Consider the following 72089-nt stretch of genomic DNA (forward strand, 5'->3'; position numbering starts at 1 on the left):
AACGGACCAATGAACCGCGGAGTCAACTTACGAGAAGCTGTCGTAAGAGGAAGGTTGCGAGTGGAAAGCCACACTCTCTGGCCGCAACAATACCTTGGACTCTTAATCCTGCGTTTATTGGCGGCTCTCACAGTCTGTGCCCTGTAACGGCAAAGTGCAGACCTCACCCTCCTCCAGGTGCGCTCACAACGTTGGACAAACGCTTGAGCGGAGGGAACGCTGGACTCGGCAAGCTGGGATGAGAACAGAGGAGGCTGGTAACCCAGACTACTCTGAAACGGAGATAACCCGGTAGCAGACGAAGGAAGCGAATTGTGAGCGTATTCTGCCCAGGGGAGCTGTTCTGCCCAAGACGCAGGGTTTCTGAAAGAAAGGCTGCGTAGTATGCGACCAATCGTCTGATTGGCCCTCTCTGCTTGACCGTTAGACTGGGGATGAAACCCGGAAGAGAGACTGACGGACGCACCAATCAAACGACAGAACTCCCTCCAAAACTGTGACGTGAATTGCGGGCCTCTGTCTGAAACGGCGTCTAACGGGAGGCCATGAATTCTGAATACATTCTCGATAATGATTTGTGCCGTCTCCTTAGCGGAAGGAAGTTTAGCGAGGGGAATGAAATGTGCCGCCTTAGAGAACCTATCGACAACCGTAAGAATCACAGTCTTCCCCGCAGACAAAGGCAGACCGGTAATGAAGTCTAGGGCGATGTGAGACCATGGTCGAGAAGGAATGGGGAGCGGTCTGAGACGACCGGCAGGAGGAGAGTTACCCGACTTAGTCTGCGCGCAGTCCGAACAAGCAGCCACGAAACGGCGCGTGTCACGCTCCTGAGTCGGCCACCAAAAGCGCTGGCGAATAGACGCAAGAGTGCCTCGAACACCGGGATGACCAGCTAACTTGGCAGAGTGAGCCCACTGAAGAACAGCCAGACGAGTGGAAACAGGAACGAAAAGGAGGTTACTAGGACAAGCGCGCGGCGACGCAGTGTGCGTGAGTGCTTGCTTAACCTGTCTTTCAATTCCCCAGACTGTTAACCCGACAACACGCCCATAAGGAAGAATCCCCTCGGGATCAGTAGAAGCCACAGAAGAACTAAACAGACGGGATAAGGCATCAGGCTTGGTGTTCTTGCTACCCGGACGGTAAGAAATCACAAACTCGAAACGAGCGAAAAACAACGCCCAACGAGCTTGACGGGCATTAAGTCGTTTGGCAGAACGGATGTACTCAAGGTTCTTATGGTCTGTCCAAACGACAAAAGGAACGGTCGCCCCCTCCAACCACTGTCGCCATTCGCCTAGGGCTAAGCGGATGGCGAGCAGTTCACGGTTACCCACATCATAGTTGCGCTCAGATGGCGACAGGCGATGAGAAAAATAAGCGCAAGGATGAACCTTATCGTCAGACTGGAAGCGCTGGGATAGAATGGCTCCCACGCCTACCTCTGAAGCGTCAACCTCGACAATGAATTGTCTAGTGACGTCAGGAGTAACGAGGATAGGAGCGGACGTAAAACGTTCTTTTAGAAGATCAAAAGCTCCCTGGGCGGAACCGGACCACTTAAAACACGTCTTGACAGAAGTAAGAGCTGTGAGAGGGGCAGCAACTTGACCGAAATTACGAATGAAACGCCGATAGAAATTAGCGAAACCTAAAAAGCGCTGCAACTCGACACGTGACCTTGGAACGGGCCAATCACTGACAGCTTGGACCTTAGCGGAATCCATCTGAATGCCTTCAGCGGAAATAACGGAACCGAGAAAAGTAACGGAGGAGACATGAAAAGAGCACTTCTCAGACTTTACGTAGAGACAATTCTCTAAAAGGCGCTGTAGAACACGTCGAACGTGCTGAACATGAATCTCGAGTGACGGAGAAAAAATCAGGATATCGTCAAGATAGACAAAAACAAAGATGTTCAGCATGTCTCTCAGAACATCATTAACTAATGCCTGAAAAACAGCTGGCGCATTGGCGAGACCAAACGGCAGAACCCGGTACTCAAAATGCCCTAACGGAGTGTTAAACGCCGTTTTCCACTCGTCCCCCTCTCTGATGCGCACGAGATGGTAAGCGTTACGAAGGTCCAACTTAGTAAAGCACCTGGCTCCCTGCAGAATCTCGAAGGCTGATGACATAAGGGGAAGCGGATAACGATTCTTAACCGTTATGTCATTCAGCCCTCGATAATCCACGCAGGGGCGCAGAGTACCGTCCTTCTTCTTAACAAAAAGAACCCCGCCCCGGCCGGAGAGGAAGAAGGCACTATGGTACCGGCGTCAAGAGACACAGACAAATAATCCTCGAGAGCCTTACGTTCGGGAGCCGACAGAGAGTATAGTCTACCCCGAGGAGGAGTGGTCCCCGGAAGGAGATCAATACTACAATCATACGACCGGTGAGGAGGAAGGGAGTTGGCTCGGGACCGACTGAAGACCGTGCGCAGATCATGATATTCCTCCGGCACTCCTGTCAAATCGCCAGGTTCCTCCTGAGAAGTAGGGACAGAAGAAACGGGAGGGATGGCAGACATTAAACACTTCACATGACAAGAAACGTTCCAGGATAGGATAGAATTACTAGACCAATTAATAGAAGGATTATGACATACTAGCCAGGGATGACCCAAAACAACAGGTGTAAACGGTGAACGAAAAATCAAAAAATAAATAGTCTCACTGTGGTTACCAGATACTGTGAGGGTTAAAGGTAGTGTCTCAAATCTGATACTGGGAAGATGACTACCATCTAAGGCGAACATGGGCGTAGGCTTCTCTAACTCTCTGAAAGGAATGTCATGTTTCCGAACCCATGCTTCGTCCATGAAACAACCCTCAGCCCCAGAGTCTATCAAGGCACTACATGTAGCACCCGAACCGGTCCAGCGTAGATGGACCGACAAAGTAGTACAGGATCTTGATGGAGAGACTTGAGTAGTTGCGCTCACCTGTAGCCCTCCGCTTACAGATGAGCTCTGGCTTTTACTGGACATGAATTAACAAAATGTCCAGCAACTCCGCAATAGAGGCACAGGCGGTTGGTGATCCTCCGTTCCCTCTCTCCTTAGTCGAGATGCGAATCCCTCCCAGCTGCATGGGCTCAGACTCTGAGCCAGAGGAGGGAGATGGTTGCGATGCGGAGCAGGGAAACACCGTTGATGCGAGCTCTCTTCCACGAGCCCGGTGACGAAGATCTACCCGTCGTTCTATGCGGATGGCGAGAGCAATCAAAGAGTCCACATCTGAAGGAACCTCCCGGGAGAGAATCTCATCCTTAACCACTGCGTGGAGTCCCTCCAAAAACGAGCGAGCAGCGCCGGCTCGTTCCACTCACTAGAGGCAGCAAGAGTGCGAAACTCAATAGAATAATCCGTTATGGACCGTTCACCTTGGCATAAGGAAGCCAGGGCCCTAGAAGCCTCCCTACCAAAAACTGAACGGTCAAAAACCCGAATCATCTCCTCTTTAAAGTTCTGGAACTTGTTAGAGCAATCAGCCCTTGCCTCCCAGATAGCTGTGCCCCATTCTCGAGCCCGGCCAGTAAGGAGTGAAATGACGTAAGCAACCCGAGCTCTCTCTCTAGAGTATGTGTTGGGTTGGAGAGAGAACACAATCTCACACTGCGTGAGAAAGGAGCGGCACTCAGTGGGCTGCCCGGAGTAGCAAGGTGGGTTATTAACCCTAGGTTCTGGAGGCTCGGCAGGCCAGGAAGTAACAGGTGGCACGAGACGTAGACTCTGGAACTGTCCAGAGAGGTCGGAAACCTGAGCGGCCAGGTTCTCCACGGCATGGCGAGCAGCAGACAATTCCTGCTCGTGTCTGCCGAGCATGGCTCCTTGGATCTCGACGGCAGTGTAACGAGCGTCTGAAGTCGCTGGGTCCATTCCTTGGTCGGTTCCTTCTGTCATGCAGGTGAAAGAGGACCCAAAAGCGACTTGGCGAAAACAGAGTCTTTAATCCAGTAAAGTAAATACAAACAAAAAACACAACTTTCACTCGAAATGACGAGGACAAACTGGAGACTCGATCTTGAACAGCAGGTGAACAGCAGGTTGCCTCGGGAAGGCACTTGAACCAGACAGACTCAGACACCTGCTCACCACGCAGCATCTGAGGAAAACACGACACGACAGGGCGATACACAAACACAGCACGGTGAATTCTAGACAAGGAACCGACAGGACAGGAACGGAACACAAAGGAAGAAATAGGGACTCTAATCAGGGGAAAGGATCGGGAACAGGTGTGGGAAGACTAAATGATTGATTAGGGGAATAGGAACAGTTGGGAGCAGGAACGGAACGATAGAGAGAAGAGAGAGTGAGAGAGGGAGGGGGAGAGAGAGGGATAGAAAGAGGGAAAGAACCTAATAAGACCAGCAGAGGGAAACGAATAGAATGGGAAGCACAGGGACAAGACAAGATAATAAATGACAAAACATGACAGTATCCAAAATAATCATAAGACAACCACGCTCTCACCAAGCTCAAAGAAACATATGGTTCTCAGAACGTTATGTGCTAGCTGGGTAGTTACTGCACACCCAGTGCCCTTTTATAGGTAGGCTACTCCTCCCATATTGCCTCAGCTGTATTAATATGTTCTATTGGAACACTTACTTGGTTCCTAGAGGAGACATGGAGCAGTATAAGCATTTATAACATCATACTGGCTGATATATCGGCCAGTCACTGACATGGAACCCTTTTACTAGTTCTCTGTCCTTGTAATTTACAGCACCTCTCAGATCCGTTCAGTCCGGTCCAACACGTCCTCTGTGTGTTTATGTGCAGCAGGTTATTCATTAAGGTCACAGTCTCCGTCTCACTTGAGTGACATCTGTTTGAGCCAATAATGAATGGCTCAATAATTGATGTGGCCAAGGAGAGCAAGGCAAGGGCGGGTCATATAACTGAATATAGTAATTTAGTATGAGGGGTCAGCCAGTAGTAATCTGAGCTAACACAGTAAGGGTTTCTGTATGCATGCAATGAATCCATGACAACATTAGTAATCATGTAGACTAGTATTATTTATTTGTTTACTAATTGAGCCAATTTGATATTGGACACGACAAAGCCTCGGAATGAAGGTGGATTTGGCGCCAATGGGAGATGTCAACAATAGCTATCCTGTACAATGTGGAGAGCAGAGAACTTAGGTGGACTATTCGTTTGCCTCTGTGTTGCTTGTAAATGCTTTCCTTAAATTATGTTTGGATCTCAGTTCCATTCAAACAAACTAATTCCAACTAATTCCAACACATTTGGGGAAAGATGTTTGTAATGTTGTTGTGTCTTGGTCAATCTGAACTGCATGGTAACCATAGCCGAAGCTTGTTGGCTTTGTTCTCATTTTTAAGACTAACGTTATTGTCAAGGTCAAAGGTACTGTATAGCAGGAAAACAAAAGGTAAACTGTATATTTTAGACACATTACTCTGTGGCATTTCGAAAACAAACCTCAAAACCCCTATCAGTGTTCTGACCTATGTTTGACATTAGGGTCGGGAGGTATACATTTTAATGGATTGCAACTGTTGTTTTGAGCACTCCGACATTTCTACCTTCTCACAAAAGTATTTGACTGGGACTTCTAATCAAATCCCTATATTAACTTGAACCACGAAAGGCAATGAAAGCAGTCTGCTGAAACATGAAGAGACTGTAAAAACCAACTGGCATGTGATGCAGGTGTTCAACAGCAACAGGTTTCAAAACGGTATAAAACCTGACGGAAGAAATATATCAACGTTCTCATGGACGTGGAATGTTAATTGAGGCATTTATCATAATGTGGAATCCGAGGTGAACACGGACAGACACGCTGTCGGAATCTGCCCTTGTGTCCCAAGGGTATCCGACTTCAGATCCTGTTCCTACTCTGTTACTACACATCTCCTTGCCTGTACATTAGTCCTCCAGCACGGCATCTCTTTCTACAGCCTACGAGACAGAAAGGGAAAACAACTCAATAGAAGCCATAGTGCAATGAACTTCTGTCTTTTTTTACGATGACAGAAAACTCCCAGCTATTCGTTCAGCGGTGTGTGCTACTGCGTATAAACATGCCTGCTGTTACCAATCCACAGCCCACCAGATCAATTCTTCGTAATCCTCTCTTTCAATCACAAAAGGAATGTTTTCTGTCGTCTGAGAAAAAGACAGGTTAAATAAAACCCCTCTAAATGAAGGTCAAAAGATATCTAAAGTTTGGTTGGCATCAAGTATGAAGCAATTCATCAATGCCATCTGTGGTTTTCTCAGGAGATCTAGTGAACGGGTGATAAATGTAAGGTGATGATATTTTGGAAATAAGTCCCTCTGTATGGTACTGTGTGGTACCAAGGAACCTCAATACCCATTTGTCACACACTCAATGGGCTCAGGCACATCAACTCACCTGTACCCCCTGCACACTGACTCGGTACCCGGTGCCCCCTGTATATAGCCTTCTTATTGGTATTCCTATTGTGTTATGTTTTATTTTAGTCTACTTGGTAAACACTTTCTTAACTCTTCTTGAACTGCACTGTTGGTTAAGGGCTTGTAAGTAAGCATTTCATGGTAAAGTTTACACTTGTTGTATTCGGAGCATGTGACAAATAAAGTTTGATTTGATTTGAGTGGAGCGGCGGTCTAAGGCACTGCATCTCAGTGCAAGAAGTGACACTACAGTCTCTGGTTCGAATCCAGGCTGAATCACATCCGGCCGTGATTGGGAGTCCCATAGGGCGGGGCACAATTGACCGGGGTAGGCCGGCATTGTAAATAAGAATTTGTTCTTAACTGACTTGCCTATTTAAATACATTTTTTAAAATGACTTGCTCTCTGGTCATCATCAGGCAGCCTGCTGTATTGTTTTTGGAGTTGGATTAGGGTTGGAAGTAAGCTCTCTCTGGCTGGAGAGGGGAGTTGTGTATGTCAGGAATGTTGTCAGGAGTCATTTGGGCAGATATACTACAGACTGGGGATTGACACACAGCCTTATGGGTTCATGGAAAGGACCACAGACAGACTGAACAACTGGCTACAATATGTACCTGATGATATATCAATTTATTATTTATTTTAACATTTATTTAACTAGGCAAGTCAGTTAAGAACAAATTCTTATTTTCAATGACAGCCTAGGAACAGTGGGTTAACTGCCTGTTCAGGGGCAGAACAACATATTTGTTCCTTGTCAGCTCGGGGGATTGAACTTGCAACCTTCACGGTTACAAGACCAACTCTCTGACCACTAGGCTACCCTGCCACCCTGAAATTTCTAGCGCCGAAACCTGTTTGTCAATGATTTTACTTCCTAAGGGGAAGCAAGCTGCAGGTTGAATTTTATTGTCATGAGTCTTGTCCTGGAGGCAGAACAGGATGATTTCCCCTTAGATAGTCCAGCTGCAATGTCCGAATTGGCTATATTGTTTTAAAAAAGCATGTTTTTTTTTTTTTTTCTGTTGCTTTTAGGTCTTCATTTAACGTTAGGGTTAGGTAAAAAATCTGATTATATTACTTTGTGGCTGTGCCAGCTAGTGATCACTCTGCAGAGCTGCCTCCAGAACAAGATTCATGACAAAAAACTCAGCAAGCAAGCTGAGCGCTTTCAATTGTGTTGTATGTCTCTGCGACATGTAGGAGAGTGTGCATTTGACATTTGAGTCATTTAGCAGACGCCCTTATCCAGAGTGACTTACGGTAGTGCATACACTCTTCTACATGCATGTGCAACTGTACGGTCCCATTGGTGAATTGTAGGATCAACAAAGTCAACAAAGTAAGACTCTTTTATTTGAAATTGTTCATCTTTTACACATTAACAGATATTATACACAAGCCTTAGTGGTCCCTTGAGCCCATGACGTGGTCATTCAGAATGGTTATTGGGTGTCAGCTGGGATGGCTTTAAGGTGGAGGGCAAGGTCACACACAAACACCCATATACACTCACACACATACGCGCACACACACAAAGAAACAAAACACTTACACACTAACAGACACATACACGTAATGCAATAGAAACTACAACACATACTCTAGCCATCTAATGCACTGTAGACATCAACAGAGAGGGGACTTAAAGTGCAAACAGCAAAAGAGGAGATCCTTACCAGTCTTTTTTACAAACATGAGTGATAGCTACCTCCACTGAAGCAATGATCTTAGTGTGCCACTATCTTTACAAATATGATATCCCTATAGCACAATTATAGCTCAAGCGGTGCCTTGTATTAGACAGAAATGACACTGCATAGTTCACCGGTTTGTCTTATACATTATTGCAGTACAATATAACTCCAAGTCCTGTTCTTGGGTATGATTCATGGGTAAGAGAATGGCACAGGAAAGTGGGTGGCTGTGTGGGTACTACTAAGTATTAGCTACTATAGGAGGGAATTGTGATAAGTCAATGACTCAGTGAAGATGGGCGAGTAGATTCGACAGGGTGGTCCTACAGTAACGATGAGACCGGCCTGTAGTCCAGTTAAACAGGAGATGCAGGGTTAATGCTGTAGAGCAGTACTAATCCAAATGGAATAGAGTGGGCAGTAGTCCAGATGTAATGCTTCAGGTTGTCTGTAGTCCACATGTTTTGGTGAAGATGGTAGTCCTCAGAGGATACACACCAGGACGACGAACAGTTAAAAGCCGTGGGTGGCCGTCCTATCGCCTCTGACCAGAACATCGGCTATTATTTCCCCACGATTCTACATGTTGGATCGTTCACACCCAGCAGGTGATCGCTAACACACCGCGGCCATCTGTTTATTTGAGCCGGTGTGGTTCTTCTCTGAATGTAGGGGGAACAGCAGAGGGAAAGGGGGACGCTGATCAATTCTGGGTCATTGATGGGTTCTTTGGGAAATCCATAACGGGAGGTCTGGTCAGCCCAGTAGGGTTTATCTGGCAGTATGGGTTAAACTATTCCTCTGTGCCTATTATCCCCATATTCTGGTGAAGGTGGCCTGTGGTCCAAATGTATAGAGGGATAAGCAGAGGGAAGGGGACTCTGGTTCATAACAACTTCCGTGGCATGGCCGTCATGGGAAGTCCATAGAGTCTATAGGGTGGGGTTGTGAGTCAGTAGGGGGCAAACAGTAACTGTGTATGGGAGGTCCTGACAGGCCCGGGGGCGGGGCGGAGCAGGGCAGCAGGGAGAGTCTGTGTCTGAAAAAGGGTGGGGCCATGGGAGGGAGCGTGGGTGGAGCGGAGGCCGGGGAAGGCCGAGCCCATAGCTGCTGCTGCTGATGCCAATGCTGCCAGGTGAGCGGGAATTATCTGGGTGATCTGAGGTTGGCACAACTCCTTCCCCACTGTCAGCTTCACCTGGAGAGAGAGAGAGAGTGAGAGAGAGAGAGAGAGAGAGAGAGAGAGAGAGAGAGAGAGAGAGAGAGAGAGAGAGAGAGAGAGAGAGAGAGAGAGAGAGAGAGAGAGAGAGAGAGAGAGAGAGAGAGAGAGAGAGAGCGAGAGAGAGCGAGAGAGACAGAGAGCGAGAGAGAGACAGAGAGACAGAGAGAGACAGAGAGCGAGAGAGAGAGAGAGAGAGAGAGAGAGAGAGAGAGAGAGAGAGAGAGAGAGAGAGAGAGAGAGAGAGAGAGAGAGAGAGAGAGAGAGAGCGAGAGAGAGAGAGACAGAGAGCGAGAGAGAGCGAGAGAGAGAGAGAGACAGAGAGCGAGAGAGAGACAGAGAGACAGAGAGAGACAGAGAGAGAGAGAGAGAGAGACAGAGACAGAGAGCGAGAGAGAGCGAGAGAGACAGAGAGCGAGAGAGAGACAGAGACAGAGAGAGACAGAGAGAGAGAGAGAGAGAGAGACAGAGAGAGAGAGCGAGAGAGAGCGAGAGAGACAGAGAGCGAGAGAGAGACAGAGAGCGAGAGAGAGCGAGAGAGACAGAGAGCGAGAGAGAGTGAGAGAGACAGAGAGCGAGAGAGAGACAGAGAGAGACAGAGAGAGAGAGAGAGAGAGAGAGAGAGAGAGAGAGAGAGACAGAGAGAGAGAGGGGGGGCGGGGTGAGTGAGAGGGAAAGCGAGAGAGAGAGAACAAAAACTAAATCAGTGTCTGAGAGTATGGGTTTGAAGGTCAATGGAGCCCTTTGAAATCTGCTTCTGTATTAGTGATAGGGTAATGGAGCTTCCTCTGAACACCAAGATGGAAATTGTTATGTGCTGTCAATCAACTGACTCATGTATTCTAACCTACTGGGAGGAATCGTTGCTCTTTCCATATAAAAGTGTCTCCTCTGGGTTAATACAGTTGAGGATGGGATTTAGAGGAGTCATTTCCCACAGATTGTCAACCCCTGGGCCTGGTCGCAAGTTATCTCTGTCTGCCACTTTATGAGACCCATGATGGAAACTTGACTTTTCCCTCACTTTTTTTTCTGCCATTTGGCCCCAGATGAATCCCCAATACATTCCACCTTTAGCATGCTGGTCTCAGACCTTCATTTTTACTAGGCCTGTAAAGTCACAAACCGTATCAACTTCATATCCAGGGGCTATTGAATAAACAAATCATGAAGAACACTGTTTTAGATGACAAAACAAGAGAAAGAGATACCCTCAATCTTGTCTCTCACGTCTTGGGGACATAGATTTGCGGAGTAGAGACTTTCTGATTGTTTAGGTGGTTCCTATGCTTCTGTATTTTGTCAGTATTGAGACAAGGAGGGACTTACTGGTTGTGTGGCCTGGCCTTTCGGGAGTTTACTGTAGGGACTGTATTTGGGTTTGGCCGGTTTGCCTGCCGCTCGGTCTTTGTGACGTCTGCTGCTGATGTGCTGGAGGAGAGATGGAGAGGACAGTAAGGTTATATAGTAAGAAAGAGAGTGACTACAAGTGATTGGTCCTAGATTTATTTAAACCTCTATAGAATTGGTGGGTCCCCTTGCGGGACGGTTGAGCTAACGTAGGCTAATGTGATTAGCATTGGTTGTAAGTAACAAGAACATTTCCCAGGACACAGACACATCTGATATTGCCAGAAAGCTTAAATTATTATGAATCTAACTGCACTGTCCAATTTACAGTAGCTATTACAGTGAAAGAATACCATGCTGTTGTTTGAGGAGAGTGCACAGTTATGAACTTGAAAATGTATTCATAAACCAATTATGTACATTTGGGCAGTCCTGATACAACATTTTGAACAGAAATGCAGACATGTTGTCCTACATTAATTTCCTTTCAAATGGTAGCAAGAATATGCATACCCTTACTTCACATCCCGAGCTACAGGCAGGTAGATTTGGGTATGTAATTTTAGGTGAAATTTGAAAAAAAGGGCCAGATCCTTAAGAGTTAAGGGGGCTCTAAACGACCAAGGAGGACAGAACACCACTAATTGATTTGGAAGGGTTGTCAGCCGTAGAGGTACAAGAAAATTGCCAGTAAATGCAATATGTCAAAATTGCATGATCAAAGCGGCACTCTAAACGTCCAAATATATATATAAAAAAACTTGAAGACATGTTCCATTCATCCAGTTTTGAAAGCCTACCTACTAATTTGTTTCTATTAATTTAGTGTAATCATTGCTTGAAAACTGTTTTCTGTCATTTCAAGGTTAAATTACGTAGGCTTTGTAATCATTTCCAATTAGAAACTACTTCAAATCAAATCAAATTTTATTTGTCACATACACATGGTTAGCAGATGTTAATGCGAGTGTAGCGAAAAGCTTGTGCTTCTAGTTCCGACAATGCAGTAACCAACAAGTAATCTAGCTAACAATTCCAAAACTACTACCTTATAGACACAAGTGTAAGGGGATAAAGAATATGTACATAAAGATATATGAATGAGTGATGGTACAGAGCAGCATTGGCAAGATACAGTAGATAGTATTGAGTACAGTATATACATATGAGATGAGTATGTAAACAAAGTGGCATAGTTAAAGTGGCTAGTGATACATGTATTACATAAAGATGCAGTAGATGATATAGAGTACAGTATATACGTATACATATGAGATGAATAATGTAGGGTATGTAAACATTATATTAGGTAGCATTGTTTAAAGTGGCTAGTGATAATCATTTCCCATCATTTCCCATCATTTCCCATTATTAAAGTGGCTGGAGTTGAGTCAGTGTGTTGGCAACAGACACTCAATGTTAGTGGTGGCTGTTTAACAGTCTGATGGCCTTGAGATAGAAGCTGTTTTTCAGTCTCTCGGTCCCAGCTTTGATGCATCTGTACTGACCTCGCCTTCTGGATGATAGCGGGGTGAACAGGCAGTGGCTCGGGTGGTTGTTGTTCTTGATGATCTTTATGGCCTTCCTGTGACATCGGGTGGTGTAGGTGTCCTGGAGGGCAGGTAGTTTGCCCCCGGTGATGCGTTGTGCAGACCTCACTACCCTCTGGAGAGCCTTACGGTTGTGGGCGGAGCAATTGCCGTACCAGGCGGTGATACAGCCCGACAGGATGCTCTCGATTGTGCATCTGTAGAAGTTTGTGAGTGCTTTTGGTGACAAGCCAAATTTCTTCAGCCTCCTGAGGTTGAAGAGGCGCTGCTGTGCCTTCTTTAAGATGCTGTCTGTGTGGGTGGACCAATTTAGTTTGTCTGTGATGTGTACGCAGAGGAACTTAAAACTTACTACCCTCTCCTCTACTGTTCCATCGATGTGGATAGGGGGGTGTTCCCTCTGCTGTTTCCTGAAGTCCACAATCATCTCCTTAGTTTTGTTGACGTTGAGTGTGAGGTTATTTTCCTGACACCACACTCCGAGGGCCCTCACCTCCTCCCTGTAGGCCGTCTCGTCGTTGTTGGTAAATCAAGCCTACCACTGTTGTGTTGTCCGCAAACTTGATGATTGAGTTGGAGGCGTGCATGGCCACACAGTCGTGGGTGAACAGGGAGTACAGGAGAGGGCTCAGAATGCACCCTTGTGGGGCCCCAGTGTTGAGGATCAGCGGGGTGGAGATGTTGTTGCCTTCCCTCACCACCTGGGGGCGGCCCATCAGGAAGTCCAGTACCCAGTTGCACAGGGCGGGGTCGAGACCCAGGGTCTGGAGCTTGATGACGAGCTTGGAGGGCACTATGGTGTTAAATGCCGAGCTGTAGTCGATGAACAGCATTCTCACATAGGTATTCCTCTTGTCCAGATGGGTTAGGGCAGTGTGCAGTGTGGTTGAGATTGCATTGTCTGTGGACCTATTTGGGCGGTAAGCAAATTGGAGTGGGTCTAGGGTGTCAGGTAGGGTGGAGGTGATATGGTCCTTGACTAGTCTCTCAAAGCACTTCATGATGACGGAAGTGAGTGCTACGGGGCGGGGCGGTAGTCGTTTAGCTCAGTTACCTTAGCTTTCTTGGAAACAGGAACAATGGTGGCCCTCTTGAAGCATGTGGGAACAACAGTTCTAATGAACTCGCTCACTGAATCAGCGTATTCGTCAATGTTGTTGTTTGATGCAATACGAAACATATCCCAGTCCACGTGATGGAAGCAGTCTTGGAGTGTGGAATCAGATTGGTCAGACCAGCGTTGAACAGACCTCAGCGTGGGAGCTTCTTGTTTTAGTTTCTGTCTGTAGGCAGGGATCAACAAAATGGAGTCGTGGTCAGCTTTTCCGAAAGGAGAGCGGGGCAGGACATAATATTGTTGTCAATAGACTGGACATTGGCGAGTAGAATGCTAGGGAGTGGCGCGTGATGTGCCCGTCTCCGGAGCCTGACCAGAAGACCGCTTCGTTTCCCCCTTTCACGAAGTCGTTTTTTTGGGTCGCCGGCTGGGATCCATTCCGTTGTCCTGGGTGAAAGGCAGAACACAGGATCCGCTTCGAGAAAGTCATATTCTTGGTTGTACTGATGGTGAGTTGACGCTGCTCTTATATTCAGTAGTTCTTCTCGACTGTATGTAATGAAACCTAAGATGACCTGGGGTACCAATGTAAGAAATAACACGTAAAAAAAAAAAAAAACTGCATAGTTTCCTAGGAACGCGAAGCGAGGCGGCCATCTCTGTCGGCGCCGGAAGTAAGAGAGACAGATACAGCTATACCACTGATAAGAAACATGACATTTTAAATATAGTGAATTCAAACAATTTCCATGAACCAAATTCACAATGTTCACTCACGGAACTGCGGTAATATACAATGGCTAATGTTCATGTAACACCCTGGTGTATCCCACCTGTTTTAGCTGTGTCTCAGAGTTGACGTGGACATCGCAGATCTCACAGTGAAATGTTTTGTTCTGCAGGCCCGTGGCTGCCTTGGTGGGCGGAGCTAGATTACTCTTGACCCCTGGCCGGGGGAAGGACTTGATGGAGCCCACACCACTCCTGGCCTCTAGCATGGTCTTGTGCTTCGTACCTGGATGATAAAATAGGAAAAAGTGAGCCACAATAAGGTCTTTCAAGCATTTACATCCACAGTCCTTTGCCAATATTATGAAACCGCATTGAGAGGCACTGACATTATTTGCCAATGAATAGACCCTACCAATCAACTGATGGACATGATTGGCTGTGTTATTCACATTGACAGAAGAGTGAACACTATTTAAGAGCTGCTATACAGGATTAGCGATCGAGCCCCTCAGGGACAGGAGACCCTGAGAGGAGGGCAGATCTCTCACCACTGTTATGAGCCTCCAGTTGGGATGCCGAGTTGACGGCCATCTTGCAGAGCGAGCAGTAGAGCAGACGCCTGGCTTTCTCTTCCTCCGTCTCCGGGTCTGTCTCAGCCTCTTGCTCCTCCTCCATGTCTGGTTCTATAGGTGAGTTGGGTTTGGGCGAGGCCCTGTCGTCCCATCCTGTAGCTGAGGTAGTCTCTGTCCCTGTGGATGAGTTGGGACTCGATGCCAGCGTAGGTGCCAGGGGTGGTAACATTGATGTCATGGGTGCCAGGGTTGATGCCAGGGATCCCAGGGTTGGAGCCAGTGTGAGCACAGGAGATAGTGGTAGCGGCGATGCACCTGGAAAGCCATCTGCAGAGGGAGATAAATATGCTATTTCAGCAGGGAAGGTATAAATTAACATGTTACAAGACGACTACTGCACCAAAAATAATTGTCTCATGTAGAGAGATCAAAGTCATCTATGGATCAATAAGATCTGATGAGAGAAACAACACAAGTCGTTATAAAAAATACAGTGAACTGGCTCCTCATTTACCAAAATGACATTTTAGTCTTGGCAGCATCCCATGATCGATGTCAATTCCTCTCAGTTCTCTCTACTGCAATGACACAGAGTGAAGATCGGCAGCCAAGGGAGCGAATCAATAGTGAATTATGTCGTGCTATTTTAGCGAACCACTATGTATGGCTCTTATTTATCCCAGTAGACGTGTCAGAGAAGCACAATACTGATGGGAGTTACAACATCACTAGACATACATTTATCACAGTCCAAGAACAAGCAATTCATTCACTTTCTGCTATTAAGGTGATTTTGAGAGCAGCTGTTAGTTTTGGTATGTAATTACAAACACAAAAATGCTTTCATTTATTAGTGTTGATGAACGTAAAAGAATGAATGTGATTTGTGACAATTTAATGTCGTTGAGTATTGATCAATCTTCCAGTGCATGAATTGTAATTGCTTATTCCATAAGATCTCAATTAAATTATTCGAAGACTTTACATGAAGTTTCACATGACCCCAAACCATTTAATTCATAATACTCTACAATATCCACATTACAATGCACACCATTAACTCTAGTTGACACTTTTGATACTTGATATTTTTGTTCTATCATGATGCCACTGTCATGACGTTGGCCTCTTTGGGTATAGCAAGCCCCATCCCCCTCTTGCCTTCAAGTAGGCTGCTGTGGTCAGAGAGACGTCGTAAATTCCTGAGGATCTCCTCATGGACAAACAGTATAGAGAGAGTACATTTTCATAGAGAACAAAATAATTCCTTCCACCTCACAGAACTTGAGGTACGAACAAATATCATGTTCCGGAGAAAGTATAAAAGATCGGTGAAGAATCCAGCTACGAACTGGTCCTCAGATATGAGGTTTACATCTAATTGTTGTATAAGATGAATGAGTGAGTATGATACTGTTTACACAATTTTACAATGTGATTTTGGACTGTTTAATGAAGGAAAACTCAAAAAGGGGATTGGAGTTAACTAAATCAGAGGATAGCCCCTGAGCCCAGTGAGGGTCAGGCGTCCTGGGACAGGCCCTTTTCTGCCATTCCGAATAAAACCCAACTTTGAGAAATTATCACCAGACCATGTTTTTCTCCATTAGGAGGAGACAAAGGTTGAAGACCATTGCTGAATCTTTTAACCATGCCACGTGGTTAAACTCTTAGACTATCGATACCGACAGAATAAGAACAAGACTTTGATATTAATTACTAGTCTGCAGCTAGGAATTCGGTGTCATTGAATGCGAAGAATGACAACCGCCGAAACATCTATTCTATAACGAAACTAATGAATGTCACTCTGAACAATCCACTCTAACCACAACCGAGAGAGAGAGAGAGAAGGAGAGAGACGGACAATTCTACAAAAGAAACAAACTTTTCACCAGCGATCAAGACGACACACTGAGCGTAAATATATATATTGATTGCAATTGTTCCCGAATGAGTGAGCAAGGATTAGCATTTCAATTGTTATAATTATCACTCTGTAGTGACTTCATAAGTCGACCCCCACTTCCCTTTTGTCTAACAAGCCGCAATGCCGGTTTAGCCCACTAGGGCACATTCTTCTATCATTTCTTGTAACCACATTTACCTTGTTTGTTTGTTTATGCATTTCTGTGAATTACTTAGTTATTAATAAATAAATGATTTAAGACAATTGATGTATGGATGACTCATAGTGAAGACTGGGTTCGTGCAGATAGCCAACAATTTACGACGTTTGGAATGTGACTATAGTGAGGTAAAGTAAATCATTCTTTAATTCGAAGACTAATTGATCAGATAAAATATCTGAAAAGTTATTTTAGGAAATTATAACTTTGTAATCTGAATATTTTTCCTTGGTGCCTAGTTAATTACATTTACATGATTAATCAGTTGATCGCGTAATACTAATTACAGAGAATCTTTGATAAAAACTACGTCTTCAATTTAATGATAGTAAAGACACGACACCACCATAATTAGCATTTGGGTGAATCTTTAATTGGATGGTAATTGATGGTGGGCTTCACATTGTCACCGTTGAATACTGTTTATGCTAAGAGGAAAACAATAACAGTGCCCTCACCCCCCTGCAATTATCATCCAGCTACTCCCAGCCTTCTCTTGAGTGCCAGGTATGAAAACACCCCGCAGTCACACTAAACACACTCAATCAAAGCCAAGTCACTAGAGACCAAGAGCTGTCAACCTACCTCCTTCTGTGGGCAGGTTTTCAGCACAAGATAATGATTTGATTTGTCCTTGAAAAGCAGGGTCAACATGCATGTATTGCGCTTGCATGCGCACATGTGTGTCTCTATACATGTGCTTTTGAGTATGTACTCTCTCTATGTACACTGTGTTTTTGTGGTGAGTATACGCAGTATGTTATATTTACAGTATGTGTGTGGTTGTGTACTGTTCACACACAAGCACGGATGTGACTCTTCGTTGCTTCATCTTTTAAACAGGAAATCCCATTTCAGTGGCACACCTCCATTTCAATCAAGGGCGGCCTGTTCAAAAGGCAATGTAGGCACATGCATGTGTCTGTTCTTGCATTGCAGGGCACTCATGTTCCATAATGCCATTAAAAGCGCCATTTGCCTTTCACGAGCAGGTGATTATAGTGTACTTGGCTGGCCTAAAACGCCCTCTACTCTGGGAAGGCTCCAGTAATCCATATCCCCACTCGCTGTGACCTAACTGGCTCTGTTAAGAACTCAATCACCTCTCATTAATGAAGGTAATGACTGTGATCAATCTAGAGAGGCGGCGGGTGGGGACTGACAGCTATGGGCTAAGAGAGGGGGGGGGGTAGTGAGGGAGAGAAAGAGAGAAAAGGGAAGATAAAGGGTAATAGAGTAAATAAGGAAAGGAGTAAGGAGATGGAACGAGAGCGTGAAGAGGGAAAGAGAGATTGGAGAGGAAGCAACAGTGAGAGAGAAGGAGGGAATGAAAAATACAGTATGTGAAAGAAAGGAAGAGGAGGGAGTGCAAGGGTCCCAGAAAGAAAGGGGGAGGAGAGGAGATCAAATCAAAAGAGGGACACAATTAAAGAGAGAGAGAGGGAAAGAGAGTGGATGCCACAAAGAAAGAGGGAGTTGGATTGGGGAAAAGAGACAGCTGTCATGACCCTCTTGGAGACGAGCTCCCCATCGTTTTCCTCATCTGTTTCTGTTTACTCCCCAATTTGGATCTTGTCTCATCGCTGCAACTCCCCAACGGGTTTGGGAGAGGCGAAGGTGGAGTCATGCGTCCTCCAAACATGACCCGCCTAACCGCGCTCCTTAACATCTGCACCAATGTGTCAGAGCAAACACCGTTCAACTGGCGACCGGGGTCAGCCTGCAGGCACTCGGCCCACCACAAGGAATGATGAGGGTTAGGGTTAGCCAAGTAAGCCCCCTCGGCCAAACCCTCCCCTAACCAGGATTACGCTGTGCACCGTCCTATGTGACTCCTGGCCATGGCCAGTTGTGGAACAGCCCGGGAACGAACCAGGGTCTGTAGTAATGCCTCTATCACTGCGATGCAGTGCCTTAGACCAATGCGCCACTCGGGAGGCCTACGTCACCTGTTTCTATACCTCTATAGCTCTGAGTTTGCCAAGGAGATTTCCTTTGGCGATAGAGCAGAAATGCTCTTCTCAAATCCTTCCACTCTCGTTAGGCTTCCAGGCAATCACAGAGCGCCCCATGAGATCTGATTACCTTTCTCAATGATGCTGGATTAAGCGCTTTAATTAAAATGATTGAGCCCCATTATATGCCACCATGACTTAAAGGACAGAAACCCCTCAAGGCCCTGCAGTTGTAAGGCATTATTTCCTTTGATACAGAAGTGTATTTATAATGTTAGTGATTATCATTTGGATAACAGAGCAAAATGATCTTTGAGATATTTCACAGCAAGGGTCAAAGATCTTCCGTTGACTCGTTCAGCACCTCCTTCCTCATTGGAATTCATTCTCCAGACAAAATCCTTTTGAAAAGTTTCTACAGCTTTAAACCTCCTCAGAACTTCTCACAAATGAGGGTATTTACAGTAAATCATAGTTCCACGCAAGTGAAAAGCAGGTTTCATGCACAGAGTCATCAGCTTTGCCACTTTGTGATGCAGGTCTGTGTGTAAGGGCGTTTTCCAACTCAGTGAGTACAGATTTGGATCTTTGAATTCCTCGTTGGTTAGGAGACGTGCATGGGGAGCTTTAGTGGTTAACTGATGGCTGAACAAGCCTAAGCTAGCCCCCATGTCCCATGCCTTTTCTATTGTGCAGCTGCTGCCAGTGCAGGCATGGCTCCCCTGACAATCTGCTCCTTAATAGCTAATATCAGGGTACATTTCCTCAGGCACTGGACTGGAACAGAGAGATTGTGACTGCGTTATGGGCAACTCTTCTCTTTCTTAGCCACGTGCATGCGCACACACATGCACACATACACAGACAGACACCCCCACACACAGCTTGACATGCAGTGGCTAAGTCATTGGGTAATCTATACAATCTCACTGTGGCCAGCTGACAATTCGAAGCCACACACAAGTTCACAAGTCGAAAACACACACACACACACACACACATCCTAAAAATGTATACAGAAAATACATGAACTCACATGTACACAGAATGTGTGTTATAATGGCTCTTTGGCAGAAGTTTTGCATCAACACTGAGATCCCACTATCAAGAGAGACTGCAGTTCCTCTCCCCATTCCTCATATCTGCTCTCCGTAGCCATTTCTCTTCCCTGACCTCTGCTTTTCATTAGAGGAGCTCAAGGGCACTGATATACCGCTAAATACTTCAGCCCTAAAGATAATGTGGCGTTTACCCGCCTCGCCAATTCATTTCCCTGACATCTGAGCACATTAATATTCATTACCCAACGCCACTTTTGACAAACGGATGCTCCCACGCTTTGTAGACACGACAGTGAGGTGGAGGAGAAACCTGCTTGTTTTGTTTTGGGAGGGTCAGTGATGAAAATGATTTATGGCTATTTGTTCCTTTCCCGGTACAGTGTTTAATGGTCTGTCTTTGAGGCCTTTCAGGGTCTTATTTTTAAACATTATTTTGTGAACAATATTTTCCATATAGTGAGATGTGGGCTTGCTCTTGAAACACACCTATGAGTGAGCTCTGGACTGCATTTCTTTAACAAATGCATAAATATTAAAATATATACTGGCTGAATAAACTAAAGCTTGTTTTGGAATTCACTAGGTGTGTACCAGACTGAAGGGTGATATCACTATCACTCTCGCTAAAGGGGGTTTCAATTAAGAAAACATGAGGAGAACCAACACATACGTTCACGAAATCCCCCAGTGTGGAGCAAACATTATATTAAAAAGTTACCTGGTATAATCTACCTTCTCAGCTCCAATCATACTTTATTTGTCACATACTCCGAATACAACCGGTGCAGACCTTAGTGTGAAATGCTTACTTACAAGCCCTTAAACATATATGCCCCTAACACAGATATTCCTGCTTTCATGCCAAAAATGATAACCCTGTTCAATGAGTATTGTGTTTCCTTTGGCGTGGTGGCCGGAGATTTTAATTGCACCCTTAACCCAACCCTAGACAAATCATCCCAAGTCCCCATCACAAATCCTAGAGCTGCAAAGATGTTGAACTTCTCTTACTAAGAGATGGGACTGATGGGACTGGAGAGTGAGTAATAGCTTATCTATGGACTATACATACTACTCTAATGTCCATAACACCTACTCCCGTATAGATTACATTTTTATCCCAAACAGTATCATAAATTCAGCCACGTGTACAAACGGACCCATAGCACGTTTAGATCACGCCTTTGTCCACCTCCGCTTTGACCTCTGCAAAAACATCCCGAGGTCAAAGAGCTGGAAATTCAACACCTCCATGTTATCAAACGAAGCGCTACATACATTGGTAACTACATGGATAGACGACTACACACAAGACAACAAAGATTCTCCTGTTTCTCCGGCCACAATGTGGGACGCTGCCAAAGCCACACTAAGAGGTCATCTAATTGAATATGCTTCCTTTAAGAAAAAAGCAATGGAAGCACACAGGCTAGATCTTGAGAGGGAGCTGGAATGCTGTGAAAGAATACATAAACAATCCCCAGACAGCACCTCCTGGAGTCAACTTAAAGCAGCCAAAGCCAAACTGAATTTGGACTATACTTGGGAGATTTAAAATAAGTTTTCTTTACTAAACAGAAATTTACTAAACAGAGACTAAACACTCTTCTTCCCAAAATAATAAAAGCAGACCAAACTGGATTTATTAGAGACAGATACTCTTCTGGTAACATTTGCCATCTTTTTGATATTATTGATCAAGTAAACACACAGAAGACCCATGTCCTGCTGGTTTCACTGGATGCTGAGAAGAAGTTCGACAGGATGGAGTGGAGCTTTCTCTTCTCAGTCTTAGAAAAGTTCAATATGGGCCCAGACTTTATTAAATGGATCAAATCACTATACTCTCATCCAAATGCCATGGTGACTAATAACGGACTGAATTCTGACAGATTCCCTTTGGGACAGGGCACAAGACAAGGGTGCTCGCTGTCCCCCCTGCTCTACTTGTTGGGAGCGGAGCCGCTAGCAGAGTTGATAAGGAGCAATTCAAGAATTACGGGTGTTTCTGCAGGCGGCCTGCAGCACAAGATTTCGCTTTACGCAGATGATGTCTTGCTCTACATATCCAACCCTGAGAAATCCCTCCCGTTTTAGACACAATTGCTCAGTATGGCAAGTTTTCAGGTTATAAGATACATTTGAACAAATCTCAATATTACACTCACCAGCTCTATGAAGACACTATGTCCTTTCCAATGTAAAACACAGCGGTTTCATAACCCCAGATCTGAATAGCCTTTTCAAGGAAAACTATCTTCCACTCCTGGACCGAATCAAGAACGATCACCAAACCTGGATCTCCTCCAATTAGCTTAGTAGGAAGAATTAATGTCATCCGTATGAACATCCTCCCTAGACTGAACTATTTATTTCAGATGCTCCCATTCTATCTCCCAGTTTCCTTTTTCAAAACAACTAACCAAAGCTTCACCAAATTTATATGGGGCAATAAAAAACCTAGGATCAAGTTTTCCACTCTATTGAAACCTGAATCTAAGGGTGGTCTTGCCCTTCTCTCCCTTCAATTGTACTACTGGTCTGCCCAAATCCGCAACATGCTAACATGGATCAAAACAGAGTCAGCGTGGATTCAGATAGAAGCCCAATCCTGTGGTTCATTGCCACTAGGCTCAATTATATTCATGAATAACTTTAGTGAAGTGGGCAACAGCCAAAACCTTTGTGATTCATAGCACCCTACTAGCGTGGAGGGACTGTAAGAAATACCTGGGCATTTCCTCCCAAATATGTTCTCACTCGCCCATAGTAGGCAACCCAGACTTGTAAAAAGTCCTGAAGGATGCCAACTTTAATCTTTGGCATACTCTCGGAATCAGGACCTTTTCAGACCTATTTCATCAGAAAACCACTACACTGAAATCTTTTCAAGAGCTCTGCAGTGAATTCAATGTGCCAAGATCCCATTTAAAAAATATATATATCTTCAAATTAGACATGTCATTTCCTCATTTACTTCCAAGAGGAGGTTTAGAACTTGAATGGAGTTGAATGAAGTTGAAACCCTTCTTGTCACAGCACAATCCATTAAATGCTAAATCTCTTATATCTATAGACTCCTTTCTGAGAAAGGAGGCTCCTCCTTTACTCCTTTGAAAATAATCTGGGAAAAGGACCTTGGTCTGACTATCAGTGATGAGTTATGGGCGGAGGTTTGCGACAGGGTATACTGCTCCTCTACTAATGTAAAAATGAAAGAATCTAATTACACATTTTTGTACACATTTTATTACACTCCTTTGAGACTCCATAGAATGAAAACAGAAAACAGAATCTCTCCTAACTGTAAAATATGTACCTCTGAAAGTGGAACCTATATGCATGTATTTTGGAACTGTAGAGAGATTGCCAGATTTTGGCAATCTATACATACTGCTGCACAGAAAATACTAGATGTACCGTTTGAAATGACCCTGTGTATCTATCTTCTTAATGCCCAGCAGGACTTTGTTCTTGATCCTGACAGATAAAATTTGCTTATGACTATTACATACTTTGCTAAGACATGTATTCTTCTATTGTGGGCCTCTAATACCCCTCCTACATTTAAAATGTGGAATGACCAGATTGTTGACCAGTTTGTTGACTAAATATGTTGATACCCTCTCTCTATTCTGCAGGTGTGAGCATGCGGGGCCAGAGGGTTCACAATGCAGTGTGAAGAGGAATCGCAGAACCTGAGCTCAATTATTGGGCGGCAGGTAGCCTAGTGGTTAGAGCGTCGGACTAGTAACAGAAAGATCGAATCCCTGAGCTAACAAGGTACAAATCTGTCGTACTGCCCCTGAACAAGGCAGTTAACCCACTGTTCCTAGGCCATCATTGAAAATAAGAGTTTGTTCTTAACTGACTTGCCTAGTTAAATAAAGGTCAATTAAAATACAAAAATATGGATGCTTATATGTGCTCCAGAAATGTGCTCCTGGTTTAAAATCCTTTACTCATGGAACATTGGATTGTAGGCCCTATACTGAGGCACTCAGACCTAATCCTGGAGAGCCATGGTCCAAGGTTTCATTGGTGCTGTTTTATTAGGCAATTAAAGATGGATACAGGAAGACTTCACGAGTGGACAGAGGTTACCCAGAGAGCACTCTGGTTCTCCAGGTCCAATGGGTTTAGCTGTAAGACTAATGGAATTGACAGAAGGTCACCCTCCACTGACTACATTTTAGGAAGATTAAAAGACAGTGAAGCTTATCTGGTCCTGGTGCCTGTCTCCTGTAGTAAATATACATCATCAAGACGTCTCCTGTATCTACTTCCTCCTGCTCCCAACTTCCTCTATTGTGACACCATGATCAGATATACAACATGTACAGTAACGTTATCCAGGTGAAAACAAATGGATGTGGAGAAAGAGAACTATCAGCACAGTGTTTCTGTACTGTTTTCATTTGCAACACGAAAGGGACCTGGTCAGGTATTTCGTCAGACTCGGCACCTTTTGAAATTTGTTGGATGGGTGTGACAAAGGAAAGAGTGACAGACAGAGAGAGTGGATGGGGATTGGAAAAAACAGTGGATACGGAAGGAAAGTAAAGGAAATTGACCAACCTTTCCTGTCAGTGCCGTAGCACATTGCTGGAGGGTTGATGCTCTTAGGGGTTTCATGGTTGGTGGTTTCCTTGGTGACCACTGAACCTCGGAGCTTACATTTGGTAGTGTCCAGAGATTTCAGCTTCTTGGCGTGTTTTGTTCCTTTGTAGTGGGCTAAGGCTTGGCTCTGTGAGAGGAACAAATAGCAGGCTCGATTTAAACCTGGCCAAACTGTGACCAAAAACGAACTCAAATCAGTGGCTCATGAAATATACATAACACGGTGAGCAGGTATTACAAAGCTTTGCCTTTTATAGTGCTGAGTAGACACAAACTTTAAAGGGGTTCAGCATCAAAACAACATTCATGACATTAACAAGGACAATGCGCTGCAGAGTTTGTCCCAGTTTAATTTACAATGTTATCCATGCTCCTTTGCCTGTTATGTGATTTTTTGTCTCACATGTCAGTATAGTATCAGGGGCCATGTGATGGTGAATCTGTGATAGTCTGATGTTTCATTAATGTAGCTGTTTGAGTTTAGAGTCCAGACACGATTTTTCCAGGATTCACCTTCACAACGGATTTACCCAGACGCATGGACTGGGCCACATGCAAGAACTTTCAATCGTCCTTGTTTACCTCCATCTACTTTCTGGCTACCTTTGCCCGTGACAAGAATTCTTACTTGCTGTTTGCAATTTTTAGGAGAAAATTTCTCCATGCCATTACAGCAAATCAACAAAATGGAAATTTCCAGAATAAAACCTTTTCTCTACACTCAACCTAAATTGATTTAGTCTGTGGAGGACATAGACAATTATTGGCATTGGAAAATGCATTAAATACTAAATCCTCTAATGCAAGGAACCAAAATACATTTCTGGCCTTGGCACGTGCCTTCTAACCAACATCTCGCAGATACAGTGCGGGTAGATACCTACATGATAAGAGCAAGATCATTTAGATTTTTCCGAATGGCAGCCAAGCCTCGATAATCATGTCATCAGAATAAGACGAGTATCAAGCTCATCAACTTGCACTTTCACCACCCTGTGAAGTTCATAACTTATTTCATCTGTAGCCTAATATACAGCCTGCTAAACGAGTCGTAGTGGAAGGGCCACACAGTATCATCGCGTGTCTTCAAATTTACTTCGATATGATGATTGTCATTCTATCAATATTTGCGCATAAAGGCATTTCCCCCTCCATTTCCTGCATCATTCATTTTACAGAGACAAAAAGATCCCACCTTATCTAGCGTATTTTGTTTGGTTGAAATTTGGAACGTTTTCTGACAAATTTGCTGGTTCCATCAGGTCTGTCACGCCATTTTTTATCCGACATATTCTTTACACCCATAAAAAGGTTGGATGGAAACCTGGTTAATGTCTATGTTATCTTTCCTCCAATATATTGCTTCCTTATGTCATGCTCCAGTTATCCAAGACATCAGTGGATTCTTGCCAGAAGACAAGTGATATGGATGAGTGTTTAGTGTAATCAAGACCATAATTCATCTTTCATTAGAGCAATGATGTGGAAGAATTGCCTTAACCATACTTGAGATTTGACACAGACCAGATTAAGGTGGGTAAGGAGGCAATCCGTTTTTGGATGGTCCATAAGTGAGAAAGACATCTTATCAAATAAGACTGTCAATTAGCCATTTAGTCATTCAATCATTGCACAAAAAGATTTAAGTGGATTCCCACGTGTGATATTTCATGTTCTGTGCATTCTTTAAGTCATTCTTAAAATATACTCTAAACATATAGATCAGCCCTACCGGTGACATTTTCTGGTTGGGTTATAGTCACTATGTTACTGTATATGGGTGGCTGTATGGAAATATATTGCTGGCGGTGTAATTAGATCAATAAAACCACATGTCTGTTACTTGAACTCTGTGAAGCATTTATTTGGGCTGCAATTTGGTAACTCTATTGAACTTATCCTCTGCAGCAGAGGTAACTCTGGGTCTTCCTTTCCTGTGGCGGTCCTCATGAGAGCCAGTTTCATCATAGCGCTCGATGGTTTTTGCGACTGCACTTCAAGAAACGTTCATCTTTAACTTCAGGATTGACTAATGTTCATGTCTTAAAGTAACGATGGACTGTGGTTTCTCTTTGCTTATGGTAGCTGTTCTTGCCATAATATGGACTTTATCTTTGACCAAATAGGGCTATCGTCCGTATACCACCCCTACCTTGTAACAATAGCTCCAACACAACCCAGGAAGCCAAATACCATGATGACTCCAATGACCAAATGCAGTTTTAGAGCTGGGACGGCTTCATCTGCAATACTGCTTCCATCCATATTCACTTTGGTAGATGGAGACGCCCATAAATATGCATCCATCGATCCAGGGCAGCAAGTTGAAGAAGAGAAGCAGATACTTCAGGCCCTTTTTATAGACTGACATTGTCTGTCAACAGCCAAGCAAGAGACCAGTGTGAAGTTCTCCACAGTGTGAGACTGGTTTGGTGGTAGTGAGTGTGTTTGTGGCTTGTGTTTTACCGGTCACCAATCAGAACATCAGTAGTTCTCTCCTCAGGTTGAAATGTGAGGAGACATCCTCCTCTAAAGAATGACTCAAGGTAAAAAAAATTGTTATACTGTTTCAGCAAGATATTTGAGAGCGGTGTCAGCTTATTGAAGCAAATTTTTACTTAGCGCAGAGGAAAACTGGGTGGGAAAATCCCAATTATATGGTACAATGGAAAGACCGCTTTAATTCAATCATATTGTATCTATTTTAGTTTTTTTCACCACTCAAAAGTTCAGGTATTCCGTTCTTCACCAAAGTAAGCTAAGCTACACACACCATCCACCACCCAAACAACCTCCAAGTCCACCAGGTTTCTCCATCCAATTTAAACTCCTATATAGTCAATCTGCAAAGATGATAAAGTATTTTTGATGCCCAAGTGACATCAAACTGAAATGTATTCTCCCTATCTCGGCACCACAGAGATTTGATAGGTAAACACCATCTTTATCTGTTTGCTCAGGAGTTGTGATTGATGGCTGGGAAGGATGATGATTATCCTGAGCTAGACCTCAATGCTGAAGAAATAATAACCGTCGCATTGAGTAATCACTAGCACATTGGGGCCCTGAATAGATAGCTAGCTTCCTTAGAGGAGGAAGTATGACGATGCTATTTTGTAATGCTACTGAATTAACTACCCTTGGCTCAAAAACGTGTTTTCAATTGTAGGAAAATGCGTATTGATGGTAAGAATAAGGAAATTGTACATTCAGCTTCCAAGCATTTTAGTAATGAGGGTTATATCAGAACGACTTTGTTTATTATTAAACACAACTGCTGTAATGTATTGCAAGATAACAGTTGCATACTCCAACTTTAAAGCCGTTACAAGAAAGTTGCCCTAGATTACAGAGATGGCATGTTGTGCTGGATATATTATTCAGGACACATCCCCATTTGAGACGAGTGACATCATGTGCTATTTCACAACTGACTTAAGGATGCAATGTGTCCTCTTTTATAACAAATTACATATACTTTTCAAGATTCATGAGCCCATTATGTCTTATGTTTCGAGCAAGACTTTGCTTGAAGTGTGACCTCATCCACAGCTTCTGCGATCCTGTAAATATGGGTCGAACATGTAGGAGTGGACCGTCGTGCTTTGTTATTCAGGTCAGTACGACTCAACACAGCGCAGGATTCATCGAGGGCATTTGGTACCCCGTGTGATCTCCAGAAGCTCCCTCACCTGTGAGTTGAATCTCAGTTGGCACACGCTGCACGAGACGTGTCTTCTCTTCGTCAGGGGAGGAACTCCAAACGTGTGATGCATAACAGCCTTCTGAACTGGGTCCATCTGGGGGGGGGGAGTATAGAATATAAGTGAGATACAGTGTTAGAGCGGACCTCTAAATCAACCACCTTACATCCCTTGGTGTGGTGGAAAGAGGAAATGATTTGCTTTAGAGCAGGGTTCCCTAACTTGCGGCAGGTGATTTATTTGTATTGTTATTTATTTTTATATTGCTGGACACAAGAGACTGTAAAAACACCAGCAAATCAGCTACAAGTGATTTTAATTTTGGAAATCTGTTCCATAGTAGAGAGATAATATGTGATCGTATGTTTGAAATTATTCTGTTTTAGTCAAATATTATATATGTTTGGGCTTCTTGCGGTCAATTTGCAGTCTGTAATTATGTTCCGGCCCCCTGACCATCCGCTCAAGAAAAGATTGGCCCGCGGCTGAATATAGTTGATGAGCCCTGCTTTTGAGCTTCTTCGGGGGGTTAGACATTTAATATTAGCTACTGCAGCTGTCTTCCAACTTAGACACAGACATATTGCACATTAATCTTAGTCAGTAGACACAATAAAATGTAATTGTTCACTCTCTCTTTGGTCTTTCATTGTTCAAATCAAGTTCAATAGTCATCAGCCAACAATGCATGATCAATTCAAATAACGTCGTGCTGTACCCCAAAACAAAAGTCTATCGACCAAATTCTGTAAGTTTAGGGCAGGAAGAAGGTGTAAAAGATACTTCTGTAGAAGCATTTGCTTCCTTTATCATGTGTTGCTGCACCCTCTTCCTCTCTGTTTGATATTGTTTGCACCTCAATCTGTCTAATGACCGAGTTTAAAGGAGTGAACAGCCATCTAACAGAGAAAAGTTCCATTGTTAGACCTGGATTAGGGGAGCAACCTGCTGTTGGCTTTCTATACCAAATACATTAAATACTTCATACATATTTTTTTAATGTGCATTAGATCAGTAAACTCAAATTAATTGGGTAAAATTGGATTGAAATCTTGAATTTTGAATTAAAATGACAGTAATCAGGCGGGGTAGCAATGGCTTTGAATATGTCCGTGTAAAAAAAAAAGAGGTTAGATATACACTACCGTTCACAAGTTTGGGGTCACTTAGAAATGTCCTTGTTTTTGAAAGAAAAGCAATTTTTTTTTGTCCATTAAAATAACATCAAATTTATCAAAAATACAGTGTAGACATTGTTAATGTTGGCTAATTGATCATTAGAAAACCCTTTTGCAATTATGTTAGCACAGCTGAAAACTATTGTTCTGATTAAAGAAGCAATAAAACTGGCCTTCTTTAGACTAGTTGAGTATCTGGAGCATCAGCATTTATGGGTTCGATTACAGGCTCAAAATGGCCAGAAACAAAGAACTTTCTTCTGAAACTCGTCAATCGAGAAATTGCCAAGAAACTAAAGATCTCGTACAACGCTGTGTACTACTCCCTTCACAGAACAGAGCAAAATGGCTCTAACCAGAATAGAAAAAGGAGTGGGAGGCCCCAGTGCACAACTGAGCAAGAGCACAAGTACATTAGAGTGTCTAGTTTGAGAAACAGACGCCTCACAAATCCTCAACTGGCAGCTTCATTAAATAGTACCCGCAAAACACCAGTCTCAATGTCAACAGTGAAGAGGCGACTCCGGGATGCTGGCCTTCTATGCAGAGTTGCAAAGACAAAGCCATATCACAGACTGGCCAATAAATAGAAAAGATTAAGATGGGCAAAAGAACACAGACACTGGACAAAGGAACTACATTTGGATTAGCTAACAGAATGTGCCATTGGAACACAGGAGTGATGATTGCTGATAATGGGCCTCTGTACGCCAATGTTGATATCGTTTCCAGCTACAATAGTCATTTACAACATTAACAATATCTACACTGTATTTCTGATCAATTTGATGGACAAAAACATTGCTTTTCTTTCAAAAACAAGCACATTTCTCAGTGACCTCAAACTTTTGAACAGTAGTGTATATAGATGGGTTAGATGACAATGTCACAAAGCGATGCACGAGCGTCCACAGCAGAAGTCTGTGTGTTGTTTTGATTCCGGACCATCAAATCGCTATAGCAACAATGACAAGAAGCTGCCATGTGGGGAATCATAGGTGGATCGTTTCATCTTGTTCTTGATAACTTGGTTTTGAGGTGTTTTTGACTCTTGCCACGTCTATGCTAATGTGACATTTGCTAGCTAGCTAACCAACTACAGTAACAATGTATTTGAGAGACAATAAGTGCTCATTGTGCTAATGTATTTATGTTTCCAATAAAGATTTGGAGAGGAAATGACATGTCAACAATCCTTTGATTTTAAGCCGACTCTGCCTGTTGTGCTCCACAGTTAAGCACGCATCGGTTTATTGCTAAATAACCCACCTGTCCATAGATCTAGATCTATAGGGCTATAACTATACTGTTAAAAGGGAACATTCTACAAGAACATAACTGGATTAACACAATCATAAAATGTCGACACAAGTTTGTGAGTAGTGCTATACTGTGGGCGAATTGACGAAACGTGTGTTACGCAACATTCTTCCATTGTAAATCTCACCCAGGTTTTGGAGAGAGGATGACATGAATCTGGCACAGGTCCCTGGCAGGGAGAGCTTCAGTACCGATACATTAGCTACAGCCTGCTGGGAAATAGGCTAATATGGAGGGCTGGAAACGTATCGAGTGTGAGAAACATCTGTGCCACGGAAAAAAGGATGACCTTCGACTTAAAACACGCACTGGGCTCGAGTGTCAGAAATACCATCACAATCAGTGTCAAATTAATGTTGGGACAGGGCTATGTAGACTTAGAATAATAAACACACAATACACCAAAGTTACTAGGGAAGCACTTCACACAAGTAACCTTGGTGTGTTTCGGTGTATATTCAGTGTGTGTTCACATAGCCTCATCACATAACGTTCACAGAACTCTCTTCTAGATCTACTGTAAGAAATCTGTCCATTACACAGTCCTCCACCACAAAGCTGCGGTCTAAGGCCCCGTACACACTCCAGTTGTACAACTGATGTACAACGTATTTGACACAATGGTGATACAACCTGATAGAGCTTGTCTGCAAAACATTTTTTTTTGCGGTATCTCTACAGCACTTGTGTAATTATTTTGGAAAAACTCTGTTGTATCACAACCGTTTAAACAAATGTGTTGTAAATCAGTTCACACTTGAGTGTGAACAGGGCCTTAGCCAGCACAGCTGCATTCCAAGCGACACATTATGCCTCCACCATACTCTCCCATCAGCCACCCACTGCGCCACATACGCCACAGAGAACCTCCTGCTGGGAGCCGGCTTCAATTGAGATATCTCCCCATCCACACTCACATCTTTATGCTAAGTCACACGCCTGTTATCAAAGCCCGCGTACATGTAGTTTTCCCTATTTTATTCTCTCTGTCCATGCGAGTGTCTCCTTTCATTCATGTGTCCTCTGTGATTCATGCTGATGTGCTGGGGAGATGTCAGGGGACCATGACGATAGAGAAATTACCAGGCCGTTTAATGGATACTGTCCGACAGCAGACAGCAGCATGTCTGTCGGACAGCTCAGTGCGTTGGCTGTGAGACCGGTTCACTCAGAGCAGGAGATAAGACGCAGTGGCAGTGTGTGTGTGGGTGACGTTCCCTTCCTAACTGTGATAAATTTGGCAAACAAAACACTGAGCACTATGTTTGTTCATTTATCAACATTATATTTTCTATATGCCCATATATCACTGAATAAAACATTAGGTCAAATGAATCCATAGATCAGCCTTTTTGCATATTGTCATAATTATTTTCAAAATAATAGTATTTTGTGTTCTTATACATTTAGTAAAATACTGTGGCCATACTTATGCTTTATGTGTCCTCGTAGTCCACTGTTTAGGATTACACCACTGCAGTAATGTGACGGCATCAGAGAGAGAGAGAGAGAATGAGAATGAGAGAGAGAGGGAGAATGAGAATGAGAGAGAGAGGGAGAATGACTGGTCAACAAACTGAGCCAGCCCCAACCGTGAGGTCTGAATGTTCCATTCACGGCCGCCAGGCACGCTTACCATTAACTAAAGTGGGATGAATGACCTGTCAAAAGTAATCCTCCGTCCTATGCGTTTCCCAATTACCTCGCTGCCTAGGCCAGTCAGTTAGTTATCATCAGCCATGCCGCTATAGATTGTTGCCACACCAAAACATTTGCAAGTCAAATGCGGGGGAAGCTCATAACTTATGAGAAACAACAAGCTTCCCAGGTGTTAATAAAAACGCACACCCTTATCACATGAGAGGAAGTTGAGAGGGGAAGAGAGGAAGCAATGAGGTCTAGGGGGTGAAGAGAAGAGAGTCTGCTGTAAACTGAGCGCACAGACTAGTGGATTTATACCCTGAAGATGCTGAAAGACAAGAGGTAGAGAAAGATCAATCCATTTTCCCCCACTGGCTTAGTACAACTGTTAAACTTTGAGTACTTTTTCGTAATCATGTACTGTGAGAAGTGAATATGTTTGGTGTAGTATGGATTTGTTTGCAACAGGAGGAGAGATAGGGAGAAGAGAGAGAGAGAGAGATGAGAAGGAATTTCCCCATAGTGTACTTGAGTGGGATAGGAACACGGGATGGGAACATTCACAGTGACCGTGAGTAGAATGAAACTCATAGAATCTTGATTCAATTTAATATTCTAATAGCAATATTATTCCATTAGTGCAGATCAATTTGATCTTCTTCAAAGTGTTAACTTGGCTCAAAAAGCCCCAGGGAACAGTCTGTTTTCTTTCTGTTGTTGCACTTGTTTATCTCTCCTCCTTAGAGTTGAAGCATCTCAAATTGAAAATGATTCAAGTGTGTTTCTTCATCATGTGTGGAGGGAAATAGGTCTAGTGGATCTCAGTGGAATTTGTGTGTGTGTGTGTGTCTATCATTACTATGCAAAGGGGCAGTAGCACTGTTGAGCTCTTCAATTGGGCTTCTTATTCAATATGCCGCACAGAAGGCTGGGGTGGGGGGTTCATTATGCATATTGCTCCTGTGCATATTACTGCTTTTTAAGTGGTTTTAAGAGGTTTTGGATTCTATAAAAGGATGTACATTTTATGCTGTTGTTCCGCTTGATACAGGCACTTACTGTCAGTAACACTAAATAAGAGTGTTATATGATTCAAATGTAAGTAGAGAGCGAGAGAAAGAGAGAGAGAGAGAGAGAGAGAGAGAGAGAGAGAGAGAGAGAGAGAGAGAGAGAGAGAGAGAGAGAGAGAGAGAGAGAGAGAGAGAGAGAGAGAGAGAGAGAGAGAGAGAACCTGAATGGACTACTTTTGATGAACACAGAGCAAGCATAATGATAATTCTCTCTCTCCCTCTCTATTTCTCCAATCTCTCCTTATAACCCATCCTTTCTCTCTCTGCTCGTTTTCTCCGTTGCGCCTCTCGTTCCACGTATCTATACCTCGGCTTTCTGCTTCTTGTCTCAGATTGTATTTTCTCCAGAAGGAGCGGTACTTTAGCACTTTCCCATCGGTCTTCACCGCTGACCCCTCTCACCGCCATCAAGATCCGTCAGGATGAAATATTCAACTAGGGTGTCTCCTCTGCTCCCCAGAGCCACCTGGCTGTCTCACACTATCCCTCGACCTGCTCAGATGAAAATATAACACCTTAACCCCTTAACCCCTGCCCCACCCACCCCTTGCCTCAGAACAAAGCACATCTGAGCTCCATCAAATTGTCTTTATCCATAGACCTGTCACGCATGACATGATATAAAAGCCCTAACTAACACCTAAAACAAATCAACTTAATTCAATGCATCTACAGCAATACAATATCTTCCCAGGTCTTGAGCCAAACTCACCACAATAAAAAAGTGATTTCATCTTTTCTTATATTCATCACAATTCATTGGTGTACCATAGATCAAGTTGATGTGGTTCGGTAGTGTTTTGCTCATTTCCTTCATAACCCAATTTCTATTCTATCAATCTATCAAACCTCTCTGGCAACACCCCGCTGGATCGAGGGGAGTTATTCTCTCGTGACATGGCTCAATGAAATCTAAGATGAAACAATTTATCTTCTCATAATATTCTCCATGAATATCAAACAAGGCCAATATTCACGATGAAAGAAATGTAATGAAAGAAAAACCTACATTGCATTTGAATTCCTCTTTTCCAAATCAATGCCTTGAAATAGAGAAATGCATGGCTTACCAGCAAACACAGAATATAATAATGGTGAACACTTTAATATCAATGATTTCAAGGGTTTTACACACACGCCTACACTGCTTGAACCAGGGCCAGCCCTTGGTATACTGTAAGCTATGTAGGTGGTCACCTAAGCAATGGTTTTCCAAACTTGGTCCTGGGGCCCGTCTGGATGCACGTTTTGGTTTTTGCCCTAGTAAGTTTGCTGACGACACAACAGTGGTAGGCCTGATCACCAACAACGAGGAAACGGCCTCCTCTAGGGAGGAGGTCAGAGAACTGGCCATGTGGTGCCAGGACAACAACCTCTGCCTCAATGTGAGCAAGACTAAGGAGCTGATCATGGATTACATTGACGGGGCTGTAGTGGAGCGTGTTGATAGTTTCAAGTTCCTTGGTGTCCACATCACCAACAAACCATCATGGTCCAAACATATCAAGACAGTCGTGAAGAGGGCACGACAAAACCTTTTCCCCCTCAGGAGACTGAAAAGATTTGGCATGGGTCCCCAGATCCTCAAAAGGTTCTACAGCTGCACCATCGAGAGCATCCTGACCAGTTGTGTCACCGCCTGGTTTGGCAAATGCTCGGCATCTGACCGTAAGGCGCTACAGAGGGTAATGTGTAAGGCCCAGTACATCACTGGGGCCAAGCTCCCTGCCATCCTGTGTCAGAGGAAAGCCCATAAAATTGTCAAAGACTCCAGTCACCCAAGTTATAGACTGTTTTCTCTGCTACCACACGGCAACCGGTACCGGAGCGCCAAGTCTAGGACCAAAAGGCTCCTCAACAGCTTCTACCCCCAAGCCATAAGACTGCTGAACAATTAATGAAATCGCCACCGGACAATTTACATTGACCCCCCCCCCCCCCTCTTTTGTACATTGCTGCTACTCACTGCTGTTTGTTACCTATGCATAATCACTTCACCCCCACCTACATGTACAGATGACCTCAACTAGCCTGTACCCCCTGCACACTGACTCGGTACTAGGGCCCCCTGTATATAGCCTTGTTATTGTTATTCTTATTGTGTTTCTTTTTATTTTAGCCTACTTGGTAAATATTGTCTTATTCTGCACTGTTGGTTAAGGGCTTGCATTTCATAAGCATTTCACGGTAAAGTCTACACTTGTTGTATTCGGCGCATGTGACAAAGTTTGACTTGACTAGTACTATACATCTAATTCAAATAATCCAAGCTTGATGATGAGTTGGTTATTTTAATCAGCCACCCATACGTAGAATGTATGCACACATGACTGTAAGTCGCTTTGGATAAAAGCGTCTGCTAGGACAGGACAAAAAGTCGCTTTGGACCTATTTTTTTTTTTTTTTTTTTTTTAACGTGCACCCAGACGGGGCCCCAGGACCGATTTTGGAAAACTCTTTCCTAGGCCCCGACCAACATTTTCCAAAGGTTTTTTTTTTTGAGAACTTACTGTTGAGAATAGTTGAATACACCATTTCTACATTTGGTGGTGCAGCAGCAGTTTCCCTTTTCTTACTGACAGTCAAATCAAATCAAATGTATTGGTTACATACACATGGTTAGCAGATGTTGTAGTGAATGTAGCGAAATGCTTGTGATTCTAGTTCTGACAGTGCAGCAATATCTAACAGGTAATATCTAACAATTCCACAACAAAAACCGAATACACACACATCTAAGTAAGGAATGGAATAAGAATGTATAACTATATGGATGAGCAATGTCAGAGCGACATAAGTTAAGATGCAATAGAGAGTATAGAATACAGTATATACATATATGAGATGAGTAATGCAAGATATGTAAACATTATTAAAGTGGCATTATGAAAGTGACTAGTGTTCCATTTATTAAAGTGGCCAATGATTTCAAGTCTGTATATAAGCATCAGCCTCTCTGTGCTAGTAATGGCTGTTTAACAGTCTGATGGCCTTGAGACAGAGGCTGTTTTCAGTCTCTCGGTCCCAGCTTTGATGCACCTGTACTTGCCTTATGGATGATAACTGGGTGAACAGTCAGTGGCTCGGGTGGTTGTTGCCCTTGATGATCGTTTTGGCCTTCCTGAGACATTGGGTGCTATAGGTGTCCTGGAGGGCAGGTAGTTTGCCCCAGGTGATGCGTTGTGCAGACCGCACAACCCTCTGGAGAGCCCTGCGGTTGTGGGTGGTACAGTTGCCGTACCAGGCGGTGATACAACCCGACAGGACGGTCTCAATTCTGCATAAAAAGTTTGTGAGGGTTTTAGGCAACATGCCACATTTCTTCAGCCTCCTGAGCTTGAAGAGGCATTGTTGCGGGTGGACCGTTTCAGTTTGTTAGTGATGTGTATGCAGAGGAACTTAAAACGTTTCACTTTCTCCAATGCTGTTGTTGGGGGGTGCTCCCTCTGCTGTTTCCTGAAGTCAATGATCATCTCCTTTGTTTTGTTGACGTTGAGTGAGAGGTCATTTTCCTGACACGACACTCTCCGAGAGCCCTCATCTCCTCCCTGTAGGCTGTCTCATCGTTGTTGGTAATCAAGCCTACTACTGTTGTGTCATCTGCAAACTTGATGATTGAGTTGTGCATGGCCACACAGTCATGGTTGAACAGGGAGTACAGGAGGGGGCTGAGCACGCACCTTTGTGGGGCCCCAGTGTTGATGATCAGCGAAGTGGAGATGTTGTTTCCTACCTTCACCACCTGGGGGCGGCCCATCAGGAAGTCCAGGACCCAATTGCACAGGGGGGGTTTGAGACCCAGGGCCTCAAGCTTAATGATGAGAATGAAGGGTCCTATGGTGTGGAATGCTGAGCTGTAGTCAATGAACAGCATTCTTACATAGGTATTCCTCTTGTCCAGGTGGGATAGGGCAGTGTGCAGTGTGATGGTGATTACATCATCTGTGGACCTATTGGGGAGGTGTGCAAATTGAAGTGTCTCTAGAGTGACAGGTAAGGTGGAGATACTATGTTCCTTGACTAGTCTCTCAAAGAATTTCATGTTGACAGAAGTGAGTGCTACGGGGCGATAGTCATTTAGTTCAGTTACCCCTTTGCATTCTTGGGTACAGGAATAAACATGGCTATCTTGAAGCATGTGGGGACAGCAGACTGGGATAGGGAGCGATTGAATATGTCCGTAAACACACCAGCCAGCTGATCTGCGCATGCTCTGAGAATGTGACTAGGGATGCCGTCTGGAACGGCAGCCTTGCGAGGGTTAACACGTTTAAATGTTTTACTCACATCAGCCACGGAGAAGGAGAGCCCACAGTCCTTGGTAGCTGGCCGCATCAGTGGCACTGTGTTATCCTCAAAGCGGGCAAAGAACATGTTTAGCTTGTCTGGCAGCAAGACATCGTTGTCCGCGACGTGGCTGGTTTTCCTTTTGTAGTCCGTGATTGTCTGTAAACCCTGCCACTTACGTCTTGTGTCTGAGCCGTTGCATTGCGACTCCACTTTGTCTCGATATTGACATTTTGCCTGTTTGATTGCCTTGCGGAGGGAACGACTCCTCTGTTTGTCTTCTGCCTTATTCCCCGTCACCTTGCCATGGTTAAATACAGTGTTTCGTGCTTTCAGTTTTATGCGAATGCTGCAATCTATCCACCGTTTCTGGTTAGGGTAGGTTTGAATAGTCACAGTGGGTACAACATCTCCTATCCACTTCTTGATAAACTCAGTGACCATTTTGTTTGCCCATGTCAGCTAATATTTTTTAGATTGGTCAATTAGCTGGGAAGACTATCTAAATGTATAGTAATCCTGGCCAAATTACCAATTTACCTTTCCAACCAGGCAAAATACTATGAAGGCAGCACTGATCTCGACAAGAGAAGCACGTCTTGTAGGGGGCAGAGAAATTCACAATTTCATAATTCAGGGTAATGTTAAGCAGTTTACTTCTGTTAGATAACCATTTTTCAACAATCATGCTCCGTCTAGCTAGTTGGTCATCTACTGTACATGTTGACATACTCTATATGTCTGTCATATTGAGGTATCTAGCTATAATTAACCCGGATCAATCGAATAGATAGGTGTGAGCAATTATGATAATTCCAACTGCACTTAACTAGGTGTCTTTGCTAGACAGACATATAGAGTACATACATACATACATACATACATACATACATACATACATACATACATACATACATACATACATACATACATACATACATACATACATACATACATACAGACAGACAGACAGACAGACAGACAGACAGACAGACAGACAGACAGACAGACAGACAGACAGACAGACAGACAGACAGACAGACAGACAGACAGACAGACAGACAGACAGACAGACAGACAGACAGACAGACAGACAGACAGACAGACAGACAGACAGACAGACAGACAGACAGACAGACAGACAGACAGACAGACAGACAGACAGACAGACTGAGGGGGAAAGGATGAAAGTGAGAGAGGGAAAGAGAGTTGGGAAGAGAGTGGAAGACAGAGAGAGAAAGAGATGGAGAGAGAAACGGAGAAAGACAGCACTGCAAATGGACTTAGACATCACTATTTCAACAACTCTTCTCTTCCAACTTGTTAGGCAATCCCATGTACCTACGAGGGAAGGATGGCCAGCCACACAGGAGGGTGCTTTTTTTATTAAGGAGGCTGTGCTGACCGAAAGCATTTGGCCAATTCAGAATGAAGCGCATGATTGCCAAAATAAACCTACGCTTCTTCTGGCGTGGGCTTGTCAAGGATGTGGACAGCTTGGCAAGTGAAATAACCTTTTGTTTATCAATCACATTCTATTATATCTGAAATGATTAGGATTTCAATGAATGTCATATCAGAGAGCACACGGTGTTTCAATGTGACTTTGTGCTAAAAGGTCAGTACTTGTCTAGCCTGCCAGAAGTGAAGTTAGAGGGTGAAGACTGTTGCGCCAGAGTTGAAGCCCGTCAAAGTTGTTTCACCATGATCGGTAAGTGTAACAATACCATTTTTGCCCTGATAAGTTGTTTTGTAATGGTTGCTTTATTTATTATAGAATGTGTGTGTGTGTGTGCATGTGTGTTAGTATCCTTACAAATATGAAAATCTGCATAATGCATGACACAGATACGGGTAAGAATAAAGGCATCTTCTCTCTAACACTATAAATGTTAGGGGTGGACTTCATCGGACCCTTCACTAAATCCAGGAAAGGCAACCGCTAGTTTCTGACCAATCACTTTACCAAGTGGGTGGAAGCAACATCCATTAAGGTCAGTAAAGGAAGAGAATGTGCTTTAAATTCTCAATTCTCTTCTGTAACCTATTAAAAAGGGAGCTTGGAACCAAAAATGGATTTTTGTTTTGTATGATGCCAATCAAGGACAAGACTGGCGAGGCCACCTCCCAAGGTGATGGACATCTTCAACACCCACAGTTCTCCTGAGGCCATCTTGAGTCAAACAAGGTACGGATGTAATTGGTTATATTCTGTTTTTTATTTATTTGAATTTATGGTACATAAGACATATTTCAATATTTTACATTGTCAATAGATATCCTTTTCCTACCCACTCCTTCAGGTTTTGGATGAACGGACCAACCAGACCCTCAAGACTACCATGGGCAAGTCCCTGGACAGGTACCAGGAACGGTGAGAGGACAACCTAGTTCTCTTTGCACACAACAGCAGCGTCCAGGCCTCCACAGAGTACTCGCCGATCGCCTGATATGCAGACGGGAGCGGCAGCAGACTGAAGCAAACAATGCAAATGTACCTGTATATACAACAATTGCATATACTGCAGTCGTTCAAATGTGTGATTGACTTAGTGTTGTTTGCATATTGACATTTTTGTATAACGTCCTTTCAGATCACAGAAACCCCACCTGATGTGGTGGAAGTTGTCGAACCAGATCAGAAAGCTTTCGAGGACCACCTTCAGGCACGGGCTGAGAAGGATGTGGTGGTTTTTGACCAGGTAAAAATGATTGTCCCATGTTCATTTTTTTTCTGGCCCTCCAAGAGATATGGAAGAAATGTATTTGTAATAATATGAAATATAATTGCATTTATTTCTATTATCAATCAAGGTCGGACTGAACATCGACAAAGTGCAGGAGAATCAGAAGGAGAGCAACTGGAGGAGATTCAAGAAGGGGACATCCGGGTAAATGACTTGGTTTGGTAGAAGGACGAAAGGAAGGCGAGACCTGGGAAACCTCGCTGCTCTTTCGCTCCTAGCTGGGGTCACCATCTGTTAAGGTGAATATAAACATCTCAGATAATAACTATTTGCATTTGCACACAAAATAACCTGAAGTTGTAGTTTCCCCAACACTGTTTTTTATGTCTTCGTCTTCCTAGGGTTAACTCGGCGGAAGCCAGCAATCTGCTCCAGTTGGAGTGGATGGACGGTCGACCACTGAAAGCCCTGACGCCCTACACTTCGGCGAAGCCCATGAGACAAAACATGTTAAGCTTTGCTTGACATTTGAGAAAGCTTATAAAAATGTCACTCCTTAATTTACCTCTCCAAATGACTTTAGGGCAATCGATTATCAATACCCAGGAGGTATCTCAACCAACAGAGCCATTTAGTTTGTGTCAGTCTGATTCTCTGTGCTCTGAGTAGGCGGGGAACCAGCTTGAGGTAGGATATACCTTCAAAAAGGGTTCAAGATTACACATCTTCCATTTGTAACACTGCACTAATCCATGACATTAAATGTAACCTGTGTGTTTGCTTGTTTATGTCTCTGTCTCCTACTCTGTTCCCTTTACTCTGCTCCTGTTCTCCAGGACCTAGGGGTTCTGCCTAACAACCAGACGTAGATCCACCTGATATGCTTCATTATCTACCACTCTACACCTTTTCATTACATCTACAGCGACCGTTGTCATTACCTGCTAAGAAAGTTTTCTTGATCCATCATACTGGGCACATAATTTGTGAAATACACAGATTAACTCAAAACACTAGCACTGCAAACACTCAGTGCCTGGACTTTGTAGTCTCCCTCTTCAAGTCCCCCTTCTGAGACTGGATGCCTGTTGAGAACAAGTGACAGGCAGAACCTCCCACCCACACAGCACCCACCTCCTCTCTATTCCACACACCAGAATTCACTATTTCAGTCTATGACTGCCATGTGAGTGTTCCAAAAAAATGTGGTGAAAATAAATGAATGACAGCTGTACCCAAAAAATATCAGCATTTATATATTTAAATCTTAAAAATGGCCAGGTTGGTTTTCGCAGGTGTTTCACAAGGTGTTTGTTGTTATATCAAGGTGTCCCTTGATGGTATTTGTTAGTTCAACATGATTCATTGTTGTATCCTAGGACCTACAATAGCTACATATATATATTCAACCACAAGGGTGTACTAATTAACTATGCGAGATAGATGTATATCTATATTTTATCATAATAGAGGACTACTGAAATGATATTATTTCAGTGTGGATAAGGGACGGGCAGGTTCAAATGAAAACATGACAGCCAGACCAGCCAGTGTATGAATCAAACGGATTTGCATATGAATGGAGTGGAAATTAGCTGACTTTGTATCTGTAAGATAAGTAACTTTAATGTGTCAAGCAGATTACAAGATTTTTTTGCTATTTCAGAAACTTGGCAATGTTAAAGACATGGATTTCATGTTGAAATGTTAACAAGGTACACAAAAGTAGCTAGAAGTAATGTTTTCATCTTATTGGCTAAACAAAACAAGTTTAAACGGCGATTGTCTTGTGGAAATCAACTTTGTTTGTATAGCGTGCCGAAAATAAAGCCATTTAGGCTGTAATGATCTAAAAACAAAATGAAGCATTAGGTCATCATACCATTGATATAGCAACGGACGCTAATAGTTTATCGAATCCCATTGTGATGCAGGGGACGACGACACTTTTTTGTCTGGGGGACATTGTTTAGCATGACAGGCCCCAATTGATTTTGTTAGTCACTCTCACTCAGATATCATATCAACATGGCATAAGTCATGGTAAAATATGTAGAACTGCAGGAAATTATCTGTAAAACTGCACATTTTGTCCCTCCACCTGATGGCAAAACGAGTAGAATTGCATGAAATGTGCTATAATTGCAAAAACTTCTCTCAGCTCCATGGCAAAGGCCCCCAAAAGGTTAGGGCCGGCCCTGGCCCGAAGTGATATGATACTTTTAAAAAAAAGTGAATGCAAGGAATTATATCTTTTGAAGTTTGCAATATTACTGAGCTCTAGAAATGGTCGTCTGTGTACAAATCAGAGGATGTTTCAGGGGTCTCAGGTGGACAAGCGTGGAGGAAGACTTATATACATATCATAAACCTTTCACAAGCACAGCGGAAGGGAAGTATACATGTTCACAGAATCCCAGCTCAAAGTAGGGTGTGGCAAAACACCACAAAAGATCTTCTACGTTAGGAACGTTCAGCCCTCTAGCCGCTCTAGGCTAACAATCTAAACAATGATGTAGTCTTGAAAGTTTGTCAGTCTCGTAAATCCACAGAGTCAACCTTGTCTCGGTGCGAAGATCTTTCTTCCACTAAATCTTTCCCCGGGGACCGAACATGGCAAGTGTGCTTTTCATTAGGGAACAATCGGTGCTGCAGGTGCAAACTGCTAGGCTGACTCGCCAGCTGTTTCTGGTTTAGCAGTGAAACATGGAACCGTGCAGACCTGAACCTCACGCACACATCCCCACAATGGACAGATGCCTCTACCAGGGGTGTGAGAAAGAGCAGTTGGGTAATATACAGAAAACAGGTGAACATCTTCAAATTGCCAGATGAACAGTTTAAGGTTAATACATTGTCACTTTTTCTTATTAATCTTGGCCCACTTTGAGAGCAACTAATAATGCAACAGAATCATGTTTCCTTCTTATGAAAGATTTTAAACTCAAGGGTTCATTGGATGATCCAGTATAAATCAATCTGTATATCATAGACTTTGGGGCTACATAGACCCTTGAATGAACTGTAACACATCTAGTACAGTATGATTTATTGTCAACCTTTCACACAACATTTTACAACATATATAACTGTCCCATCTAAATCAATTTTGTAAATATTCTACTTTGGAGAGGGCTTACTGCAAATCTTGAGACGAGAGAAAGCACTACAAAATATACGTGCACAAGAATTGACAATACTTTGCCAGGCAAGCTGCTGGCACATAGCATCCCCATAAAAAATGGCTTTAGCTCCACAGTTTATCTCTGCATTCCTACTGAGAGAGCTCTGCAGGCCACTACCCAGGAGAGTGAAATGTTATCGTGGGAGAAACCATTAAGAGAGTGCTGGCCACGTAAAGCAACTGTTAGGGGAAGAGTTTAAAAAGTACAGAGTGCTAACTGATAGCAACCATTGCATTAATCATATAGTCTCTATTGCGTTTTTACATCAGGTGTAATTTGCAAGGGCGCACCACAAGGGTGGTCCTTATCCCCACTGTGTTCTCCTCTTTGGTGGTTCAGCTGCTATCCTTCTGGGAATACAATTTATAGAATCCATTAGCCGTTACGAGACTTGCGTAAATCAAATAAAAAATCTGCAAATAGTCTCTGGCCCTTTGTTCTTTTTTTCAAATCACGCAGCGCTCCTCCGTTATCATTTATCATCCAAAGGAAAAAACAGACAAAGCTGTATGCTTATACGCAAGTGCATTTGAAACCTACATTTCCATTACTGGTATTGATAGAATAACTGACTTTTAGAGGGGGGGGGTTGAAATGGGTTGTGATGCTTGAGGGACTCCGGGCTGAAACCCATGTGTCATTCTCAGTCCGGAACTACAAAGCAAATTTCCAGCGTACAGACCGGTGAGAAGGAATCAATAACTCACATTCCTGATTACTCTACAGAATGAAATAGAGTTTGTATTGTTTCTTGAAGACAAATGTAGGCCCCTAGAAAGATAAATGGTATTTTCAGGGTTGAAGAAAGCCTTCCTTAACTGGAAACTACTTTTCCCCCATTCACTCCTTTCATTACAGCCCCAAACCAACACCTGCCTGTGCTGAGTGTTGAGCTCTCATTCTTTTTATTTGGTTTGTTTCTGTTCCTTCACTCTGGTCATCTCAATATCACTACTGCAGAGTTGCTGTAATCTAAAGTTCGACACCTATTTCACGGTTGGTTTCACCTTAACCGTCAACGGCCTTCCTGCACTGTTGTTCCTTTGTCTACAAAAACTTTCTTTCTCATCCTGACAAATAAACCTAATGTTTTCTAGGAAATGTGAAGAGGAGATTCTACAAACAAATTCCTTCCAACATGAAATACTGCAGCATAATGCCCAGAATGTAATACGCAAAGAATTGCACAGCTTTTATAGAGCAAATGAGTAAAAAAAATGTTTATTACATTATATATTATATATACACATTACATAAGGACACATTTCTATTTTATAAGAAGTATCCCTCAGGAAGAAGGAATAGCAACCAAGGGGGAGTGCAACAAAACATTGAGAAAAGTTTCCTGCTATCCATTCTGGCGAAACATATCCAGTCACATTCTGTATTACAAAACATCATTGGCTGAGAGCTGCAAGGAGACTTGGAATCTATCTCATCAGATGCAGGTGTGGTCATGCAAGTAACTCCCCGGCTCTGGAAAGAAGGTGGGAAACGTGTCTGCAGAATATCACGCCAGAACTCTGACACTTTATTACACCGGAGTAGGTTAACGGAAAACTGTAGTCATCATCGTAGTCTATATAATTATTTTGTATATTGCGAATCAGAGTGCATAAATGTTTATTGTGCCTTAGAGGCGCATTAGCAAAACTGACCTCATATCTGATAGAACGGCGACCTTTCCAATAGCTCATGATGGTAAGAAGCTTTAGCTAAACCTTGTATGGTACATTTAATAATACCTAATACCTCTGTATCTACACTGGAAAATAATGCAGGATTACCACACATGTTATTGACCCACTTCATCAATCATTTGATGGAATTGATCCCTTCTTTCTGATGAAGGTTATTGACGGTTGAAACGTCACGCTTTGAACTCAAATTAAATCAACAAGGCATTGAGTTTCCAATTGAGTTTGAGTTTTCGAATTCAAAACATTGAATTGATCCCACTCACAACAATGCTGTGAAACCTCTTCACACAAAACAAACCATGGATCCTTTCAAATGGACACACACATAAAAAAAAAGCGCTCCATCCCACATGCAAGAAACAGACCTCACCACTTTGTTATGTCCCTGAAACCAAACCAATACAAAGATACGCAAGTGTAAGCAGCATAACCAAACATGGAACAATAACTCGCGCATAAACACTTTTATAGCACTGTTGATCGTTCCAACGCTAGCTTTTACAATCACGTTATTCATTCTGCCAGTGATTAAACGTCAAGGGCACAGAGAAAGGAGAGAGAGAGAGAGAGAGAGAGAGAGAGAGAGAGAGAGAGAGAGAGAGAGAGAGAGAGAGAGAGAGAGAGAGAGAGAGAGAGAGAGAGAGAGAGAGAGAGAGAGAGAGAATGTGAGAGAGAGAGAGATGGAGAGAGAGAGAAAATAGCGTATGGGAGAGGTAATTACCCCATGTTAATCCAGTATCAGCTTCCCGTGATTTGGAGGCTTCCCAAATCACGGAAAGTGAACTCATTATTTGCCGAAAGGTCTGTTAAATGCAGATTAGAAGGTGAGAAGAGGAATGGAGGCAAGACTTGAACTTTCTCATGAAATCCATTCCTGATACTATCTGGCTTTCAACTGGACTATCCAAGCCTTGTTCCGTGATGATGTCCCCACTTGTCTCCTGTGTTTTCCTGCAGCTGTGCTCCATATGTATGGTTCTGTTTGAAGCAGGCTTTAAATTGAGCTATCCCCTGTAATTCAAACGCAAAAAGCTCAAGCCGTAGACTTTTTATCTGTCACATGATTTTGCTGAATTCAAACCTGATGAGGCCACATACAGTATTTGCCTATCATTTATATCTGCGTACAAAGAAAACAGTGCAAGAGAATACAGTCAACTTCTACAATAAGTGCACATTGGATATGTGGGAAGTCTGTTCACGTGCAATGTATTTAACTTGTCCCAATTCCAATATATTCTTTTAAATGACCCCGGTTGACTGCCTGCTCTGGTTTAGTGCACACATTTACGACTGTCCTAAATCATTGTTTACATCAGCATCTGAAATGATTGGAAATGTATGGTCAAATGTTTGAAAGAGGCTCACACTTCAACAGACAAATCACATGCCCTCTGACATGAATGGCATCATACGAAATCGAAACCATTACACCAACGATATCAGATACCATACTTTATGACCTTAGCCAGACCTAACCAGGATTGTAAATGCCCTGAGCTGACCCTTATCACATGACCCGGGACTTACCGTGCCGAAGCCGGGGAAAAGGCTGACTGCTGAGGCCGTATCCAGGGGAAACGGGAGCTGGAACTGCTTCATGCCCAGAGACTGCTGGATGGTGGGCAGAGCAGGACGTATCAGCGTCGGCAGGAGGCCATTTTGACATGCATTACCTGTAGAGGAGAAGAAAGAGAATATGTCATGTTAGATGGTCTGTGCTGTGGTGGTTCTCGGTTAAAAAGGATTATGATATTATGAGCAAACTGTAAAACGTCTCATAGACCAAACCACCAGAAAAAGTCTGATTCAAATGAGATGAAATATGAGGGCACTTGTATCTGGGGGGCTCCCGGGTGTATTTTGGCCCAGCGGTCTAAGGCACTGCATCTTAGTGCAAGAGGCGTCACTACAGTCCCTGGTTCGAATCCAGGCTGTATCACATCTGGCCATAATTGGGAGTCCCACAGGGTGCTGCACAGTTGTCCGGGGTTTGGCTGGGGTAAGCAGTCAATTTAAATAAGAATTTGTTCTTAACTGACTTGGCTAGTTATATAAAGGTTTTAAAAATCTGATATTGTTCTGCCTTCCCTGACTATGATGACCTCTCTGCTAATGAAAACAAGGCCTCTAGACTGAGTCTGAACAAGTTGTAGATAAATTAAGACAATTGAGACATAGCCTACGGAGACAAATACAGTATGATGTTAATTGGATCATGGGAATGCCATGTCAGTGTTAGCCAGTTGTATTTGACTATTTAACCATCCTTCTCATAAGCACTGTTTAAAGCTGCAATCAATATATGTAACTTTTTGGGTGACCCGACCAAATTCACATAGAAATGTAAGTTATAAATCTGTCATTCTTATTGAAACCAAGCCTAAAAAGTGGCAGATATGTTCCGTGTGCTATTTCTATGATTTCTAAGATTTGTTTTTGCATCTTCTACTTTCGGTTTTGTACACCAGCTTCAAACAGATGAAAATACTATATTTTCGGGCATTGAAACTATATTTCACAGCGGTTAAGATGGTACACTAATTCTCTCCACTATAGTTCCTTGTTTTGTCAGATAAACTGAAATTAGGCAAACTTTCAGAATTTTAGCAACCAGGAAATAGTGGAGAGATTTCTACATAGTGCATCTTTAAGACAGAAATGTCCTAATGCTGAAACCATCCTCTAAATTACAAATGTGAAATGAGGGAACCATGCCAGACAGACCCATAAACTAAGAAGATTCAATAGCAAGGGGTGCAAAACTCCCTGGAAAAACCGATGTAAATAATTGTATTGTCATCTACATAAGACGAGCCAGAGCGGGCTTTATAAGCCAACAATTACAACCAGCAGAGCCTTTCTTCAACACCGGAGGATTAGATAGCAGCTTTCCAAAACATTAGGAATTAAAGAAAGCCATTCCGTACCCATTAATTAGAACCAGGGATGACTTGTATAACACAGCACATTTAACAACACGACGAACTCGGAGCCAGCATGACTAAAAGCGCAGATACCATATCAAAACACCGGCTTGAGGCAAATAAAAACTATGTTTGCCATATCAAGTCCCCAGGCGATGGTAAGGCTGAATAAAAAGAAGCAGTTGTAAAAAAGAAAGAGGGAGGGAGAGAGAGGGAGGGAAACCAAACGTCTTTTTTTCCCTCCGCTCGAAGGAGGACTGCCATCTGTTGGAAAGCAGCAAATGCTGATGCTCATGTGGAGACACGTCCCAGTTCTCCTTTAACAAAGCATGTCCTTCTGCAGCCATCATCCCTGCAGGATCCTCCGCTGACATGTTGCCTGACGTCACCCTGGAAACACGCTGCCGACAAGCCAGATTGCCGACCAGAAATGCAACGTGCAGTCAAAACAGCCAATTCAAACAACCAGAACTGTACTCTGGTTGAGGGGTGAGGAGTGAGCTACAGTATCCATTGGGTGTTTTTTCAAATATAAACGTGTCCATAGAAAAAAAGAGGGAATGTATCTGGTTGTGATGGAATTGTTATACGGTACATGTTTGCACCAGAAGGCACATAGAAGTCCGGCATCTCAGCTCTACTGAATTACAAAAAGCGAACGAAATACATACAGTTGAAGTCGGAAGTTTACATACACTTAGGTTGGAGTCATTAAAACTCGTTTTTCAACCACTCCACAAATTTCTTGTTAACAAACTATAGTTTTGTCAAGTCAGTTAGGACATCTACTTTTTGCGTGAATCAAGTAATTTTTCCAACAATTGTTTACAGACAGATTATTTCACTTATAATTCACTGTATCACAATTCCAGTGGGTCAGACGTTTACACTAAGTTGGCTGTGCCTTTAAACAGCTTGGAAAATTCCAGAAAATGATGTTATGGCTTTAGAAGCTAATTCACATAATTTGAGTAAATTGGAGGTGTACCTGTGGATGTATTTCAAGGCCTACCTTCAAACACAGTGCCTCTTTGCTTGACATCATAGGAAAATAAAAATAAATCAGCCAAGACCTCAGAAAAAAACATTGTAGACCTCCACAAGTCTGGTTCATCCTTGGGAGCAATTTCCAAACGCCTGAAGGTACCACGTTCATCTGTACAAACAATAGTACACAAGTATAAACACCATGGGACCATGCAGCTGACATACCGCTCAGGAAGGAGACGCGTTCTGTCTTCTAGAGATGAACATACTTTGGTGCGAAAAGAGCAAATCAATCTCAGGACAACAGCAAAGGATGTTGTGAAGATGCTGGAGGAAACAGGTACAACAATTTCAATATCCACAGTAAAACGAGTCATATATCAACATAACTTGAAAGGACGCTCAGCAAGGACGAAACCACTGCTCCAAAACTGCCATAAAAAAAAACAGACTACAGTTTGCAACTGCACATGGGGACAAATGATCATACTTTTTGGATAAATGTCCTCTGGTCTGATGAAACAAAAATAGAACTGTTTGGCCATAATGACCATCGTTATGTTTGGAGGAAAGAAGGGGAGGCTTGCATGCCGAACAACACCATCCCAACCGTGAAGCATGGGGGTGTTGTGGGGTGCTTTGCTGCAGGAGGGACTGGTGCACTTCACAAAATAGATAATGAGGGAGGAAAATTACATGGATATATTGAAGCAACATTAGTCAGGAAGTTAAAGCTTGGTTGCAAATTGGTCTTCCAAATGGACAATGACCCCAAGCATACTTCCAAAGTTGTGGCAAAATGGCTTAAGGACAACAATGTCAAGGTAATGGAGTGGCCATCACAAAGTCCTGACCTCAATCCTATAGAACATTTGTGGGCAGAACTGAAAAAGCGTGTGTGAGCAAGGAGGCCTACAAACCTGACTCATTTACACCAGCTATGTCAGGACGAATGGGCCAAAATTCACCCAACTTATTGTGGGAAGCTCGTGGAAGGCTATCCGAAACGTTTGACCCAAGTTAAACAATTTAAAGGCAATGCTACCAAATACTAATTGAGTGTATGTAAACTTCTGACCCACTGGGAATGTGATGAAAGAAATAAAAGCTGAAATAAATCATTCTCTCTTCTATTATTCTGACATTTCACATTCTTAAAATAAAGTGGTGATCCTACTGACCTAAGACATGGATTCTTTACTAGGCTTAAATGTCAGGAATTGTGAAAAACTGAGTTCAAATGTATTTGGGTAAGCTGTATGTAAACCTCCGAATTCAACTGTAGGTCAATATTTTAGCCAATCTTTTAGTCTCCGCTAACAGAGTGCAGTAACTCAAAAAACAATTTCCCCATTTCAGGATGGAGTACTGAGATAAGACTCTTTAACCTCATGCGTTCATTTTCACATTTTCCTTCGTTCCGAAGGATAACAAAGCAACACTGATCTCCCAACATGCACAAACACACAAGGAGACGTTCTATCTTTTAACATTGCCTCGTGTAAGGCTAGTGTTTCAACTCCCTGACTTGAATGTTATATTGGCTCATGGCTCATTGTAGTATTAAGAGTGGAGCTTGTAGACTTGAGTAAGTCCTGTCTCTAGGTATGAGACTCCCTAGCTGTGGATAGTACACTCTTAGAAAAAAGGGTTCTACCGCTGTCCCCATTGGAGAACCATTTTTGGTTCAAGGTAAAACCCTTTTTGGTTCCAGGTAGAACTCCTTCTGAAAAGGGTCCTACATTGAACCCCAAAATGGGTTCTACCTGGTACCAAAGAGTTCTCCTATGGGGAGTGGGCAAGGGTGTTTTTTGAAACACATGTAAAATAGATATGTGTGCTGCTCGTAAATGCATGTAAGCGTGTCCTCGTAAGTTTGTTTAATGTGTACCTGTCATTGTCTTGTGCGTCACGCGTCTTTTCATGCATGTCTGTGCGTGTGCGCGCCTTGCATATCGGCCCTCTTAAAAATGTCTTTATCTGGGACTAAAACCCTGCGGCATTGTGTCGAGTGAGAGTTAAGATGTCTGAAGGACACAGACTAACGTGAATAATTAATCGTCTTCCACTGCTCTCTCCCACCTCCGCCTCTCCTGGTCCTGATCCCGACTGCTCTCCGATAAGATCTGTCCAATTGGCCCGAGATTCCACACAGCCATAAAACTGCTGTCATGGAATATAGGCTCTACGAAGCAACGGTCTACTATTTCACGGAGCAAATATAAATCCAATTATTGGGAAATATGAGTTCAACTACGTGTCAAAAACACTCATATCCTGATGATGTCTATTCAGATGTGTTTCACAGCATTGTGTTCTCAGGGGCTGTCTGATTGTATTCCATGACTCTAAAATGACACTCAGGATCAATCACTGTAATTAAGATGTCGGGGTTACAGTGGTTTCACCCCATTTACAAAAACAACAAAGCACGTAGAAACATAACAAATCTCTTATTAATCAATAACATTTGTAGATTGATCAGTTAGAAAACAGATTTATGCCAATGTACCCCTAGGCTACATGTTTGTATCCATTTCACTATGCTCTCCGCTGCATTGCTAACAGTTAGCATTTAGCTCCGGGCTCAGACTCGAGTAGCCTGGCTAACACCAGAACCCCACCCTCCCAACGTAACCCGCTCTGTTTTCATGACTCTCGCGGTGTAACCTCTAATAAACACAGCTGTCTCGGAGTTTGATCCAACAATTACTTCCCCTGTGCTCTGTAATCTGAGGTTAACCAAAGAGATGTTGACGTGCTCTTAAACTCCAACCGCCAGGCCAGACACACCACATACGTCCAATTCAACACTAATCCCTCGTATGATTACAGCTCACAGATTACTCCTGCTGAGTTACTGTCCTTCCACTGGCATTCTTCATCCATTTGGTTCACGAAGAGGGTTATTTGTGTAGGGGACAGGGGTATTTTCCCCCTGGATTTTTTAATATATTTTTTCCCCCATCGGAAATTGTAAGGGATCAAATTCCTAGGAATTTGTAGAAGTACTATGTGACATGAGAATTTATATTATTCAAAATGCGTATTTAAAAAAGTTTTAAAGCAAAAACGTCTTTGAGGAAAACCACAAACTCCAAGTATTCTATCACTGACACGACAGCTAATTTAGCTTGTTTATAGTCTAACATATTATGCAAACTATATTAATATCTTCATCCACAAATGCTTAAGCAACGCACGTTCTCCCCAACCAAAACCTAACAAGATTCCTTCCTCCCATTTCCTCGCGGCATTAGACATTGGTACAAAAACAAAATATTCCCATTATTTTATTCACAATGCACTTCTCGTACATTTGACAAAAGTGACAACATAGAGTTTCACCACCTTATCATCACTAGGGCTACCCGTCACCAGGTGGGTCTGTGTGTTGGCTAAAGCTGATGAGTCATGAGGCTGAGCCAGAACCAGGAAGGTGACTCCACAGACCAAGGACACTAGACCAGTCACGTCCCCACTACATCAACACTCCTTGCCCTTCAATGTACACAGAGGGCTAATGTCAACAGTATTCATATCAGTACAGGAGAGATTGACTGTATCGATTCTTGTTTTTGTGAAATATTATTGTGTAGAAAATTCCAAATGGTCAGTATAATCAACTTACATACAGCTCTGACGGAAATAATTACCCCACCAGACATGCCACCAGGGGTCTCTTCACAGTCCCCAAATCCAGAATGAATTCAAGGCAACACACAGTATTATATAGAGCCATAAACTCCCTTCAATCAAATTATTCAAGCAAACAAATAAAACAACACTCACAACATTTAGGCTTTTAGGCAGATGTATATGTACTGATGTGTGTGTAACTGTCAGTAATGTGTGTAACTGTTAACTGTCAGTAGGACCTTTCTTTGGGTCTATTCTTTTCATTATCAAAGTGTGTAGCTCAGTTCTTGAGCTGTTCTTTTATATTGATATTCTGTTATATGTCAGGTTTCATGTTTTGTGTGGACTCCAGCAAGAGTAGCTGCTGCTTTCAGCAACAGCTAATGGGGATCTGAATAAAATACAACAACAAAAATAGTCCTGTGGATGAACACCTGCCAGGCAACCAACAGTCACAGGTCTCTGAGAGCTAATACATGAACACCTGCCAGGCAACCAACAGTCACAGGTCTCTGAGAGCTAATACATGAACACCTGCCAGGCAACCAACAGTCACAGGTCTCTGAACACCTGCCAGGCACCACCTGCCAGGCAACCAACAGTCACAGGTCTCTGAGAGCTAATACATGAACACCTGCCAGGCAACCAACAGTCACAGGTCTCTGAGAGCTAATACATGAACACCTGCCAGGCAACCAACAGTCACAGGTCTCTGAGAGCTAATACATGAACACCTGCCAGGCAACCAACAGTCACAGGTTTTTGAGAGCTAATACATGAACACCTGCCAGGCAACCAACAGTCACAGGTTTTTGAGAGCTAATACATGAACACCTGCCAGGCAACCAACAGTCACAGGTTTTTGAGAGCTAATACATGAACACCTGCCAGGCAACCAACAGTCACAGGTCTCTGAGAGCTAATACATGAACAGGCAACCAACAGTCACAGGTCAGAGCTAATACAGTCACCTGCCAGGCAACCAACAGTCACAGGTCTCTGAGAGCTAATACATGAACACCTGCCAGGCAACCAACAGTCACAGGTCTCTGAGAGCTAATACATGAACACCTGCCAGGCAACCAACAGTCACAGGTCTCTGAGAGCTAATACATGAACACCTGCCAGGCAACCAACAGTCACAGGTCAGCTAATACATGAACACCTGCTAATACATGAACACCTGCCAGGCAACCAACAGTCACAGGTCTCTGAGAGCTAATACATGAACACCTGCCAGGCAACCAACAGTCACAGGTCTCTGAGAGCTAATACATGAACACCTGCCAGGCAACCAACAGTCACAGGTCTCTGAGAGCTAATACATGAACACCTGCCAGGCAACCAACAGTCACAGGTCTCTGAAGGCAACCAACAGTCACAGGTCTCTGAGAACACCTGCCAGGCAACCAACAGTCACAGGTTTTTGAGAGCTAATACATGAACACCTGCCAGGCAACCAACAGTCACAGGTCTCAGAGAGCTAATACATGAACACCTGCCAGGCAACCAACAGTCACAGGTTTTTGAGAGCTAGTATATCAACACCTGGCAACCAACAGTCACAGGTTTTTGACATCATAGGCCTCACAGTTCCATGAACACCTGGAACCAACAGTCACAGGTTTTTGAGAGCTAGTATCACACCTGACACACATCCTACATCATAACCTCGTTCCTAAAGGACACATTAACAGTCTACTCACAATGTCACCTGACTCCAAAACAAAACCTCTCTGTGACACTTTGCTTAAAGCCTGCAGGTGTAATGCATTATAATGCAGTTATAATGCATTACAAGTCTTGTCATGAGCATGATCTGTAATGAACACCGTATAATGTCAGAATCTCACTCTATAAGGCTGCAGTGTAATTTGAGATTATTTTAATCCCACAAAAAAGACAGGGCCCTTTTCCGAAGAGTTGCTGCGGAAGAATCAGTGTAATTAACGTGAGAATGTAAGCCAGCGATGTGAAGAGCACTTGAAAGGAAAGCACTCCTGCTTTAAGTCTGTCTAAGCCTCTCATCAAACACAAATTTAATGGAACAAGTCAAATTCTTTCATTTCTCAAACTATTCTACACAGCATATCAAGTGGCTCTCAAAGCCGACCGTGAGCTAATTTTGTCCTTCTTTGAATTCCTTCGCTATAAACACATCGGAGAAACTCTATAAAACATGTGAGATGAAATCCGAACCTTGGACTTTCAACCCCACACATGGATCTAGTCTGGCAGGATGGATAATGGCTACACAGTGCCTAGGGCTTATGTGAACCTCACACTTTCCTTCCTTTCACGTTAACCAAACCATCCGCTCCATCTCTGACGATGATGTATGTACTGCTAATACCACACAAACACACGCACACACATCAACTCACCGAAAAACATGCTGCTCTCCATGACTCCTTAGACATAGGGGTCTGTATGTCCTCTCGGATGCCCTGCCAGGTTGTGTGTGTGTGTGTCCATGGGCAGCAGCCTGGGCATGTCTCACACACTCTTTATGCGTGTTTGTGTGTGTGTGTGTGCAGCGCTGGAGACTGTCTCTCTATCGCCGTGTCTTGTCTGCAGCCGTTACTGTTCACAGCCGGCACCCTCCTCTAACAGTGGTCTGTGTCCCCCTCCTTCGTCTCTCACTCTCTTTCTCTCCACACACTGCTCTCTCTCTCTTTCTCTCCACACACATCTCTCTCTCTCTCTCTCTCTCTCTCTCTCTCTCTCTCTCTCTCTCTCTCTCTCTCTCTCTCTCTCTCTCTCTCTCGCGCTCTCTCTCTCTCTACACACTTTGCTCTCTCCCACTCTCTCTTGCTCTCTCTCTTTCTCTCCACACACGTCTCTCTCTCTCTCTCTCTCTCTCTCTCTCTCTCTCTCTCTCTCTCTCTCTCTCTCTCTCTCTCTCTCTCTCGCTCTCTCGCTCTCTCGCTCTCTCACTCTCTCTCTCCACACTTCTCTCTCTCTCTTTCTCTCCACACACCACACTCTCTCTCTCCACACTTCTCTCTCTCTCCCTCCCTCCTTGCTGGTTCTGTCGGTTTCTCCTTCCCTCTTTTCTCATCCCCTCCTCCTGTACACTCTCCTCTCTACTCTACTTGAGTGCTGGTCCCTCTGCGTGCTTCTCTTCTCTCCAAGGTGTCAATCTACATTTTCCAGCTACAGCTTCTCTTCTGATCTTTTGCTCCTCTCTCTCTCGCTCTCTCTCTCTGGGTTTCTTCTCTGTCCGTCTCTTCTTTGTTAAATGTGTAAAACTCTCCCCGTCGCCTCACACTTTCTATATATCTTTCCCTCTTTTTCTCTCCTTTGAATATCTTTCATTCTTTACTTATTTCTTTAACTACCTATCTTCCTCTGTTCTCTCTTTCTCTGTCTGTTTTCTTACTCCCTTTATTTATCCCTTGTTACTCGCTTTTAATCTGCCTCTCCATCTCTCTCTACCTCTCTCGCCATGCTCTCTCCCTCTCTCTCATGCTCTCTCAACCTCTCTCTCATGCTCTCTCTACCTCTCTCCATCTCTCTCTACCTCTCTCCCATGCTCTCTCTCTACCTCTCTCTCATGCTCTCTCTCCATCTCTCTCATGCTCTCTCTCCATCTCTCTCATGCTCTCTCTCTACCTCTCTCTCATGCTCTCTTTACCTCTCACTCCATCTTTCTCTACCTCTCTATCCATCTCTCTCTACCTCTCTCTCCATCTCTCTCTACCTCTCTCTCCATCTCTCTCTACCTCTCTCTCATGCTCTCTTTACCTCTCACTCCATCTCTCTCCATCTCTCTCTCCATCTCTCTCTACCTCTCTCTCCATGCTCTCTCTCCCTCTCTATTTCTCTCTCTCTCTCACTGTCTGTAATCTGACTCCTGGAGCTGGGCTGATATCAGTGCTGTGCTGTTGGTGTGAGCGCCACTGCTCTTCTCTGTCTCTTTCTGGTGGCTCCTCAGGCACAACACAACACACCACAACACAACACACCACAACACAACACAATACACCACAAAACAACACAACACAGAACAGCACCATGTACAAGGGACAGCCACCGGCCACGCAGAGACGGCTGGTTGCTGATACCCATAAATATCAATCTTTTGTGATGCACAACAAGGGTTTGCCTGTATATATATATATATATATATATATATATATATACGTGTGTGTGTGTGTGTGTGTGTGTGTGTGTGTGTGTGTGTGTGTGTGTGTGTGTGTGTGTGTGTGTGTGTGTGTGTGTGTGTGTGTGTGTGTGTGTGTGTCAGCATCCACCCACTTAACCTCCACCGCCCTTGGCTCTGTTTTCACACAATCACTTTGATTGGTTCACTGTAATGCCTCTGAAGGTCAGACAGCAGCATGGACCACTCCAAAGCCTGGCCACAGCTATCGACTACAAATGAGACAGTCCTGAGTAGAGTGATGTCTGTCCACACACACCGCGAGATAGCCAGCCCAGCCATTAGTGACATCATAACTGTCTCCTCAAGACCCCAAAAAGAAATCAATGTTCTGAAGTGTTGCGATTCCTCTCCTCCTATCCCCTCAGGCTCGGCTATGGCGGCCATCTCGCGCCACGCAGATGTTTTCAATTAATCCTGAATTCCCATTCTGTTTCGCCCAACCCCCGAGCCCACTTCCAGTAAATACGTTTATTCCATATCTGAAACGGCAGCCGCTCCTTCTCTCCCTCCTCTCTTGGTCATTCTCTCTCTCTTTTTCACTTGCAGTGGCTGTGGTGGCTGGGCGAATGTGTTTTTAACCTTGACTCGCAGGTGTCAGTGGCGGGATGGTGCATTATTTGTCACCATGAATAGCGGTTAAAGCAGCGATGCAGCCCATAGGAGCACCACTGCACCACATGCAAGTGCAGCCTGGGCTACTTCATTAATCTGGCTGTCACTTTCATGACGCTTTCCATTAGTTATATGGCTATCTGATCAACAGGCAGACTCCCCGGCTTTTCAAAGCCTGTCTGGGAAAGAGCCAGGAGAGAGAGAGAGAAAGATACACATGAACAAATACTACAGTTTACTATAGAATACTACAGTACTTACTATAGAATTCTATAGTAAACTGTAGTAAGTATACTGTAGAATACTATACTTCACACTGTAGTATCCTCAATCCTGTGTAATACTTACTATAGAATGTTGTAGTACACAGTAGAAACCTACAGTAATGTCTGCAAAAACACTACAGTCCACAGAAACACTACACTTTAACCATAGTAAATACTAAAGTATTTCATTTGCATATACCCTGCTCATTCTTCTCCTACATGCCAAGTATACAACATTGTTGTGTTCCCTACAAGTTATAGACAGAGCATAAGCTCTGAACTATCCGTTCAGACCCCAGTCCTACCTACCTACAGGTTATAGACAGAGCAGAAGCTCTGAACTATCCGTTCAGACCCCAGTCCTACCTACCTACAGGTTATAGACAGAGCAGAAGCTCTGAACTATCCGTTCAGACCCCAGTCCTACCTACCTACAGGTTATAGAAAAGAGCAGAAGCTCTGAACTATCCGTTCAGACCCCAGTCCTACCTACCTACAGGTTATAGAAAAGAGCAGAAGCTCTGAACTATCCGTTCAGACCCCAGTCCTACCTACCTACAGGTTATAGAAAAGAGCAGAAGCTCTGAACTATCCGTTCAGACCCCAGTCCTACCTACCTACAGGTTATAGAAAAGAGCAGAAGCTCTGAACTATCCGTTCAGGCCCCAGTCCTACCTACCTACAGGTTATAGAAAAGAGCAGAAGCTCTGAACTATCCGTTCAGACCCCAGTCCTACCTACCTACAGGTTATAGACAGAGCAGTTTCCTGAAGGAGAAAGCCTCCACTTCTATGTCAAAGATAATAAAGCAAAAACACCATAGTAAATACTACAGTAATGTCCGCAAAAACACTACAGTAAATACTACTGTAAAGTACAGTCCGCAAAAACACTACAGTACATTTAAAAAAAAAGTAATTTAGCAGACACTCTTATCCAGAGCACATCGACAGTTTTTTTCGGCAAAAACAGTACAGTGAATGCTATAGTATTTATACCATATTATAAACTGGGTGGGTTGTGCTCTGAATTGGCTGAAAGCCGTGGTATATCAGACCATATACCACGGGTATGGCAAAAACATACTTTTTACTGGTAAAATTACATTGGTAACCAATTCATAATAGCAAAAAAGTATCTTGGGTGTTTGTGATTTATGGCCAATATACCACACCTCCTCGGGGCTTATTGCTTAAGCACACTATTGTGGATGTTCTCTTGATAAGTACATGAATTAGACCATTTTCCTGTCCTGCTAAGAATTCAAAATGTAATGAGTACTTTTGGGTGTCAGGGAAAATTATTTTCTTAAGAATGTAGTGAAGTAAAAGTTATCAAAAATACAAATTGTAAAGTAAAGTACAGATACCCCCACAAAAATATTCAAGTAGTACTGTAAAGTATTTTTACTTAAGTTATTTTCTGTCACGCCATGTCTCTGTTTCACCTGTTCCTGTGATTGTCTCCACCCCCCTCCAGGTGTCGCTTATTTTCCCCAGTGTATCTCTGTGTTTCCTGTCTTTCTGTCAGTTCATCTTGTATGTTGCCAAGTCAACCATCGTTTTTCCCGTTCTCCTGCTTTTTGCATTCTCCTTTTTCTAGTCCTCCCGGTTTTGACCCTTGCCTGTTTCTGGACTTTGTACCCCTCTGCCTGACCATTCTGCCTGCCTTGACCACGAGCCTGTCTGCCACTCTGAACCTCCTGGAATCTGATCTGGTTTTGACCTTTGACCTGTCCATGACCATTCTCTTGCCCATCCCTGTAAGACTCCAACCATCTGCCTCCCGTGTCTGCATCTGGGTCTCGCCTTGTGCCTTGATACTTTACGCCACTGCATTTTGATAAACAAATTGAATACGTGAATAAACCCACCAGAGAGAAATGCCCTTCAGGCAATGTCATTCTGGTTGTGTCCTTTATTAGGCCATACTGTTTGGTACTCAAGCCCTAGTCTCAGCGTTAGTCAAACCCCACAATTCTCTGAAAACAATGTATGAAAGGCATCGTGTGAATGTTCATAGATGCTGTCTATACTGACAAACTTGGTGCAATGCAAGATTTTGTAATATACTGTTGGAACTGTGTTGTGGGTACAGAGTCGAACTGTCATGACAACCGCAGAAGATGTAGAAACAGTACTAGGTCAAACTCTTTCAAGAACATGAGTCATTTAAAGACAGAAAATATCACAACCACAGCACTGGAAACGTAACACCATTGGCCATGTTAACTTAACCACAAGCTCGGTAGGTAAACTGCATATTACGCTGATGTTGGTTGACAGTTACAGATCATTTATGAAATGAAACATCACATGCAAACAGGACCATAAGTTGTGTGTAATCCCTCCATGTGTGAGGACGGCAATTTGGCCCACTTCCCTCCTGCAGTGCCTTCTGGGAGTAAAACTTGGGTTCCCACCATTTCCTCAGCATGTGTTTTACATCATCAGGTCAATAGTGTACAGCAGGGAGATACCATTCATATAGGGTGGAATGCTCGCAAAGTAGCATTTCAAACACCTTTTACATGATAGAGATGGTTTGGGCCCTATATGCTCTATATTTTCTATTTGAGTCTCAGCCAAGCCCAACAGCAGTAGGAGGCCATTTAAACAAAACTGGCACACAATATATTTCAAGAATTTTTCAAATCATATTTTAGCAATCTGCTTCAGTTATCAATCAATGACGTTATCATCCAGTAATTTATTTTCTCAGCAGTGAAGAACAAAGCAACCACATCACAGTCCCATCATCTGCACCACGTGTGTGCACTATAGCTCTGTACCCAGTTGGGTGATTTGAAGCACATCACTTTGCTGGGATAAAGTACCCCGATGGACATAGTTAGATAGAGTTTGGGGAAAGTTCCCTCATCCACCCACCCCTCACTTTATCACTGAACATCACAGAGCCAAACGAATACAGGCAAGACAGGCTCCGGCATTCAAAACAATTCCATATTCTTTAGTGTACTTGTTCTCTCTCCCTATCTCCGTCCCCCTCTTTTTCTCTCTCTCTCTTTCTTGCTCTTTCTCTTTCTTCTCTCCTTTATCTGCTTTTACAGCTTGTAAGAGGAGCAGTTGGAAGGAAAGGAGGGAAGTATTGATCTCCAGAGGACAGAGAATTACTGCAGTCTAACACACATTGGTGTCAAGAGCTTATCACGCCACTAAAAACAACATCCCCCTCAGACAAATGTTTCCCACTACAAATAGATCTGACTGGTTTGAATCAAAGGCAAATAAATAGAGAGAGAAATGGAAATGAATAGACGGTGGGGGTGATGTTGTCAAGGGAATACACAAAGGGGAAAGGCATGATTATGTGTGCAGAAAAGAATGAGACGCAGTGCATTTGGAAAGTATTCCCCTTTTCCAGATTTTGTTACGTTACAGCTTTATTATAAATGGATTAAGTAAAAACATTTTCACAATCTACACACAATACCCCATAATGACAAAGTGAATACAGGTTTTCAGAAATGTTTGCAAATTAATTCAAGTATTCAGACCCTTTGCTATGAGCCTTGAAATTGAACTCAGGTGCATCTTGTTTCCATTGATCATCCTAGAGATGATTGGAGTCCACCTGTGGTACATTCAATTGATTGGACATGATATGGAAATACACACACCTGTCCATATAAGGTCCTACAGGTGACAGTGCACGCCAGAGCAAAAACCAAGCCATGAGGTCGATGAAATTGTCTGTAGAGCTCCGAGACAGGATTGTGTCTGCAGCATAGAAGGTCCCCAAGAACACAGTGGCCTCCATCATTCTTAAATAGAAGAAGGTTGGAACCACAAAGACTATTCTTAAAGCTGGCCGCCCGGGCCAAACCAAGCAATTGGGGGAGAAAGGCATTGGCCAGGGAGGTGACCAAGAACCTGATGGTCACTTTGACAGAATTCCACTGTGGAGATGGCAGAACCTTCCAGAAGGACAACCATCTCTGCAGCACTCCACCAATCAGGCCTTTAAGGTGGAGTGGCCAGACAGAAGCCACTCCTCAGTAAAAAGCACATGACAATCAACTTTGCCAAAAGGCTCCTAAAGGACTCTCAGACCATGAGAAACAAGATTCTCTGGTCTGATGAAACCAACAGTAAAGTCTTTAGCCTCAATGCCAAGCATCATTTCTGGAGGGAACCTGGCACCATCTCTACGGTGAAGCATGGTGGTGGCAGCATCATTTTGTGGGAATGTTTTTCAGCGGCAGGGACTGGAAGACTAGTCAGGATTGAGGGTAAGATGAACGGAGCAAAGTAGAGCGTTCAGGACCTCGGACTGGGGTGAAGGTTCACCTTCTAACAGGACAAAGACCCTAAGCACACACCCAAGACAACGCAAGAGTGGCTCTGAATGTCCTTGAGTGGCCCAGCCAGAGCCCGGACCTGAACCTGATCTAACATTTCTGGAGAGACCTGAAAATAGATGTGCAGCGATGCTCCCCATCCAACCTGATAGAGCTTGAGAGGATATGCAGAGAAGAATGGTGGAAACTCCCCAATTACGGGTGTGCCAAGCTTGTAGCGTCATTCCCAAGACGACTCGGGGCTGTTACCACTGCCAAAGGTGCTTCAACAAAGTACTGAGTAAAGGGTCTGAATACTTATGTCAATGTGATATTTCAGTTGTTTCTTTGTATACATTTGAAAAAATGTCTGAAAGCCTATATTTACTTCATCATTGTGGGGTATTGTGTGTAGACTGATGAGGGAAAAACATTTTAAAATCACTTCTAGAATAAAGGCTGTAGCGTAACAAAATGTGTGAAAAGTCAAGGGGTCTGAATACTTTCCGAATGCACTGTTTGTTCAAATGGCTATGGCTAAATCTGTTATACATATGTAGCCTTAGACCATTTTGTGTATTGCTCTATTCAAATACCTGCGATTGCATATACTGTACATACAGTGTCGTGAAAATGTATTCGCCCCCTTTCTAATGTTCTCTACTTTTGCATATTTTTGATACTGAATGTTATCAGATCTTCAACCAAAACATAATATAAGATAAAGAGAATCCGAGTGAACAAACAACACCACCACAACATACTTATTTCCTTTATTTCATAAACCAAGTTATGCAACACCCAATGCCCCACAGTGAAAACGTATTGCCCCTTACACTCAATAACTGGTTGTGCCACCTTAAGCTGCAAGGACTCCAACCAAACGCTTCCTGTAGTTGTTGATCAGTCGCTCACGTCGCTGTAGAGGAATCGTGTCCTACTCCTGCATACAGAACTGCTGTAACTCAGCGACATTTGTGGGATTTCAAGCATGAACTGCTCGTTTGGACGACACGGTTCCATTATGCCTGGCGAAAACTAAACACTGCATTCCACAGTAACCTTATACCAACGGTCAAGCATGGTGGTGGTAGTGTGATGGTTTGAGGATGCTTTGCTGCCTCAGGACCTGGATGACGTGCCTTGCTTGAAGGAACCATGAATTCTGCTCTGTATCAGAGAATTCTACAGGAGAATGTCAGGCCATCCGTCTGTGAGCTAAAGTGCAACTGGGTCATGCAGCAAGACAATGATCCTCAACACACAAGTCTACATGAAAATGTAGAAAAGGGAACACATTTGAAGTTTTGGAAAGGCCTAGTTAAATTCCAGACAAAATCCCAATTGAGATGTTGTGGCGGGACTAGAAATGAGCAGTTCATGTTTGAAAACCCACAAATGTCGCTGAGTTACAACTCAGCGTCCTCCATAGCAAATGGAAAGCATTTGGTTGCAGTCATTGCGGCTAAAGGTGGCACAACCGGTTATTGAGTGTAAGGAGGGCAATTACTTTCTCACCCAGGGGAATCGGGCGTTGCGTAACTTTGTTAATCAAATAAATACAAGTTAAACAAATGGTTTGTTATTGTAAACTCATGTTCCCTTTATCTAATATTAGGTTTTGGTTGAAGATCTGATAACATTCGGTATCAAAAAATATGCAAAAATGTGAAAATCAGACAGAGGGCAAATACTATCTCACAGCACTGTACAACATTATACAGAGTTATGAAGTCACTCCATGGCAGGAGAAATATGGCAAAAGAACGCCTCTTACATATTATTGTTCCCTTGTAACATGGGAATTAAACATCCAGAGGTTTGGGGATGATGTGATCTCTGAAAACAGGCGTTTCAAACAAATGTAATCTCGTTTGAGCTTTTGTCTGCCAGCTCTTTTACTGCTGGGCTAACAGGGGAATGTTCTTCTCCTCTTGACATTGGACGAGAAAAAGCAACGGCTCTGAACTTGTAGCCGAGCCAAACTCGACGGGAGAGGTTCCAAGCTCTAACAGCTTCTAATTGGATACTGATGTGAACTTGACATCGTCGGATTCCAACCAGTTGTGAGCTCTTGTTAGAAACTCACGCAAATCTAGGGCCGAGAGAACGGCCTAAAAGACAAAGTACCTGCTGTGGAAGATGGCTTTGCTATTTAAACATCGACTTTATGAGGACCAGAACATGTAAACTGGGCTAAACTGGGTGGAAGTTAGCAACATTGGGTAGAAACAGAAACCAAACAAAAAACACACACATTTATTATATTACTCAGGACAAGTACTGCAAATAGGATAAATTGGTTGGATGGGTCCTGTGTGTGGTTGCCCACGATGAATTGTGATTGGCTAGGGATGTAGCCAATCACCTGATCATGGTTATCAGTTGCGTACTGCTGCAATGGAGAACAGTGCCATGTCATTTGTCACACACACTGATTACAGTTTTATGGCTGCTCATAGTATAAGCTATGTCATTCTCATGACAGTGTCAAATGACAAAGCTTCATGAAGGACATTTCAGGGAAAGTGTCTTACAAGAAAAAGCTCCCTCCTTAACTGATTGGATCTCATCGCAACATCTATTTTTCTCTATTACAGTTGGCACAGCCAGAGCTTAATTGCTGCTGACATGAGTGGGGAGTTTTAGCTGCTATGAATCACAGAGGGAGTGGGGTGACGGACAGATGGCGTCTCAGTGCTAAAGCCGATCTGAGCTGTGGGGGTTATCGATTGGCAGCCTCCTCAGCTCACCAATCCTTCAGGACGCCGGGTCAATATGGATTTGATTTGCGCCACACAGAATGGAGTTGGATCTTAGCTGAAATGTGCAGACGTATTCTGAGGAGGCTGCTGAGTGTGCAGGCAAGTAATTAAAGAGACATTGTGGATTTGATCAGCAGAACCTAACCAAGCCTGAGTTATCTAGCTTCTCCTGCAGGGAACATTTCCTTCAACTTTTCCTCCCATCAGAAACCAGAGCCAACTGTCATAGAATCAAATCGTCGATTCCAGTTTTGCTTACTCATGAAAAACTGATGTGAGTAGGACTTTGAACAATCGATCTCCATCTTGGATCCCCCACTGTTTGTATTTTTCCATAACACCGCTTGGCTGAGGGAAGTACAAAACGAAGGGATTCAGTTACTCCAGTCAAGCACGTCACCGATGACACCCAATATTGTTAGCCCAATACAAACTTTCTAGGCTGGTCCATATAGGTTGCTATTGTAAAATATGTCAGACAATGGTTGTTGTGCTTATTTAATCCATTTGAATCATTCCTGGATTTGAGTACTACAAGAGGAAATTCTCCAATGTAGAACTAATGCAACCCCCCAATATTATACCCTATTTGGCTAACTTGATGACACTAGTGCAACATTCAGTTATGAGGACATTAATATCCTTACAAAGGATGAGTTCTGCAGATATCTCATTATCGCTATAGTCACCTCCCATAGCTGCACGGCTCATCACTAAATGTGCTATACCGTTAATATGTTATTCATAGATAGCGTGAACATACATTAGTTATTTCGATTCAGTGTGAGTGCACATAATTGAACTCAAAACGAATTTGTTCTGACACGTCCAGGTACTGCCATGAATTGATTCATAACATTATGATACATGATGCAGGCCAAACAAGAACCACTCCTGGAAAACAGATATTTTTCTACACATCCTTATACATTCCATTGGGTATTGTAGTTGTATCATTTTCTCTGTGGGCCTCGTCCCAATCGTAAATTCGACAATGTTTAACTCAATAAAATATATAACCTCGAGGTTATTAACTGTTTTCGAACCGCTATCCTCCAACCCATAATGAACGGAAAGAATGTGCACCTTGTCATCGAGTGACCCGTAAATCCTAATAAATGCCCTGGACCGCCAAGGAGTTGCAAGATAAATGGACGCATCCTCCATCCTCCCCCTGCCTCTGTCAAGATTAGCGAGGAAAGATGCACTTTATTGGATATTCAAACCTATTTTCCATTGCCAACTCGATCACCAAGATATATGTGGAAACATCCTGTGGAAACATCCTGATGTGTCTTCCCTGGCAGGGTGAAGGAGGATAGCACCTGGCAGGAGAGTCATGGAATCAGGGAGGGTGCGTGAACGGCGGTGACCCGGGACCGACAGTTGAGCAATGGCAGCGGACAGGGTGGGCTGCCCGGTCGCCCTTGAGCTGGCCAATCATGAGCGGTGGGCTGTTTGTTAGGCGGACACACAGATCACAATGCTGTAATTACCAGTCAGGGAACTAACTGAATGGAGGAGAGCTTGTAGTCGACACTGACTCGACTGTCGTTGAGTAATGGCAAAGGGTTGGAAACAAGTGCTGACACCTTGGCGTTGAGGTGAGCCCGTGTCCTAGAGTGTAATACCGACATCAGGCAAGCAAATACATTCCACATCAGATGGAGAGCGGAGAAGGAAAACATTAGTCTACAGCGCTGAAGAAGAAGAAAAAACCTAACTGCAATAACCAAGACATGTACACCAACCACACTAGAAAAAGAATGAAAAAAATGTGTCAACTGTAAAACCAATGTGATTCAATGCCAACTGTTATATTTGATTAATAACAAACCTATATTTCAAATTGCAACCTACTTCTTCAACACTCAACTTACTTTTCCCTTCCCCATCCTAAAACTAAACTGGAACCTAATGTTAAAATATCTGCACCATTTGACTCAGCACAGTAGAGAAAGCAACTAGGACTAACTGTATTTACCTGTATAGTTACAAAGATTCCTTGATGCCCTTCCAAACTCCCTCTGCCTACCCAAGGACGTCAGAGGACAAATATCAGTTAACCACCTAACTGAGGAACTCAATTTAACCTTGCGCAATACCCTAGATGCAGTTCCACCCATAAAAACTAAAAACATTTCTCATAAGATACTAGCTCCCTGGTATACAGAAAATACCTGAGCTCTGAAGTAAGCTTCCAGAAAATTGGAACGGAAATGGCGCCACACCAAACTGTGCAGTATCGAAGAGCCCTTACTGCTGCTCTGTCATCCTATTTTTCCAACTTAATTGAGGAAAATAAGAACAATCCGAAATGTATTTTTGATACTGTCGCAAAGTTAACTAAAAAGCAGCATTCCCCAAGCAAATTACAGACTCCACTTTACATCTGCGTATTCCTTCAAAGCTCAGTTGTTCTGAGTCTGCACAACTCTGCCAGGACCTAGAATCAAGGGAGACACTCAAGTGTTTTAGTACTATATCTCTTGACACAATGATGAAGGTAATCATGGCCTCTAAACCTTCAAGCTGCATACTGGACTCTATTCCAACTAAACTACTGAAAGAGCTGCTTCCTGTGCTTGGCCCTCCTATGTTGAACATAATAAACCGCTCTCTATCCACCAGATGTGTACCAAACTCACTAAAAGTGGCAGTAATAAAGCCTCTCTTGAAAAAGCCAAACCGTGACCCAGAAAATATCAAAAACTATCGGCCTATATCGAATCTTCCATTCCTCTCAGAATTTTTAGAAAAGGCTGTTGCGCAGCAACTCATTGCCTTCCTGAAGACAATCAATGTATATGAAATGCTTCAGTCTGGTTTTAGACCCCATCATAGCACTGAGACTGCACTTGTGAAGGTAGTAAATGACCTTTTAATGGCATCAGACCGAGGCTCTGCATCTGTCCTCGTGCTCCTAGACCTTAGTGCTGCTTTTGATACCATTGATCACCACATTCTTTTGGAGAGATTGGAAACCCAAATTGGTCTACACGGACAAGTTCTGGCCTGGTTTAGATCTTATCTGTCGAAAAGATATCAGTTTGTCTCTGTGAATGGCTTGTCCTCTGACAAATCAACTGTAAATTTCGGTGTTCCTCAAGGTTCCGTTTTAGGACCACTACTGTTTTCACTATATATTTTACCTCTTGGTGATGTCATCCAGAAACATAATGTTAACTTTCACTGCTATGTGGATGACACACATCTGTATATTTCAATGAAACATGGTGAAGCCCCAAAATTGCCCTCGCTAGAAGCCTGTGTTTCAGACATAAGGAAGTGAATGGCTAAATACTTTCTACTTTTAAACTCGGACAAAACAGAGATGCTTGTTCTAGGTCCCAAGAAACAAAGAGATCTTCTGTTGAATCTGACAATTAATCTTAATGGTTCAGTCGTCTCAAATAAAACTGTGAAGGACCTCGGCGTTACTCTGGACCCTGATCTCTCTTTTGACGAACATATTACATTTACATACATTACATTTAAGTCATTTAGCAGACGCTCACGCTCTTATCCAGAGCGACTTACAAATTGGTGCATTCACCTTATGACATCCAGTGGAACAGCCACTTTACAATAGTGCATCTACATATTTTAAGGGGGGGGAGGGGGGGTGAGAAGGATTACTTTATCCTATCCTAGGTATTCCTTAAAGAGGTGGGGTTTCAGGTGTCTCCGGAAGGTGGTGATTGACTCCGCTGTCCTGGCGTCGTGAGGGAGTTTGTTCCACCATTGGGGAGCCAGAGCAGCGAACAGTTTTGACTGGGCTGAGCGGGAACTGTACTTCCTCAGTGGTAGGGAGGCGAGCAGGCCAGAGGTGGATGAACGCAGTGCCCTTATTTGGGTGTAGGGCCTGATCAGAGCCTGGAGGTACTGAGGTGCCGTTCCCCTCACATATCAAGACTGTTTCAAGGACAGCTTTTTTCCATCTACGTAACATTGCAAAAATCAGAAATTTTCTGTCCAAAAATGATGCAGAAAAATTAATCCATGCTTTTGTTACTTCTAGGTTAGACTACTGCAATGCTCTACTTTCCGGCTACCCGGATAAAGCACTAAATAAACTTCAGTTAGTGCTAAATACGGCTGCTAGAATCCTGACTAAAACCCTGACTAAATGTTTATCATATTACTCCAGTTCTAGCCTCCCTACACTTGCTTCCTGTCAAGGCAAGGGCTGATTTCAAGGTTTTACTGCTAACCTACAAAGCATTACATGGGCTTGCTCCTACCTATCTCTCTGATTTGGTCCTGCCGTACATACCTACACATACGATACGGTCACAAAGGCCTCCTAATTGTCCCTATAATTTCTAAGCAAACAGCTGGAGGCAGGGCTTTCTCCTATAAAGCTCAATTTTTATGGAATGGTCTGCATACCCATATGAGAGATGCAAATTCGGTCTCAACCTTTAAGTCTTTACTGAAGACTCATCTCTTCAGTGGGTCATTTGATTGAGTGTAGTCTGAAGGTGAACGGAATGGCTCTGGAGCAACGTACCGTCTCTGCCTGGCTGTTTCCACTCTTTCCACTGGGATTCTCTGCCTCTAACCCTATTACAAGGGCTGAGTCACTGGCTTACTGGTGCTCTTTCATGACGTCCCTAGGAGGGGTGCGTCACTTGAGTGGGTTGAGTCACTGATGTAATTTTCCTGTCTGGGTTGGCGCCCCCCCTTGGGTTGTGCCGTGGCGGAGATCTTTGTGGGCTATACTCGGCCTTGTCTCAGGATGGTAAGTTGGTGGTTGAAGATATCCTTCTAGTGGTGTGGGGGCTGTGCTTTGGCAAAGTGGGTGGGGTTATATCCTTCCTGTTTGGCCCTGTCCGTGGGTATCATTGGATGGGGCCACAGTGTCTTCTGACCCCTCCTGTCTCAGCCTCCAGTATTTATGCTGCAGTAGTTTGTGTCAGGGGGCTAGGGTCTGTTTGTTGTATCTGGCGTAGTTATCCTGTCTTATCCGGTGTCCTGTGTGAATTTAAGTATGCTCTCTCTAATTCTCTCTTTCTCTCTTTCTTTCTCTCTCTCGGAGGACCTGAGCCCTAGGACCATGCCTCAGGACTAACTGGCACGATGACTCCTTTCTGTCCCCAGTCCGCCTGGCCGTGCTGCTGCTCCAGTTTCACTGTTCTGCCTGCGGCTATGGAATCGTGACCTGTTCACCATACGTGCTACCTATCCCAGACCTATTATTTGACCATGTTGGTCATTTATGAACATTTGAACATCTTGGCCACGTTCTGTAATAATCTCCACCCGGCACAGCCAGAAGAGGACTGGCCACCCCTCATAGCCTGGTTTCTCTCTAGGTTTCTTCCTAGGTTTTGGCCTTTCTAGGGAGTTTTTCCTAGCCAACGTGCATTGCTTGCTGTTTGGGGTTTTAGGCTGGGTTTCTGTGCAGCACTTTGAGATATCAGCTGATGTACAAAGGGCTATATGAATACATTTGATTTGATTTTGATTTGTTAGTGAGATCTATTCTACGAGACACCAAGACTGTGTCAATGTATGAAACGCTTGTGTGAACAATAGACGGTTGCTACTTCCTAGTATCACTGTCACACTAGCAGAAGACAACAGGACGAAGAAGAAAAGAGAAAGAGAGAGAAAAAGAAGACAGGCAGACAGAGGAGAAAGCTAAAGGAGGAATGCTAAGAAGATGGAAGGAGAGAGGATTGGAAGAGTGGAAGGCAAATGGAGAGAGAGAGAGAGAGAGAGAGAGAGAGAGAGAGAGAGAGAGAGAGAGAGAGAGAGAGAGAGAGAGAGAGAGAGAGAGAGAGAGAGATTAACACAGTGATGAGAGGGGGAGGGTCTTGCTGTAGATAGTGAAAGCTCTCAGAACACTGACCTTTCTGCTTTGATGAGATCTGCACTGGCCAATGAGACATCTAATTTCATCCACTTCAATGTGATGAACCCCGCATTTCATTGAGCCCTTATTTAACACAGTGACATACACTAAACAGTGAGGCTCAACTTCAGTATCTTCAAACATCCAACCAGCATCCAGAACTCAATATGATGTCTGTCTCCCAGTTGATTGCCTCTATGGTTCCCTCAACTTCCCTGACTACACAAAGCAGTGCATAACAACACCATCCCTACTTCAATGTTGACTCTGTGAAATCCATCCAATGAATACGCAAACAGAAACCCGATATACACCTAAGTAATGCTTGCATATGAATCATGGAGAACTTAAAATGCATTCCACTTTTACATATGTATCGGTTGCCGTGCTCATTCCACACCTAACAAATGGGAACTGGCACCAGCTGTGAGAATCAAAGTTAAAACGTGGTTATTTTTCTATTGGACAAAAGAGACTGACAACCATATTAAGTTTAATAAAAAATCACTTTAAAAGTGGAAGTGACAGCATTTTAGCAACATGAAATCTTATTGAAATCTGTTCATATACAGTGCATTCGGAAAGTATTTAGACCCCTTGACTTTTCCCACATTTTGTTACGTCTTATTCTAAAATGTATTAAATTGTTTTTCCCCCCTCACCAATCTACACAGAATGTAGCATTGTCATTTGTCATTTTTCTTCTCTGTAGATCCTCTTAAGCTCTGTCAAGTTGGTTGGGGAGCACTGCTGCACAGCTATTTTCAGGTCTCTCCAGAGATGTTTAAAAAAAAAAATGTAACACCCTTTTCTATCCAACTATCTTGTCTCATCGCTACAACTCCCGTACGGGCTCGGGAGAGACGAAGGCTGAAAGTCATGCGTCCTCAGATACACAACCCAACCAAGCCGCACTGCTTCTTAACACAGCGCCATCCAACCCGGAAGCCAGCTGCATCAATGTGTCGGAGGAAGCACCTGGTTAGCGCGCAGTGTGCCCTGCCCGCCACAGGAGTCACTAGTGCGCAATGAGACAAGGATTTCCCTACCGGCCAAACCCTCCCTAAACCAGAAGACGCTAGGCCAATTGTACGTCGCCCCACAGACCTCCCGGTCGCGGCCGGTTACGACAGAGCCTGGGCGTGACACCAGAGTCTCTGGTGGCACAGCTGGCGCTGCAGTACAGCACCCTTAACCACTGCGACACCCGGGCTCTCCAGAGATGTTCTATCGGGTTCAAGTCTGGGCTTTGGCTGGGCCACTCATAGACATTCAGAGACTTATCCCAATGCTACTCCTGCGTTGTCTTGGCTCTGTGCTTAGGGTCGTTGTCCTGTTGGAAGGTAAGCCCCAGTCTGAGGTCCTTAGCACTCTGGAGCAGGTTTTCATCAAGGATCTCTATGTACTTTTCTCCATTCAT

The 72089-nt window shown here is 43.5% G+C and overlaps 1 protein-coding gene and 1 long non-coding RNA gene across 3 annotated transcripts; one reads left to right on the forward strand and one right to left on the reverse strand.

The window, feature by feature from the left end:
• Positions 1-7775: 7775 nt before the first annotated feature.
• On the reverse strand, positions 7776-55369 carry LOC124005794 (zinc finger protein 385D-like). 2 transcript variants are annotated; one of them, XM_046315345.1, is made up of 8 exons: positions 55083-55369; positions 46676-46821; positions 28066-28173; positions 24332-24500; positions 14585-14935; positions 14138-14319; positions 10677-10778; positions 7776-9326 (listed from the first exon to the last, which is right to left on the reverse strand). In XM_046315345.1, the coding sequence occupies exons 1-8, from the start codon at positions 55102-55104 to the stop codon at positions 9081-9083; spliced, it is 1326 nt and encodes a 441-aa protein (XP_046171301.1). In that variant the 5' UTR covers positions 55105-55369; the 3' UTR covers positions 7776-9080. The 2 variants fall into 2 exon arrangements, with proteins under 2 accessions (XP_046171301.1, XP_046171302.1); XM_046315346.1 differs by lacking the exon at positions 28066-28173.
• Positions 40168-41203, forward strand: LOC124005795. Its single transcript, XR_006833688.1, has 3 exons — positions 40168-40275; positions 40388-40947; positions 41097-41203. It is a non-coding gene; the product is annotated as an uncharacterized LOC124005795 (long non-coding RNA).
• Positions 55370-72089: the final 16720 nt, after the last annotated feature.

The sequence above is a fragment of the Oncorhynchus gorbuscha genome, linkage group LG19, assembly GCF_021184085.1.
Source record: "Oncorhynchus gorbuscha isolate QuinsamMale2020 ecotype Even-year linkage group LG19, OgorEven_v1.0, whole genome shotgun sequence".
Taxonomy (NCBI): Eukaryota; Metazoa; Chordata; class Actinopteri; order Salmoniformes; family Salmonidae; genus Oncorhynchus; species Oncorhynchus gorbuscha.

What these genes read in the sequence shown, in the direction of transcription:
- LOC124005794 (XM_046315345.1), bottom strand. Translation starts at nt 55,104, where the DNA reads ATGGAGAGCAGCATGTTTTTCG. An exon ending in GGAGAGCAGCATGTTTTTCG is followed by an intron (nt 46,822 to 55,082) that starts GTGAGTTGATGT and finishes TCTCCTCTACAG; the next exon opens with GTAATGCATGTCAAAATGGC. An exon ending in CTACGGCACTGACAGGAAAG is followed by an intron (nt 14,936 to 24,331) that starts GTTGGTCAATTT and finishes CTCCCTCTGCAG; the next exon opens with ATGGCTTTCCAGGTGCATCG.